We start from the raw sequence: 60,948 nt of genomic DNA on the forward strand, positions 1-60,948 counted from the left end.
GATAGAGCCGGCGGATTCAACCCGTTTTGTCACCCCTATGTACTCTGTGGATTGTAGTAGGAGTACAAGTTAGTTATAACGTTTATATGCTATTATGGGTTGGGCTTTCATGTCGTAATGGCCTATCTTACTGGGCACCAATTAAATTGGTCAAACTATTATATTAATATGTATAGTATAATAAGTACAAACAAATTAAGAAATTATTTAAAGTTAAGAATATTATTTATTATAAATTTAAACAAATATTTTTAAATAAAATTTTTACATATTAAATCATAAAGTTGATATACCGTTAATAAATTAGTAACAATAATCATGTTATGTATTATTAGTTTTATGATCTATATAATTTAAGTAATTACGTAGAAACTAATATTTGACATATGTGTCATACATAATAATAACAATTTAATTTTCATATACTATCAACATAAATAATTTTATACATGTATACATACAATTATATAGTAACGTATCAGTAAAAATAAATACTTTTTAAATTTATTGCGTGAATAATTATCCAAAAAAATAAATATAATTACACGATTGTATAAAATATTTTACACTCTCAGTTAATCAAAATTAAACTCTAATAATAATGATGATGATACTCTTCCTAGACTTTGAGATGCACAAAATTTTTTGGAATAATGTATATGTTTTGGTGACCAAATAAAATAAACTTATATATATAAAATTATTACCTCATATACATAATAAAATAATCAAATAAACGAAAATTGAATAACAAGGTAAAATCATAAATATTGGGCACCAACTAAGTGAGTCACCTAGAAGTAAAATTATATAAAAAAAAAATTATTTCCATTTTACTGTTTTAATAACATCATTTACTTAACATATACAATAATGTATCAAGTTTTATAAATAATTTTATTTTCATCAATTATACCAAATAATTAATAATTTATTGAAAAAAAATACTAATATAATAAATATCATAACGATGCAAAATTAATGTAAATTTATATTCTATCAAATTCTTTTAAGCTAAATAGGCCTTGACATATAACGTTAAAACGAAGTCGTTTTATCTGAATGAGTTGAGGTTTAATTACTCTACAGGTCTCTATAATTTTATCGAATTTTCAATTAGGTTGTTATATTTTTTTTAACTGGATCTCTATAGGTTAAATTTTTTTCCCAATTAACTCCCTGCCATAAAAATAACGTTTAACATAACAGAATATATTCTGTTTAAAAAACGATATCTTTATGATTGGGTTGGAATACCTAGTTAAACAGACATCTATTTTTGACTTATGAAGAGTAGTAGTATTAATGTTTGGTGCAATTTTCAAAACTAAATCGTAGCTTTCTAAGAAGCTATTTAAGAACTTATAGAGAAGTTAAAAAAATAAATAACTTCTCTCATAGTACTACAACTTTTTATCACATTTTTATAAAACAGGCACTTTTAAAACTAAAAATTCAAAAACAAAATAACTTATTTATAAGTTACTTTTAATATAGTCATTTATTACTTAAATTATTTTCTCAAAAGTAGCTTAATTACGTTATTTTCCCAAACTGGACCTTAAACTCTACTAATTAATAAATTGGGTAAAATATATTTTTTGTCCCCGAAGTTTGGAAAAAGATTTAAAAATACCTCTAAATTTTATTTTGTTTCAATTTTGTCCTAAAAGTTTTCGATTTGCATCAAATATACTCTCGGAGGCTAAATTTTTAAAAAATTTTAGACCAATATAACAATATTGCATAAAAATTATGCTTGATTTGCTTGTGTTGAGGGTTGTTCTCATGAAATTATTGTTGAACCGATCTTAAATTTTTTGAAAAATTATCCGTCAGGGGTATATTTGATGCAAACAAAAACTCTTATGGAACAAAATTCACACAAAATAAAACTTAGGGATATTTTTAAATTTTTTGTCAAACTTTAGAACAAAATATATACTTTACCCTAATGAATTTTATCTACTATGATGGTTCATTTGCAAACTTTTAAACTGTAATAACTTAACTACTTAACCAAAAAAATGATATATTTATAAGAAGTATGACAATCACTGTAGACTATTATAACATCAGCAGTGACATATACTCATACAATAAATCCACGTATGACTTTTTCTTACTCCATCTCAAATAGAATTTTCTGTCCATGAATAACATTACCCATTTCTTTAAGGCCTCCTAGTAAAGTATACAAACACATTCTCAAACAATCATGAGTCCGTCACCAAAAAAAAAATAATAAAAGAAATCCGTATAACAACGGTCCACTGAACCTACCTCTAATGACTTTCTTATTTAACCAAACCATTACATCAATGTCCCTAATAAAATTCTTAAGCAGAACGGTTCTGTTTTTTTTTGTGCACGGATGTAAATTTATCATTGACGTGTCTTTGTCTAACGTTGACATGCAATATCAACATACTATACTTATCTTTGATATAAGTACCGTAGAATTTTTCTAGTGTTTAATTTGCCTAGAAAATAAGAGAGATAAAGATGGATCTCACATTTTATTTTTGGTGGATACTATTATAAAAATTTTATAATTATCTTTATATAAAGAAGTTTTTTTTACTATTAGATGATAAATTGTAAAATTTGATTTTGATATGTTGTAAAAGTATTATTTTTAAAAAAATGTGACTAAATAAATAAATCACACTTTTAATATAAGAATCTTTATAAGATATTTTTAACATCTTCATTTAAATAGATACTTTTTATTTTTATACCAAATAGCTAAAAAATTAGACACTATAAAATACATGATCTAAATTTAGATATAAAGTGTAAAAAATATATGCAAAAGGCGTATAAAAATACGGACAAACTGACTCACGTTACGTTCTTTCTGATCGGCAGGCCATTAAAAATTTCTTGTGAATCTGAGAGCAAATCATGTATACATTATAAAGTAAAAAAATTTTATATGTTTAAAGAATAAATTAAACTATAAATAATCTTAAAAATTTAATATTAATCAATTTTAATTAATACTATAACAAATTATTAAATAATTTTAATGTAGATCTTATTTAAAATAATTTTACGTTAAATTTAAATTTTAGATATTTTTCTATTTAAATTTTAAATATTTTTTATTTTGAAAAATTTTAGATATTTTTATATTAAATATTAATTACAATATTAGATGTATAATAATTTTTTTTTTACTAAAAATAAGAAAGTTCAAACCCACAATTTCTTAATTGAGTATATGCCCTCAAAATCTTTTCTTTTTCATACACACAGGATGACTTTTTCTATTTTCAAGTCTTGCCATAATTTTTTTACTAAAGATATGAAAACTCGAATCTGTGATCTTTAAATGAGTATGAAAAAATTATATCATTTGAGCAATCGTTCATTGACTCAAGTCTTACCATATTGCACTCTTAAAATTTTGTTGATAATATTAATAACAAATAAATTTCTTACTTTAATGTGAAATAACAACATATGCATAATAGGAAAAGAATCGAATATTGAAAATTATAATGCACTTTATTAGGGAGACAATGATTTTTATAAATAATGTGAATAATGGACTTTAAAATTGGTCTAATATAATAAAAATATATTATATCCCAAATTATCCACCTAAATCATAATACTAGATAACTATTGGCACATTTAGTAAATTGAACAACTGATATATCTATTATTCACATTGTTTAATATTTTTATTATCTACCTATATTTTTTCAATTATAATTATTAGATCAGATACGCTATTACTACATCACAGCACGTCAAAATATATGTATATAACAAATAAATTTTTGTAGTCATATTTATGATATACAGATACTGATATAGATACGGAATATAATATGATATGGAATATGTAGATATATAAATTTTAAAATCTTATAAAATACAAAGACATATATATATATATATATATATATATATATATATATATATATATAAAGTATTTTTTAGATAAATTACAATAATTTTTTAATATTTTATTTGTATTAAAATATAAAATAATTTTTTAACTATTTTTAACGTCTTCTTTTAATTATATAAAAGTATCTAAAATATTTTTATTTTAATAAATAATAATATATATTATTTCTAAATTAATTTCAATAATACATGTTAAGAATAAGACTGGATACACTGACACGTGATGGTATTTAAGTATATCTAAGTGTGTCCAGAAAATTTTTTTTATTTTTATTAAGCAGCAAACACGCGTGTGGGACGAGTGTCGATAGAAGTGGCAACGGGACGGGTAGGGACGGATTTTTGCTCTACCCGACCCCGCCCCGCCGCACAACAATCCGCATAGAACCCGCCCCACTTCTACCTGCAGAGGTAGTAAAACGTTGAACCCTAACCCGTCCCTGCGGGTACCTGCCCCGCCCCTATAATTATTAAAATTCAATAATAAAATTAAATTTCAAAATTTATATAACCATCATCACATATATAACATAAATTAAACTAAAAATTTAAATATGTTACAATATTATTAATTATTTACTAATTATTTTACATATATTGAAATTATATATATTATATATATAGCGGGGTGAGTAAGGGCGGGTATTACCTAAACCTGACCCTGCCTCTCCCAAAAACCCATCCCGGTGCGAAGCGGGTTGGGGCGAAATGGATACCCATGAATTCGGGTGGTATTGTCATGTATAAATGTCAATGAGTGTCATATTTAAAATGTGTTTGACATGCGAACACGGTTACACGGTAATTCAATGAAGTATCCGTATTTTATAAGGTCATACTCAATCGTAATAGGAATTAAATCTCGAAAAATATAATTGAAAAACGATATGAATTATCACCAAGTTATATTTATAAATGTAAAAATATATATATTGTTTGAATTTAATTTTAATATATTAAAATAATTTTTTACTTATATCTAATTACGTAACGGCATTTAATAAAAATAATTATTTTTTATATTAATTACATAAATAATTATTTGAAAGAACAAAATTAAATTTATTATTTTTTAAGCTTTTATTATATTTTTTTTGCTATAATATATTCTTTACGAATAATTTATTTAGTAACTAATTTGTAAAGTTGACTAATATAGTATTGACAATGGCCAGTTGGCCACATAAATAATTCGTCATAGGAATAAAATCTCGGAAATTAAAGTTAGCACGTCAACAAACGCTGTATTCTCGTTAGATTTTGTTTCTATGAATAAATGTGAAATATCAAATAAAATAAACATCACTGTGTTCTGTTCTGTTCTGTACTCACTCTCCATCTCTCTTCCTCCCTCCATCCTTCCTTTCCTTCTCGTCCGCCAACCTCTTCTCTGCGCTGCGCAGCGCAGGGAATCAATGGTTACCAAAGCCACCGACTCCGCCTCCAAACCTCAGGTATCATTTCATTTTTATGTTCCTTTTCCTCTAGCTGCTGCTGATTCTCCTTTTCTAATATATCTTTTTCTTCTTCTTTTTTTCGCACTGTATTTCGTGTGTTAACGTTATTTTAGAATTCATCTACGTAATAGTAACACTGCTGCATTTTGTATCTTGTTGTATTCTGATGCGCTGTAGTTTAACGTGTTCCTCTATGTACCAAATAGAACCATAATTGAGCTCACTTGTACTTGTAGGGCTTTAATCTCCAATTTAAGCTCATTATTTTGTTTCCAATCATTCGTTTCTCTGGAAAATGGCACGTGAATCCTCTGTGGGATCGCGTCGGAATTGAACTTCCCGTTCGTTATATGCATTTTTCTTTTCTTTTGTTTTTCAATTTCCGTAGCCAGAGCTGTTATTCACAGAGGTTGATGATTTTGTACTATTTTTTGTTTATTCTGAATGTTAATGTATCGTGTTCTGTGTAATTGGTTTATTTCTTTATTTAGTTGTATTATATAATGTTACAGAGTCAGCATGGAGAGCCAATGGAAGATACTAGTGGAACCTTGGCGAGCAAGATAGATCAGATGAGGAAGCAAATCCAGGAGGAGAGAATTATATCTGTCAAAGTAAGCTTTTAATTGAATGACTTGATTCATGGAAAGGGTCCACCAGCTTTGAGATGTTGTGTTTTACAAGTTACAGTCAAGTAATTTCTTTGTTCGTTCATTGTTGAGCGACCAAAGGTTTTATTTAATTGGAATTTCGGACCCCAGCTTTGTGGTTTCTTATTTGATTTTGTTTCCCTCAACTGTTATATGGAATTCTCTTGTTTTAACAGCTTGCTAGGTAGCTTGCAGCTAATATTGCTCATGTTTTTTGCAGGAAAAATTACAGAAGAATGGTGAGAATCTACAACATCAGATTTCAGCTATCTTGTCAGTTATCTCAAGTTGGGACTCATCACAGACCAAGGAAAACAGGGCCAGTGAAATGCTTTCTTCAAGAATTAACCAACCTCAGTCTAAGTACCTTTCTTTATTTCAACTTTTAGGAGAGAACAATCCTCATGGAATACCAGCACCAAGTATCAGGCTTCCATCCATTGAAAAAATACCAACATATACAACTTGGATGCATTTGGCCAGGTACATTTGAATTTTAGGCACCAAATATTAAACTCCTCTGAATATGTTCCCACTTCCCAGTATCCAAAATATACCAAAGTGAAAATACATGTTTCTGGAATTGTATTCTCTTTAAATGGTGATCTAGTTTAAGGAGGGTAGACATACATGTCTGCAAGTGAAGACATTGTTTCCACTGCTTAAACTTGTGACCCCCTAAATCACAGGTTGTAATTTTATTGTTACATCATGGCCGAATAAATAGAGAATTTCATCTTAAATCGTAATTGAGCAATCCATATGCATACTGCATTATGTTTTTTGTATTTTCTTCTAAATATCGCATAACACAGAAATGAGAAAATGAGTGAAGATCAGTCAATTATTGGTAGAAGACGCATCTATTATGAGAAACATGGAGGTGAAGCACTGATATGCAGTGACAGTGATGAAGAAGTAACAGAAAATGAGGGAGTTAAGCATGAATTTTCTGAGGGTGAAGACCGGCTTTTATGGTAAGTTAAAATGGAGATGCTTTACTTGCACGTAGAAGTTCTATTTATTTAAACAAAGACAAAATGCCAAGAAGACCAATGGATCCTGACAGCAGTATTTTGTCATTAGATATACTGGTCCTCATTTTTAACATATTTAATTTCTGAGTAAGATAGATACTTTGTTTCTCTATGGTTTTTTCTTGCTGCTGTTCAGGAAATAAGACTTGTATTGTGACCACACGATGTTCAAATTCAAATCTTTGTTCATAGTGCATTATTTTCTATTTTATTTTACTGTGCATGTTTCCATTCTCTAGTCTCTACAATTACAGTCTTTGACTCTTGAATTTATTTAGGATGGCATTTGAGGAACTTGGGCTAACTGATGAGGTATTGAATATTGTTAGCCAGTCTGTTCAGGGTACCAGCTTGGAAATTCAGGTAATCTAAAATATTGTGGACATTATTGTGTGCTATGCTTATTAATCATAATTTGGTATTGCAAACATAAGTTGCAGAACTGAGATTTATCTTGAGAAGACATATTTATGTATCAGGATAGGTATAAAGATCTCAAGGCAAAAAGTATGGGGAGGCAGAATCAGCATCATGAAGATTCTGGAGAATACAAACCTCACATTGGCATATGTTTGGAGAAAAGCCTGAGTGCTGCTTTAGATTCTTTTGATAACCTTTTCTGTCGCCGTTGCATAGTACATACCAACATACTAAAACATTATCCTTCTAACATTATTTGTTAATCATGTGGCATCTGATATGATATTAAAATAGTGCCTCTGCTTTCTGATTTCTTCCAGCAGCTGTTTGACTGTCCCCTGCATGGATGTTCTCAGCCTTTAATATATCCTGTAAGGAACAGTACTTATGTTTTCTTCAACTTCATGAGTGTTTGGTATACTTTTAGTTTTCATTTCATGTTTTGTCAAGGAATTAGTTGAAGAAACCAAAATTTTGTTTATTTTTATTTCATGATATCTTGAAAATAGAACATGGTAAAGAAAAATGATGGAAATCAGTGAAATACATCAATTAAAATGAAAATAGATATCAAACAGGATATGTTGTAAATGGTTGGCTCCAAAACTAAATTATATTGATGCTCTACTTCACAGAGTGAAAAGCAACCAGTTTGGTCTGAACCTGAAGGTGACCGGAAACCATGCAGTGACCAGTGTTATCTTCTGGTATTACACTTCTCCTTGTCTGAGAATTCGGTTATTATTATTATTTCGAAGCAGGGTGGGAAGAAAGTAAACCTTTTGCTTGCTTACAACATCAAATTCTATGAAAATGGTTCTCGTGAGATTATTTTTCACCCTGTTGGTATTATGTTCTGGACATATTCATTGTAGGAGGGATTAGTATGCTGTGAAGAAAATTGGCTGAATATGTGTGTTAAGTGGTTGTTTATTTCATTGACCGAAGTTACTTAATAATACATGCTTTCCACTTCACTTAGGATGAACTATTCTATATATGTGTATGGTTACAGAGTTGCACCTGATCTCATTTTACTTTCTTTCAGTTAAAGGATGTCAAGATGTTGTCGGAATGCTCGACTCCTGGGTCCTTGCAGGGTAAGATAACTGCAACAGAAGAAGCAGATGAGATATTGGCACCTTCCAGTGGAGAGGGGCCAAGTAATCAAAGTACTAAAGCTATCTCACAGGAAGAAAGACGTCTCACAGAAGATATTGGTTGTTGTGGAGATCTCAAATCTGATGTTCCTGTCCCAGAAATTATGGGGAAACGGAAGGTCAAAAATAAGTCAGACTCAGCATTACGTGATTCCATATTGCCTCCTGAAGATTCTCAGACTCAGAACTCTAGTAAAAAGATGAAGAAAATCTCAGATGATATAGTTACTGGAAGCAATGACCATAACAGTGACCTAAATTTGGATGCATGCAATGAAGAAAAACAGAGAGTTACTCATGCATCATCAGAAGTTTCTGTTGAACATACTTCTGGTAGCAGTGGCAATGTAAAACCTGACAAAGATTTTGTGGATAGGCAAAAAGATACCAAAAATGAGATTGAATTTAAGAATTTGTACAGTTCAATGGAAGCGCAAGTTGATGAGAAGCTAAGTTTTTCAGATTGGAAACCTCTAGAGAAAGAATTATATTTCAAGGGAGTAGAAATGTTTGGAAGAAACAGGTATGGAGCATTCTGCTTTTTTCATCACATAAACCATGGACCTGTTGGTTTAAGCATCATTCGAAGTGTATTGAATGCTTTTCTTTCCTTCACGGTACTGAACTATATTTCTTTTCTATAATGTTCCAAATATAATATTTGTACTTATAAATTAGTAAAATATTTTCGTTACTTGTGCACTGATTGTTTTTATTGAAATATGTTTTATGCTATTATAGTTGATAGTTACTTTTGAAGTTTGAATGCACTAAGCGGTTATTGTCTCCTGTTTGTTCGAGTAATAAAGCAACTTTTAAATATACCTGAATATAATAATTTTTATATTTTGTTGGAAACCATTATTTAAGTGTGTGCTCATGTACAATTCACTCTCTGCAGCTGCCTTATAGCACGGAACTTGCTTTCTGGCTTGAAGACTTGCAAGGAAGTAGCTACTTACATGTCATTTCCCCACACCTCCAGTAATGGACCAAGTTCAATCACGGACGAAAATGGAAAAATCACTGCAAATCGCACGGTGAGAATCACAGCCATTCATCCATACCACTCTGTTGTCTTCTGTCTCTTGTGTTCTTTCTTGTCTTACTGAACTATTTTGTCCATTTAAGGATTCAGCTTCTACACTAGAATCCAATTTTGCAATTTTTTGTTGTGATGAATTTAATTAGCACTACTTAGATGACAGTGAATTGTTTTTGAACCTGGGTTATGACGTAGGACCAAAAGATGTCATCAAGGTCACGGACGCTGCGGAAAAGGGGGAAAACAAGGAAATCTAAATATTCTTCTAAGTCTGCTGGCATCCCATTTGCTTGGAAAAGAATTGCTTCTGGGAAAAACCAATCTATCAAGCAGTATACCCCATGTGAATGTCAGACAATGTGCGGAAAGGATTGTCCTTGTCAGACTAATGAAACTTGCTGTGAAAAATATTGCGGGTATGTTTGTGCACATTCTCTACTAAGAAGGCAATAAATGCAGGATATTCCATATTACTCATTTCTTGTATCGCTTCGTTTGAATTTGGTTGTTGGCCTTAATCCATAGCCCAAATCCCCAAAGTTTCAAGGTTAATGATGGTGGTCTGGGTATATTATCAAATATGTTTATGTATATCTTTGAACTCAAAATAAGCAAGATATTGTGCTGTCCTGACAAGAGTATACTGTATACGTTCTATCAATAAAAAGCTTTCTATGGAAAGAAACTTTTATATGCCAGAGAAGGTTTCAAAATGCAGTTTTGACTTAAATTATGCACCAAATATTTGTTACAAATTATGTTCTAAACATGATAAAATTGCTTTTTCACCTCAGGTGTTCAGATATCTGCAAAAATAGATATAGAGGATGCCATTGTGCTAAGAGTCAGTGCAGAAGTCGACAATGCCCATGTTTTGCAGCTGGACGAGAATGTGACCCAGATGTGTGTCGAAACTGCTGGGTTAGGTAATGTCAAAATACAACTATTCTTATCCCCTAAACTTGATTTAATGTTGCCTCGTTTTCTTTTCTTTTATTAACTTTTCTTTTCCTTTTTTTTCATTCTGCTTGACAATTCTCAGATTTACACTTCCTCATAGAGACTACAGAGAAAGTCAAAAAAATTATTTTTGCCATCCACAATGCAGTACATCTATCATATTGCATTTTTTTTCTTCTCTTACCAGTTACCAACCCTTCTAAATTTTTCTTTTTGCTTTTGATCTAGTTCATGCCTGCTTTGAAGAGTCAAATTGCAACATTTTAATAATTTTTTCCATGCGATGCACACAAGTATCCTGTTTTCAGGAAATATTATTTTGTTTATGATAGTCAGGCAAAAGCATCACAAATTCAGCATTGGAGTAATGTTTTCCAATTATTAGTATTTAGTAGTTGTGCTTCAGATAAAAAAGGCACCCCCAATGTTTGATTATTGAGGATGACCAATGGGTATTTGTATATTATACCACATTAAAAACAAACGACCAAAGGGCTTAAACATGTAAGTTATAAGTGGCTTCGATTCATCTGAAATAAGTGTAAAGTGTGTCAACCCATTTAAGAAAGAATATGTACCAGTAGAACTGAGCTGTGCCTTTTTAAATGCCTTGAAATATAACACATTTCTTTGTACAGTTGCGGCGGTGGTTCACTAGGGGAGCCACCTCGACGTGGAGATGGTCATTGTGGAAATATGAGGATGCTTTTAAGGCAACGACAGAGGGTCAGTAATTTGTTTGCTTGATAAAATTTTTATGTTTCTATCATAAATAGAACCTTAACACACGTGTCTCATATTGTTTTCCTTATTTGCATCTCTGTCAGATTCTTTTGGCAAAGTCATCTCTTGTAGGATGGGGAGCCTTCATAAAGGTTGGCATACCAGTACTTGTTTGCTTTTTTTTTTTCAAAGGAATGTGATATTTTGTTTTCTCCTCACAAATTTATAATGCATTTCAGAACTCAGTTAACAAAAATGATTACCTAGGAGAATACACAGGCGAACTGATTTCTCATAAAGAAGCAGATAAGCGTGGGAAAATATATGATCGTGAAAACTCATCTTTCCTTTTTAACTTAAATGATCAGGCACGTTTCTCATATCAATCACCATTTTCTTGTAAACCATGGTGGTGTTCAGATAATTTCTCGTTTTACTATCCTTATGTTAGCTTTCATCATTCATCTCCACATCTCAGTGGAAGAATGTATCTATACCTTCAAAGTAATATTTTATGATCTCACACCACCTGTTTCTTCAGTTGGTACTCGATGCTTGTCGCAAGGGTGATAAGTTGAAATTCGCAAACCACTGGGAAAGCCCCAACTGCGTTGCAAAGGTCGGTCGAGAAACTCAACTTTTATGGAGATTTAAACTTGCCCTTTGGTTTCAGTCTTCAGATCATTATTATATTTTGTATTGTGTATGCGTTGTATAGGTAATGCTGGTTGCTGGTGATCATAGAGTTGGGATATTTGCCAACAAAAACATTAACGCTGGTGAGGAGCTCTTCTATGATTATTGCTATGAACCAGAACACAGGCCACCATGGGCGGTTCCTAAAGGTGAGGCTTCTAAGAGAGATGAATCTGCTGCTAATCAAGGCAGGGCAAAGAAAAACCAATCTCATTGATGTAGCAAGGTCAAGCATGTATCATAAACAATCGCAGCATCCTACGAGTCTATGGTAAATACCAAGGGCATCTTCCATAAGGAAACCAAACAAAGAATCACAGATTCAAATATGAATAAAATCAAAGATACTGACCAAAAAAGGACAAGTGATCAGCAATTGAAGTTTAATTTAGTAATTTTTTTAGGCTTATCAGTTTTCTAGATTTCAGCCTAGCAGAGTAAAGTTTGGTATAAAATTGTTGTAGGTATATGAAATTTTTCTATGCACTTTATCTTATTTTGCCAATTTTCGTGGTTAGTCAATATTTCCATTGATCAAAGCAGTTTTTTTTGTTTTCTATTTTTAGGAACGGGGGTGTTAACTTAATTCCCATTGTACTTGCTGCTACAGTTGATTACTTGGGAAAACCCTACCTACATTCCATATTTCCATCGGTTGGTAAATAAAATGTGAATTTACAATCATTTGCATTATATATATTTTTTCTATTCTTTTCTTTTGGCATGTAGAAATGACGAGATAAAGCTTTTTATACCAAAATAGAATAAAAATAATATCTAGACTTTTAACTCAATTGTTACAGAAATATTGGAAATGTTACCTTAAAAAACCTTTGAACTCAAAAACACCATTATTCATTACTCAAAATAAATAAATAAATAAGAAATTGATGGCACAACAACATTAGAAATTTCTCTTTGTTAATGCAAAGAATGAAGTGAACTACAGTTGGATTGTGGAAGAGAGGCCTACAACAGTTGGTCATAGCATGCCTCCTGAGGGGGAAGAAAAATCAAGAAAAGAATACAATTTGGTTTGATTTATCCTATAAACCAAAAAGTAGCAGATTGGAATATTTGACAAGCTATGTACAGCTGCAATGCAAAGGAACTTGGCAGTCTCAAGTCTAATGCATCTCATGTCATCTTGTTTGTAAATGAAAATATAAGAGCTCATTCCATGTGTCTGGTACCCCTGGAAGGCACCAATGGCTACAATCTTGTATGCTGCGAGTTTGAGTTTTTCTTCCATAGATTGATGGGTGACCATCTATTCTGTACTCTGACAAACCAGTTATGTTCAAAATTGTCACTGGAGTTTTCATCTGCTTTATTATCTCCTCTGTTATTAAGTTCTTCTCAGGATCTGTGCCACCTAAGGTTTCATTAAGAGGTTGTGTTGCTTCTGTGCAGTGTCCTCCAGAGTTCCAATTCCCTCCCCTGTGTTGCACATATCGAATTCGGATTAATAAGTAGCCCCGGCTCCGAGTATTTCGGATACTAAAACTGTTCTTGCACAATGGATTTGTCAGTTATCATAATAAGCATACCTGAAATGAGATGGTGCTGAACTCCTGAAGAATACTTTGGTTTTCCTTTGATTTATGTGCCTATCCACCCATGAGCCCCATGTTTTTAAAGCTTTCCTAAATGCCGTCGAAACGTCTAGCCGTGGATGTACTAGAGTTCCTTCCTGATAGTAGTTGATCCTGTCATATGACCACAAAAATTACAAATGTATTTCATAAAAAGAATAGATAATTCAGCTATGAAGTATGATTGTATAATGATCACTCATTTTTCCAAAACCGGCATGTTGTAAGAACAATAGAGATCATTCTTTCTCAGCAAGATTCAACTTTAGGCTATATACATTATCCTAGTTCTGGAGTTTAGACATTTTATTTCAACTACAAGTAATCATGTCAGGTTCTATACTTTTTTTGACAAAATTTTAACCTATGATATCAAGACCAACAATTCATAAATAAAGATAAAGGGTGGAGCTAACTACCCAGCCTTTGTTTTGTAATGTGACCACCAATGTGCGGTGTTGAAAACCAAAATATCAGCTCCTCTCCATCTAGATGAACCATGATCAATGGCGTCGAGTCGCAACGTCGGTCTCCGTTTCTGCCCTATCCTTGCCTTGCTTTCATGAACTAAGAAATGACTCGCATAGTATTCAACCGTGCATTGATAATCCTGCAAAGTTGAAAGTGCAAATATCTTATACTCCAGGCAATCCATTATGCAGCAACAAAAACAAAGTAAGGTATGCAGAATTACCAGAAACCTGAAACTATAGTTTCCCTTTTCTTTGGTAATTTTCCTTCCATGAGTTTCATACACTCTCTTTGGATCCTTGATAGCACTCAATAGCATGCACAGCATTGATTCCCATTGATTCCTATTAATCGAATCCCCCACGAAAACTAGTCGCTTCCCTCTAATCAACTCAAGCATTCTTGTTGCATTGAACCTTTGCAAGAAAATAACACAGTAGCTTATTGAAATGAACCATTTCCTCAGCAGAAAAAAATGAAGTGAAATTCTTAAGCTTAATCCCAATGTAACTAAAGTTGCTAGAAACGAAAAACAATAGAGAGTTAAAGATTGAATCTGACCGTACCTTGGAATATCACAGTCTTTGGGTTGCCATCTCCACTTCGAATAGTTTCTATCCAATCTTCCATTCCCCTCACAATCAAAACCTTCATCTATAAAAGGGCACGAATCTTTTCTATAAAGAGGGTAACTTTCATCAAAAGCCCAATACCCTTTTGTCAAATCACACCCTTTTGCTTTCTTCTGCTCAATCTTCTCAAAAATCGGAACTTTCACTCTCCCAGTAGAACCAGCAGCTACCTTCTCCTGTTCATTGCTTACCTTCCTTCCACTTGAAGCTTCATGTTCTTGCATTGCAGTGAAATTAACAGTTTGAGCACTAACATGGTGGCCTACACCTTCAGATTTGGATCCAAAAAGGCTATTGTTCTGGGTCCCAAAAGTTGGAAACTTCACACTTTCGACAGTGAAATTTTTGGTGGAGCCAGCCAAGAACTGAACAGGGAAAGATCGAAGACCCACATTAACAGTGTCACCTACATCCGCAGCAGCAGCAGAAGAAGAAGAAACGGTATTGAAGTGAAGATGGATAGTGGGTTGGTGAAGTGACGGGGTGGAGTTGGTGAGCCAAATGGTGAAGGTTGAGATGAAGAAGATGGAGGAGAAGATTATGAATGAGAAGACCAAAAGCCTTGTGGGTTTCAAGGAAAAGCTTCTCTGCCTCTCCATTGATGAAATCATGTGGATTCGGTGGGAAAGAAGTCAGAGGAAGCAGTTAATAGAATTTGGCAGTGTCATGTGTCCATGCACCATTTTTTATTTAGCTGAACTTTAAAGAAAATATATTCCAATAATAATAGCGACAGGTTGTTATGCGGGAAAAAAAATGTGGATAGAATAATAGAATATAGATAATAGACTTTGGCCTGTGATAACAGCAAAAGATTGAAGATATTCTGGGTATAATGAAAATTTGGGGGGAAGGGAAGGAGGAGGGGGGATACATTTTCACCTTTGGAAAAAAATCTTTTAAAATGAGAAAAATCATAAAGTAATAAAATAACATACTAATTATTATTAAATTTGTAATTTTTATTACGTATGAATTTATTATTTTAATTTAAAGCTGATTAAATTTTTATTTTTTCGTTTTACTAATTTACTCATGTTAAAAGAACTTGATCCATTTTTATTATTTTTTAACTCTCATGAATATTTAGGTTATATATAATTAGGATCTTACTTTGTTTGCTTATTTATTTATTTTTATTATCTGAATTATTTATAAATAAATTTAATTTTAATGTATTATATAAAATATTTTATATAATTATTTTATTATATTTATTATTTTAAATAATTATTTGTATAATTAATATAAAAAATTTATTTTTACCGATATAATATTATATAATTAGATGTATATATAAATTTTTCTACAGAATATTAAAATAATTATGTTTTCATTGTTATATATGTATAATCCTAAAGTAAGATGAGAACAACAAAGAGTTCCAAGTGACCCACTTACACACGTTAGTACGTTACCACTATTTTGCGGCCATCCAATAGAAAGTAGAAACGATTATCTTTTTTCATGCTTTTACAGGTTTGTTTTTTCATAACTTCAATCTAAATATCGATATTGAATTATTGATACAATATAATGATATATAGTTGAAATATTATTTTTATTGCAAACGTACGAAGGAGTTTAATTTTGCTATCATTATTTTTTCTTACTTTCTTTCTAAACGCTTTTTATTTTTAATATGGTGGGAGATGTGGGATGATACAGTATTATGGAGAATAGGGGTGCTTTCCCTGCGTATGGTACCAGGAAACTGAAATCGAACCGAGCGATTTAGAGCAAAAAATAAGGACGGTCCGATTAGAGGAGATCTAAAAAAAAATATTTTTTTAATAAAACTCGGAGGGTCCGATTTGATTTAAAAAAAAAAAAACCTAAAAACGGAGGGTCCGTTTTCATTAAAAGGAAAAATAAAAAAAAAAAACAAAAATTGAAAACGCAGGGTCCGTTTTCAGTTCAAAAAAAAACAAAAGGTGTAAACGGACGGTCCGATTTGATTTTAAATAAAAAAGAAAAAAACAAAAACTAATCGGACGGTCCGATTTGTGGTCAATGAATTTTTTAACAAAGAATTTAGACGGTCTGATTTTTCTCTGTCCCACACCTGTGTCTAACACCTATATACACCATAACCAAACACAACTCACACACTCCTCCAATATAAAAAAAATTAGCCCGTTAAATACTCCTGCCTCCCAATAAGCAGCTGACGTATTCGTTGACCTTATTCATCATGCATATGACTCAACAGTTGTACATTGTGATTAAAGAAATTTGCGTCTTGTCTGGTATTTTATGTTTATTAAATTGACTTAGAAAGCTTTTAGTTTTAATGTAATTTTTAATAAAAACAAAAAACATTATATGTACAAAAGACGTGGTTAATTTTTTTGGATATTGAATAAAAATGAGTGTAATCCTTTAATATTGAAAATGATGATGTTTTACAAAATTATGGGGGCTATAGAATTCGCAGAGTGCGAATTGTCATATTAATGTTTTTTTAATTTATAAAGATAATACACAGACTGCGTATTGTAAATACACAATCTGCGTATTGTCAGTACAATACGTGTTCTGCGTATTGTACTTACACAGAGCAGCGCCCCCATAACACTGTAAAATTCTATTTTTTACAACATTAACGTAAAACTCTCTCCACTCTTCCATATTAAAATAAAAAATCCCGTATTTAACACTGCAAGCTATCCAATCATTCGTTCATTTGGCTAAAAAAATTTAGATATGAAAGTAAGATGTGTGATATATTTTAAGAGAAATATTATTTATATATTAAAATTAGTTATTAATATATTTGTGTATAAATATATGTGTGATTTAATTTATTTTTAAGGTATATTTATATTTTAATATGTATTTTATATTAATAGTTAATTTTAGTGTACATGTAGCATAACTCATTTTAATATTGTACTTTTTTGATATTTTTTAAAATTATAAGAGGTACATAAATAGAACTATTTGTATTTAAAAAATTAAAAAAATTTGAGATATATAAATTCGAGGATCTGAATACACAAATTAAACAGTGCGATTTTTTTTCCTAAAAATTAGACAGTCCGATTTTTAAGACGATCAGATCTTTACTTTTTAAATTAAATTATTCCATATTTTAAAAAAATACCACAATAATTCACAATTAAAAAATATCATTATTAATTCAATATTAAAAATAAAAATATGTTCATTCATTGCTTTCTTTTACTATTTAGTATTTTCATGACATATTTTTTAAGTGGAATTGTCTTTAAATTTTCTTCTGCATTTGCCCGTAACCTGTAAGTATCAGCAATTTCTTAACCTTAATGATACGTTCTATATATGTATGATGTACCTAAAAAAAAATATTGGGCAACCAGTAATATTTTTTGATTTTTATTTTATATTTAAATTAATATAAATAAATTATTTTTTTTATATACACAGATTAAAAATTGAGACTTAGTATTGTATTTAATATTCATAAATTAAAATTAAAATTTTAGTCTAAAAACACAAAATTTTAATTTCTTAAATGCCTCCAAAAAAATAGAAGAGATTGAAATTTTTTTACTAAAATTTTAAATTCATCTCTCAATTTTTATATTTATTTTAAACTAAATATGATACTTAAATACAGGATGGAGCCACATAGTGAGGAAGAAGAACAATGGCTTTCTAATTTTAATTTTTTATATGTAAATTATATATAAATTTCAGTTTAATTTTATTTTAATTTTATTTTATTGTGTAAATATTTTAGTCCCTTTCTAATATTTTATCTAACTTCTTTCCGTCTTAAATATAACTTAGTACAGTGCATTTTACACCAAATATAATACAAAAACTTAATTTCGTCTCTATCTTCTAGTTTTTATCTATCAATCTCTATACTACCTAAAATCGCTTTTGTTTTTTTGGAGATTAAAACTAAAATTGATGGACTAAAATTAGTGTTATACTTAGTGATCGTAGACTAAAACTAAAATTTCAAATTAGGAGATACAAAAGTTTAGTTTATTTAATATCTTTAAAATATAGACACATAAAACTGAAATTAAAATTTTAATAATATTTTTTTATAAAAATATCTTTATTTTTTAATTAACAAAAATATTTAAATAATTTACTTATTTTAATTTTTATATTTATTTTAAATTAAACATGATATTAAAACATAATTAAGTGATATACACTTTATACCAAATACATCTCTCAATTTCATTCTCTTTTTCAAACACATCCGAAAAGTATTGAGTATTGACTCATAATATTCTCTTAAATTAAAATCTGCACTATATTTTACACGTGTGTTTTTTTTTTTTTTTTTCTGATGTTTGGTCTGAGCTTTAGCTAATTCAAATAACTTGGGCCAGTATTTTAGCTGAGATGAATGTGCTAGTTGGGCCTGCGGGAAATGAAACCAGAGCCCAAAATATATACAATGCCTCCCCATTATTCACTCTCTATTCTCTAACCGAAGAACAAACAACAACGAATTCGTGTGGGAAGGAACTTTCGCCTCTTTCTCTCTGCCTCGGGTAAATCTTCTCTTCTCACTACGATAACAGATCTTCGATTTCTATTTTACAACTATCGAAACTAGTTTCCAAATTCCAACTGACTATTGTGATATTTCATTCTGTTGATTTCTTCCATTTACGAGATTTTTTTTATTCTTTTTGCAAAATAAAATTAATAGCTATTTTTATTTTTGTAATCCCCTTCAATTTGAGATTGATCGTGTTAGTGTTGTTACTGGATATGCTAATTTTGTATTCAAAGTGATTACAAAGACCGTGATTGATAACTGTTTGTAGATTTGAGAAGGTTAAAGGAAATGGCTGGCCCTAGAATCGCTCATGCTACATTGAAAGGACCGAGTGTTGTGAAGGAGATTTGCATTGCGACAGTGCTGGGACTTGCTGCTGGCAGTGTTTGGAAGATGCATCACTGGAATGAACAGAGAAAAGTTAGGGCCTTTTATGATTTGCTTGAGAAAGGTGAGATTAGTGTTATTGCGCAAGAAGAGTGAGACTGTTCTTGTTTTGTGCCCAATGGGGTCTCCTTTTTTCCCCTTTCACTATTTTCAATTGGCTCTTGGAATTAAGATGAGCTGAATTTGTCTATCAGACTCAAAGAAATAAGTTTCTTGGACTGGAATTTTGATTTATATTATTGTTGCCTTTTAGAGTTTTCATCAAGTTTTTCTTTAGATAATAGATATACTCTTGTTGTCTGCATCAGGCTAAATGTTTTGATATTGCTTTTCATTTTGAAGTTTAATGTTATTAGTTTTTAGGGGTGTTCTTTCACCTGACATAAAATAAATTCTTTCTAGAATTAAATCATGAATGAATTTGTCGAGGATTCATAAAAGCTACATAAATACACAATAGCCGATGTGTTTCTCTTAAACTGCGCACTTACCAAGAATAGAAAGCGAAGGACTTTAATCTAAATTCGCCATTCTAAACACGTAGCTATGTTGAAATGTCATCTTTATTTTTATGTGGTGATGATAATTAAAATGTTAATACTTTTTATTTTTATGTTAAATTATTTAACAGTTTTTAGATATCACAATGGTCATCTTTTAGTATACTTGCAGTAGCAGCGACATTCGATAGAATTCATGAAATTTATGTTATGCCAAAACAACATATTGTGTTGGAAAGCAAGGCATCAACTTTCATTTTCCACCATTATAAATAATAAAACGAGTTGGTGCATGATTAATTCAAGTCACTAAACCCCAAAAGGCCTCAATTCAATATCCAGTTGTGAGAATGGATTATTAGGTTAAATTTTTTCAAAATTTGACATGATTTGGCAATCATCATAAACCTCGTAGATGTGCCGTGAAAAATGAACAGTGGCAGATGCAATGAAAAGAATCACAACTCCAAAACCAAGGCAGCAAGAAGGGTTCAGCTGCATTGGATCAATTAAATGGTTTGGTTTGTACAATGCTTATTCCTCTTACATTCAAATTGCCTTGCCAAATGCAAAATTAATTGGCAAAGCAGCTAATTATCATTCTGAAAACAAGCAATATATGAGACATCCCGGTGAATCCATCTAGATATGAATTGGCAAGTGCCACGACCAGAAATACTGTGGAAGGTTGTTAAGGACATGACATGGTGGGTGTAGTGTCCCACACTCGAATAACGATGATCCTTGTCAATTTCATCGTATCCTCCACTCCAGCCCCAGGCATGTTACTGTTCTATATTCCACGTGCATCTTTTGGGTGCTTCTATTTTGATCCTTGGCGGGCCAAAGTTCTGAGAATTCTTCTGCATCATTAAAAGCACAACGTATTTAAGATTTAATGTGAGATTTCTCATAATTTCAATTTCACAAGTTTAAACAACAAATGTTATTGCCTTAAATTCTTTGGATGCTAAGGGTTACGAGGTAGGTAGCAAGTATACGGACAGCCTGGACTAGAGTGTTCTGTTTGCAAAAATACCATTATAAAGAAGTAACTAAATCCAGTAAAAAGTGCTTTGTTTGGATTAAAATATGAAGGGTGAAGAGGTTACCACAAGGATGACCTTGGCAGAGAATGAACTTCATCATACTCAATATCAGACTCCTCTTTACTGCCACCTCCACTGGTAGCAACAACTTTCTTTTCAGCATCTGTAGTTTCTATACTTTCTTTCTCTTTGACTGAATCTGAGCCTGCATCAGAACTGCTTGATACACAGTATTTGTACAGCCATCTGTCTGTTTCCCATAGAACATGCATTATGCTCTCTCTGGCGGTATAACCATGGCTCTCATAAGGCAGAATCACCAGTCGACAAAGAGCCCCATGACCCTTCAGAGCGGTGAAGAATCTGTCTGACTGCAGTGCAGGACAAAGGACAGAAGCATCAGGTAAATAATCGGGTAAAGTATAGTTCCAAGGGGATTGTCTCTTCCAAGGTACTACAAAAGCCAATTAACTAATGGCAATTTGTGAGAATAAATGAGTTGCAAATCTCTCTTACCTGCATGGTTAATGTTCCAGAATTATTATCCTCTTCCCCATGTATAAGCAAGATCGGCTTCTTAATTTTATTAGCTGACATGAAAGGACTCATCTCTACATAAGTATTGGTGGCCTCCCAAAGAGTTCTATCTTCATTCTACAACAAATTGGAATATAAGGAGTAAAGCCTTCACCTTCAAAAAGAGTCTCATAAATAAGCTAACATGTACAACGTGGTATTACGAGAAGGCTATGAAAGAAAATTAAAAGGAACTGTGCAACAAAAAGAACAAAGTTTTTATGGTAAATAGTAGCCATTGGAAGTAAAAGCCAAGGTATTTTAGGCAGAACCTGAAATCCAAAGGGAGTAAGTGTTCTGTTGTAAGCACCAGAGCGAGCAATTCCACAACAGAAAAGATGAGGTGCATGTGCCAGGAGGTTGGCAGTCATGAATGCTCCGTAGGAATGTCCACCAACAGCTATTTTCTTTGGATGAGCAACCTAGATGCGACAAGACAAAAAATAATTGATAATTAATCGTATTTCAATTGAATTGGTAAATTAATGCACCGTACCCAGTAAAAATAAAGCTTACCCCACGCCGAATAACTTCCTCTACAGCAGCTTCTGCACTTGCAACTAATTGTTCCACATACCTGGTTGATAAAAATTTAGCATATAATCAGCTATGATCTAAGGCTTTATGAGGCAAGTTAAAGAAGAAACTCACAACAGAACCCAAAGCTATTCAGATATTTGATTTGAAGATAAATGATAATGAAGAGAAGATCACTCGGGGTGCATAAGAACAATTGAGTAGCAGTAAACATATGGTAATGATCCCACAACTACAACAATATCATTATCTATTTACCTATCATTTGCCTCCTCATCGCCCTCACCAATAATAGGAATAGTAGGTCCTGATAGAATTGCAAATCTGCATCATTTCACCCACCAAAGAACAGTTCAGCTTAGTTGACATATAGAATATATTTTTGAATGGAGATCGAAGCAACTGCGAAAGAGGTGCTAAACCAGAAATGGTAAAACACAAAAAAGACTCAGTAAAAGAAACTCATACCCTCTAGCCAACCAAAGAAGGGCTGATGTGGGACCTATCCCAGGAAATTCATTTGGAGAACCACGAACCTGCCCAGCAGCTTCTTTGCTCTTAAATTCTCCAGGGTAAGACCAAACCAGACATGGCAAAGGGCCATCTGTTGATGGATTGTAACCCGGTGGCAGGTATAAGGTAGCAGTGAGTTGAACCCCATCTTTCCTTTGATACCTGATCATCTCTTTCTGCAATGATTCAAGTTGAGGATATGGATGAGGGAAGCTTGTAATCTGAACTAATTTTTTATCTGGCCATCTGACAAAGTGATACTGGGTGTTTTCGGTTTTTGACTCTTTTGAAATCAGAATTTTCAGTAGATCTAAATGTAGATCCCCTTCTTCTTGATCAGACATCAAAGCAACGACAGTTTCATAGTATCTCTCCTTATCACTCTCCCATATCCGTTCCTTTTTACCGCTATTTCTGTAACATTTTGTTCAAGCCACCTTAGCATCAATGAGAATGTGTGACAGCTATAGGAGGCAAGTAGTTCAAGACACTTACATGTCAAATAGATCAAGGAATGGAATGTTCCCTTCTGGTGTAGCACCACTTCCATTCAGTATAATATATCTACCTTCATCATTTTCCTTCTTTATCCTGGCAATAACATATGTCCCAGCCTGAGTTCTCCGCAGCATGGGAGATCCAGGATCAGAGTAGACGTCTTCTGATGATCGATCAAAGAGAATTCGTGGAGCCACGTCCTCAGCTCCAGGAGATATTACCCATGTTCTTATTCGCCGTGTTTTATACCAAGACTCGTATACCAAAGCCAATGAATCATCACACCAAGAAATCCCTCTGTAGATATGGAAAAATCGGGAACACCAATGATCAACCAAGACTTTAAGTTGACTTTATGATAGTTTAGAAGATATTAGTAGCATGAAATTGATATTGTCCAATTCAGAAAAAAGGAAAGAAAAGAAAAGAAAAATCAATAATCGGGGGACAAAATAAGAGTTCAACAGAAATGGTAAAAAAAATTCTTAAAATTACTATAGATGATCATAGCATTAAAATTAATATAAAGAGATAAGACTGATGTATGACAATAACTTGAATCCATACCCATAACGGAGATCAAGCTTGTGTAGAATAGCTGGTTGTTCACCGTCTAATGGTTCAGCAGGCTCTGTATAAATTATATCACGAGGAGAAACTTCCACCTTTGCATCGCCTCCATCTTGAGTTTCTACCCTAGAACATCAAATGAGAGTAATTTTAATAGATAGTGACATTTCTACCAAAAAGAAAAGAAAAAGATTATCCATATATGGTGAGAAGACCAAAAGCTATCCATATAATAATAATAATAATAATAATAATAATAATAATAATAATAATAATAATAATAATAATAATAATAACAATAACAATAATAATTATACAAGTCACAAAACAACCATATTTAATCATACATTGATCATCAACATGAATTCTTCAGTAAAAAGGGGGGCATAAAACTATTCACCTATGTTTCAAATGACTGAACAAAATCTTCCATGATCACAGGCTTTCAAATATAGATGAAACAATTTGGATGTGTGTGCTTATGTTCTATCTCTCAACAGTAATGAAAGAATTTAAGAACTTGTCAGAAGTAAGTTTTTAAAAACTTGAAATTATTGAGATAAAACAGCAGAACAATTATAGTGTAATTTCTAATCAATAAGGGAGTGTGTGAGCACATATGCCTGTCTGTGTTTGTTTTGTATGCTTAATTTACTTATCGTAATTTATAATGTCCCTAGTGCACACCCCACATCAGTAAATGATCTATACCAGTAAAGTGAAGATGGTTTGTCAGATCTCCAATTAATGGAACGCTTCCCTCTTCGCACACTATTGAATGCAATAGGAATGTCCTCTGCAAGGGGCAAGTCACAAAGCTCCCGCACTAACTTCCCATCAGCTCTCCATAACTCTACCTTCTTTGGAAATCTTCCACAAGGCACAGTAAAAGAGTATGGCCTGTGAATCGAACTAATCAAAACATACTTGTGATCCGGGGAAGGATCCATAGAAGTATAAACAGCGGGGGGACCAATTTCCTTTGTTGCACCATCCAAAGAAGCTAAAACAAGCTGTGATCTGGCATAGTAGTCAAACAAATCTTCATCATATTCATCCTTCAGCAAATCCTGGAATGTTCTTACTTGAATAATGTTTTTCTCCTCATTAGATTGAATTTTGGGGCCACTGGGAACCAAAGGTTTTTTTGGCAAAGCCCCACGAGATAGTGGAATAGTGCAAACTAACAATGAAAAGTTATCTACCCAAACATAATTTTCAAATACTGCATTCAAGTGTATATCAGGTGACTGAAACAAAGGCCTAGCCATCCCTGTTTCCACATCTGCAATCCATACTGTAAATTTACTGCTATCACCGTCCTCTTGATTCACACGAATGCTAAAAGATAAATGACGGCCATCTGGAGACCAAGTAACAAAATTTATCTTTGCACCCTCAGGTAAACCATGAACTTCAGTCTCTGGGCCTAGTGTATCATCCGGAAGAATCCGATGGATCCCTATACCAGTGTAAAAAGACATACGACTCCTACAATTACTTTTTCCATCAATACGTACACCAGCCAACTTCTCCTCCGGTCTTGCTAATTCTGAGAGTGGAGGTAAGGCTCTTCGCTTCAGAAAAAGAATTTTATCTCTAAGTGGAGAAAATGACAATGAAGGAACTGGTGGTGCATCGACAATGTCCTTGATCTCAGGTGGAGGAACACGATACCCCGCTCCTAAGCTTGAGTCATCTAACATAAATTAATCACAACAACTGTCATCAGCTGTAAACATGTATGAGGATATGGATTTGTCAACTATATTCTATTCCAAGCCAAACCTCAATAATAGATGGACAAATTATCATATAACTGAAAATGAAGTTAATCTCTTCAGTAGCTCAGTTCTGGTGCTCAATCTTTCAATAGTTCAAATCGTAAGCATTGACAAAGAAAAACTCCACATAATCGGATCAAACTAAAACTCTGACTAGCTGCCAAATATTTCAACAATTTAAGTAGCTGTTTAAGATTTTACAAAACTACACGCGTTCACTCATATTGCACCACACTGGAACGCATCAAAGCTAAGATAATATTAGGAATCTCAGTTACAGAGAAAAAGAATTTATAACAATGACAAAATCAGAAAGATAATCAAAGCGAACTAATACTTCACGAAATTAAAAAGATCGTAATCATCAATTCACGAAAGGAAAACAAACAAACAAACAAGAACAATCAGCAAGTGAGATTCGCAATAATATAGTTTGAGCTGAGTTGGAGTAACAAAAAAGAGTAGAATAGAGAAATCTTAAAGCTGGCTAACCTTCGTAATCAGCGAAAGTAGTGATTGCAGCAGAGGAAGAAACGGTGCCGTTAGAGGCAGCAGCGGCACTGTCTTCAGCAGGAAGAGCAGTGATAGGCGCTAAATTGCGGGGGCGGGAAGTGACCATGGAAGGGAGAGAGAATCTGTGAGTGTGGCGGAGGGAGAGGCGAGGGAGTGGAGGGGAGAGAGAGGAAGGAAGAGAAGAAGGGAGCGATAATGGCGAGAAATGGAGGAGAGATAAACGATGGTACACTTTGTGAAGTCGCAACATCTCATTGACCGATAATATGATTCGATAAACTGATAAACGGAATAAAAATTCCTTGATATTTTCTCTCTCTCTCTTCCACTGTGCTTAGTAGCTTACTAGCTAGCTTCGGCGTAACTGGCACTTGCCACTTGCCAGGTGAAACATAAAAGAATAAACATTTTTTCCGTGTAATTATCAAAACTAATTATTTGCATAATATTTTTTTTGAAAAAATGAACACACTCTTACCCTATTTTGTCGTGTATTCTTTGCAAATTGGTTCATACTTTTCATCTTTCTAATCATTTTGAGAGGATACAAATATTATATTAATATGTTAAATACTTATTTTAATCTTTTATATTAAAATTATAATAATTTTATTGTGATGAATCAAGTCCTTTTTATTTAGATATTTTAGAAAGGAATGAAATAGAAAGGAAAGAAAGGAAATGAAAGAAATTGAGTGGATTTTTATTTTCTTTAAATGTGTTTGGTTGGAAGGAAAATAAGAAGGAAAAAAATGTTATAAAAAGACAATTTTATCCATATATTATAATATATATTGAAAAAAATAAAGGGTAGTATTGGAAGTAGAGAGAGAAACATTAGTTTTCTCTCCATTTTCTTTCCAACGTTGGAGAGAAAAAAAAATTGGTGGGCCTCACCAATTTTTTTTATCCATTTTCTTTCTCCTCAATTTTCCTCTTCAACCAAACAATGAAAAATAATCATTTTTCTTCCCATTTTCTTTCCTCCTTTTTCTTTCCTTCCATTTTCCACTCAAACAAACATAGCATTAGGTCTTTTGTTCCGTTAATTTTAATAGAGGACAAAATAATTCCTGACAACTCTAACAGAAGACAAAATAGTTTCTGACCTCCTTTGTTCGAAAATGGCACTATCCTCTCTTAATTTTCATCATATTTTGTATAACACTGACAGTCTAACACTGTAACTTCAAGCTACACAATGCACACTCTGTAACTTCAATGTTTATAAGAAAAAAAATCTCAACCTATTCTCAACCAATTCATATTCAATAAATTAATGACTATATCTCTCAAGTACTTGTTGTCTTCGACGGATCCCATGAATTTAGATAGCAAGTCTAAAGGTGAAGAAGGAGAGTATAAATGTTAGGGTTATGCGGGATATAATGAAAATTGGGGAAGAACAGTGTTGTTTTCTAACAAATGAGTCAGAGATTATTTTGTCCCCTGTTAGAGTTGTAAGGGATTATTTTGTCTCCTGTTAGAATTGTCAGTGACCATTTTGTCTTCAGTTAAAATTGACGGAACCAATAACCTAAGTGACTGACAGAATTAATTATTAAGAATCAATCAAATAATTAATTTTAGTTGGAGACTAAAATGTCTGATCCGAAATTCTTTGAGGACAAAAAATGAATAAATACTCTTTAATTAATATATGTTTAAACATAATTTTAGTTTTCTTTTTTAAGTTAAGAGTAAAATTTAAATCCAAAATCTCTAAATGAGTATATAAATATTATGTCATTTAAACTATAATTCGTTAACTCTACATCATTTTAGTTGATGTCATTCGAATAAATTTTCTTCTAAATTAATAAAAAATATCAATATGCAAAGAGGCATTGGATCATTGCCTCATCTATGACATTATGACAACACAATATTCTATTCGGGCCAAAGTTTGGACGTTTATATTAAGGCTACTTTTCCTTTTCGGTGACTTTATATTAAGGCTACTATGTAAGAGGGCCAAATTTTGAATATTTTATATTAATTGTAACTCTAGTCACAATGTATTGATAATTATAAAATATAAAAAGAATTCAAATGTGAGAAATAACGTATATATTATTAATAACAAATATTCTTTACAGTCAGTATGCTAAAATATTAATTTAAACGATATAAATTAGTCGAACAAACATTTATATCATTATACCAAATATTAATAAAAGAATACAAAATAAAAAATACTTAACATTGCACCTTGTGAATTCCAAAGAGTGACTATAAATGAGAAAAAATAATATAAATGCTAACCACTTGGCTCTTTTTTTTTATGTGGTCCTTACATAAGTAACCACAATTATAACCTTATCTTCTTTAACATGATAAAACAATAAAATAATAATAATAATAATAATAATAATAATAATAATAATAATAATAATAATAATAATAATATAAGTTTTAATTAACAAAAATTATCTATAATTTTTAACTAAAAAAAATTAAAATTTAGATTATATAATTGTGTAATAATAAATATTCTTAAAATTTATAGTATATTAAATTATATACTCTAATAGATATAAAATAAAAACTTTTATACGTAGACTTTAAACTCGGAATTCTAGATAATAAATCTTAAAATCTAAGCACAAATCCACAAATATTAAATCATAAATCCTAAAACTTTAAACAATATATCCTAAATCATAAATCCTGATTATGAAACTCTAAATTCTAAAATCAAAATCGTAAATCCTAAATTTTATTATTGTAAACATTGCATTAAATCAATAATTCCTAAGGCCTCAATCGAAAATTATAAATACTAAATTCTAAATTCTAAATTTTAATACAAAAATCTTAAATTGTGAATCCTAAATCGTAAATCATCAAAATTAACTTTCAAATCCTAGACCTTAAAACAACACATTGTTAAATCATAAATTCTAAATATTAAAAACTAAATCTAAATCCTAAACCCAAAATTGTGAACCTTAAATTTTAAATTTTAAACTTTAAATTCAAATATAAAATATAAAAAATTAAAGTAATTTATTTGTGTATTAATTTAGTAATTTTAATGGTTACCTTTTATTTTTTAAATATGAATGATAAAAAAAATTTATTTATCTTTGTAATTTAGTATAAATCTTTTGTCTCAATTTATAAACCATAAAATTTATATGATTAAGATAAACATCGTAAATATTAACTTTAGCCTAGGACAAGTCTTTTATTTGTTTATTCACGATTTATTACTTACATTTCATATACACTATATATAAAAATTTAAAAACTCAAAAAAATTACATAAACACTAAATCCTAAATCCTAAAATTTTAAACCCAAAATTTAAATCCTAAACCTTATTATAAAATCCTAATCCCGAAATCTATATCGTTAGTACCAATTTTATAATTTTGTTGTTTCTTAGCTTATAATAGTTATAGTTGTTGGTTATGTTTTAAGATATATAATAATATTCATAACTAAAATTTTATAAAATAATTAAATATTAAGAATTTAATTTTATTATAATATCAATATAAAATCTTTTATAAAAAAGTAATTATGTGTTATTACGTTAGTAACCATATTTTGACATTTATACGGTCTCAAATATGCCTTACATAGTACATACTTTACGTAAATAAATGCCAATATAACTCTAGGCAAGAATGGAACTTAGTTAAGAGAATCATAATCCAAAAAATTTTTATAAAAAAATTAATATTAATGTTTTAAAAAATAAAAAATAGTTCAATTGGTTCACATATTTTACTAAAATCAAATCAAATAAAAAAATTATCTAACAAAAAAAGACAAGAATAAAAAAAATCATCTAACAAAATAAAAGATAAAAATCATTATTATAAAAATATTACTAACAGCTTCTCTATTCGTATTTTGTAGTTCTCTATTCAACAAGCAACACTTCCTTTACTTTTGAGTTTAGATATAAAAAATTAGGTATGTTTTATGTATTTAATTTAATATTATTTAATATTTATTGTTTATTTAATTTAATTTTTTATATTATAAAAAATATTAGAATATTCAATAAGTATTGATATTATTGTATTTGTATAAATTGATAAAAAAATTCAATAAATATTATAAATTATTGAAAAGTTTAATTATAATTTAATTATTAAAAATTTTAAGTCACTAAAAATTCAAAAAGTATCATTATAAACTATTTTATATTTTTTATCTGTAAAATTATTTATTTATTATCTTATTGATAACAAATTTTAAAAATAATTATATTTATAAATTTATTTTAATATAAATATTGTTCATACCTTGGCCCAACAATAAAGGCCCAAGTCCAAACGAAAGGCCTAGTCCAGAGGATTGAGCCTTGCTGAGCACCGACCTTCGTACTAAGAAGTCGGTCTTGACTACGATTTGCTCTAAAGAAGTCGGGACGGAGAATAGTTGACAGATTAACATCAATCCAAATGAGTAACTGCCCCTAAAATCTCTCTAACCACTTCCGGGAGCCATATCTTAACCTCCCTAAGATAAAGGGACGGTTATCACCCTAAAAGGGTGGCACTACTGCAGCGGTGGTTATGGGCTCACCACTATAAATACACTGACGCTCTTCAGGTATCTCTAAGCCCAATACATTCTAAACCTGCTCACACCCTTGCTAACTTAGGCATCGGAGTGTCTTTGCAGGTATCACCCCCCATTCACTCACGTACACAAGTCGGAAGGAGGTTCCAGCGTGCAAACCTGCTCGGAGGCTACCATCCGCAGACGATTGGGCCGGCCAAATACAGTCCAGTCTATTAATTTCTGGTTACCCACCGTAACATTGGCGCCGTTGCCGGGGACCCGATAGATCAGTCACCGATGGCGGACAGATCCCACGAAAAAGGTCATGTGGAGACAGATTCTGAGCAAGAGAATCTGGACACAGGCAATAACGATGCGGACTTCACCCTCCACCAGGAAATTGATAATCAACATAGGGAAGGTACCTCTGGAGTAAAAAACCCGAAGGTAAACTCCTCAGAAGGGCGCGAATCAGAAAAAGAGGGACCATCCCATGTAACTGAACTCATGGGATTAGTCCACAATCGCCTGGAACAGTTAGAACAAGAACGGGAGCGACAAAAGGAAACCGAAAAGAGCCTAAAAGAGGAGATGGAACGACGAAAAGAGTTAGAAAGAAAACTCTTAAAGTTAGAATCCTCCCTCAAAGGTCGCAACTCCCGTGATGAAAAGGAAGAGCCACCCTTAGGTGGGGAGGATCCTTTCAGCGAAGACATAATGAGGGCAAAAGTTCCGAAGAACTTCAAAAGCCCTGATATGGACCTCTATGACGGAACCACGGATCCAAAGCATCACCTGAGCAACTTCAAAAGTCGGATGTACCTAGCTGATGCTTCCGACGCTACGCGATGCAAAGCCTTCCCGACCACTCTATCGAAAGCAGCGATGAAGTGGTTCGATAGCCTCCCCCCGAGGTCGGTTACCAGCTTTGAAGACCTCTCAAGGAAGTTTTTGATGAGGTTCTCTATCCAGAAAGACAAAGTGAAACATGCACCGAGCCTCCTGGGAATAAAACAGGAGGTCGGAGAATCTTTACGAGCCTATATGGAAAGGTTCAACAAAGCATGTTTAGAGATTCAAGACCTGCCCACCGAGGCAGTAATAATGGGGTTAGTCAATGGGCTTAGAGAAGGTCCCTTCTCGCAGTCCATATCCAAAAGACACCCCATCTCCTTGAGTGATGTGCAGGAAAGAGCTGAAAAGTACATCAACATGGAGGAAAATGCTAAGTTGAGAGACCTAAGTTGGCGACCTGGGCACCCTCCCTCAATAAAAGAGAGGGAGAGGGAGACCAAGAAGAAGGAAGAACTCGGTCTCGACAGACCAAGAAAGTACCACTCTTATACTCCTCTAAAAGTTTCAATAGTGGATGTGTACAGAGAAATTTGCAACACTGAAAGGCTGCCACCCCCCAGACCCATCAAAAATAAAAAGGGGGGAAGCCGCAACGACTACTGTGAGTACCATAAAATATATGGTCACTCCACAAACGATTGTTACGACCTTAAAAATGTGATAGAAAAGTTGGCTAGAGAAGGTCGGCTTGACAGATATCTCATAGAAAGATCGGACAGTCATGGGAAGAGGAAGCGAGATGATATCGACAGAAGAGACCCACCACCGTCGACTCCTGAGAGACATATCCATATGATCTCAGGGGGGTTCGCGGGAGGGGGACTCACAAAATCCTCTCGCAAAAGGCACCTCAAGAGAGTCTATCAGGTCGGAGGAGAGTCATCCGATCTCCCCACCATCTCATTCACTAAAGAAGATGGGCAAGGAATAACCCCTGGACATGATGATCCAGTAGTAATAACTATGATCCTAGCCAATGCCCATCTCCACAGAACCCTAGTAGACCAAGGAAGCTCAGCGGACATCCTTTTTAAGCCCGCTTTTGACAAGCTAGGGTTGGATGAGAAAGAATTAAGAGCCTACCCCGACACCCTATACGGATTAGGGGACACGCCAATAAAACCACTAGGATTTTTGCCCCTCCACACCACTTTTGGAAAAGGGGAAAAATCAAAGACTCTGAGTATAGACTTCATAGTCATTGATGTCGGGTCAGCATATAATGCTTTAATCGGCAGAGCTACCCTTAATCGACTCGGAGCAGTGGTATCCACTCCTCACCTCTGCATGAAATTTCCGACCTCAGCGGGAATAGCAACGGTAAGGGGAGACCAAAAATTGGCGAGAAAATGCTACAATGAAAGCCTAAATCTGAGAAGAAAGGGCAGAGAAGTTCACACAATAGAGCTCGGTGGTGCAAGGGCCAGAGAAGAGCTGCGACCACAACCGGAAGAAAAAACCGAGGAGATACAGGTCGGCAAAGAGGAAGGGAAAAATACTCACATAGGAGCCAACCAAGGGGAGACCCTAAAACAAGAATTGACTAAGCTCCTAAGAGATAACTCCGACCTCTTCGCCTGGAAGGCCTCTGACATGCCTGGGATAGACCCCGAACTCATGTCCCACAAGCTCTCGGTTTATCCGGGATCCCGACCTGTACAACAAAGAAGCCGCAAGCTCGGCCCAGAACGAGCCCTAATAGTAGAAGAACAAGTGCAGGCGCTCCTAGAAGCTGGCTTCATCAGAGAAGTCAAGTACCCAACATGGCTAGCCAATGTAGTGCTAGTCAAAAAACAGAATGGCAAATGGAGAATGTGTGTCGACTATACCGACTTAAATAAGACATGTCCCAAGGACCCTTATCCACTGCCAAGTATTGACACCCTAGTGGACTCCAACTCGGGGTATCAATACTTATCATTTATGGACGCCTACTCGGGATATAATCAAATCCCAATGTATGAGCCAAACCAGGAGAAAACATCATTCATCACACCCAGAGCTAATTTCTGCTACGTGGTCATGCCATTCGGATTGAAGAATGCAGGAGCCACATATCAAAGGTTGATGAATAAAGTGTTTTCCCCTCACCTGGGGAGTCTAATGGAAGTATACGTCAACGATATGCTGGTAAAGACCAAGAAGGAAGTCGACCTCTTGTTAGACCTCTCACAAGTCTTTGACACCATAAGGCTGCACGGGATGAGACTAAATCCCGCAAAGTGCGCCTTCGTGGTGGAGGAAGGGAAATTTTTAGGATTTATGCTAACACAAAGAGGGATCGAAGCCAATCCCGATAAGTGTAGAGCCATCCTAGAAATGAAAAGTCCGACTTGTTTGAGAGAAGTCCAGCAGCTGAATGGCCGACTCGCAGCCCTCTCCAGATTTTTGGCAGGATCGGCACTAAAATCCCTTCCACTATTCTCCTTATTAAGAAAGGGATGCCAGTTCGAATGGACTCCTGAATGCGAGGAGGCGTTCCAGAAGTTCAAAAAGTTTTTAAGCCAACCTCCTATTCTGACCCGACCAGTATCTGGAAAAGACCTCGTCCTGTACTTATCCATAGCAGACAAGGCTGTCTCATCAGCCCTGATAAGAGAAGATGAGGTCGGACAACATCCAGTTTATTTCATCAGTAAAGTTCTACAAGGCCCTGAGCTAAGATACCACAAACTAGAGAAGTTTGCCTACTCCTTAGTAATAGCCTCACGAAGGCTACGACCTTACTTTCAGGCTCACACAATAAGAGTCCGTACGAACCAACCCATGAAGCAAATCCTCCAAAAGATGGATGTTGCAGGGAGAATGGTTCAATGGGCAATAGAGCTCTCCGAGTTCGACTTAAGATATGAAACTCGGACGGCGATCAAAGCCCAATGCCTCGCCGACTTCGTTGCAGAATACGCTGGGGATCAGGAGGAAAAACCATCTACATGGGAACTCTATGTAGACGGATCTTCCAACAAAATAGGAAGCGGCGCAGGCATAATATTGGTAGATGAAAGAGGAACCCAGATAAAGGTTTCCCTAAAATTTGAATTTCCAGCTTCAAATAATCAGGCAGAGTATGAAGCCTTGATTGCTGGATTAAAGCTGGCAGAAGAAGTCGGTGCTACAAAGGTGATGATATACAGCGACTCACAAGTGGTGACCTCCCAGATAAGCGGAGAGTATCGGGCAAAGGACCCAAATATGAAAAGGTACTTGGAAAAAACTCTGGAGCACCTTGGGCGCTTTGCAGAAACCGAGGTTAAACACATAACTCGGGATCTAAACAGCAGAGCGGACGCCCTATCCAAGTTAGCAAGCACCAAATCGGGAGGGAACAACAGAAGCCTGATCCAAGAAACCCTCCAGGAACCCTCAGTAGTAAAAATAGAAGACAAACAAGAAGTACTTGAGGTAGTCGGTTTAAACCTCGGATGGATGAACCCCTTGGTCGAATACATGAAATTCGATATCCTCCCTAAAGAGGAGAAAGAGGCTAAAAAGATCCGAAGGGAAGCACAACACTACACCTTGGTGAGAAATATTCTCTACAGAAGGGGGATATCAACACCACTATTAAAGTGTGTACCGACCTCAAGAACCGCCGAGGTATTAGAGGAAGTACATAGTGGGATCTGCGGAAACCATCTCGGAGCAAGGTCACTAGCCAGGAAAGTAATTCGAGCTGGATTCTACTGGCCGACCTTGCAGAAAGATGCTACAGAATTTGTGAAAAAGTGTCAACCATGTCAGATGCATGCAAATTTCCACGTGGCTCCACCAGAAGAGCTCATCAGTATCACTTCTCCGTGGCCCTTTGCAAAATGGGGAATGGATTTGTTAGGTCCTTTTCCTCAAGCGCCAGGACAAGTCAAATATCTGATCGTGGGAATAGATTACTTCACAAAGTGGATAGAAGCAGAACCATTGGCCACCATCACCGCTCAAAGAAGTCGGAAGTTCCTCTACAAAAATATCATCACAAGATATGAGATACCTTATTCCATCACTACAGATAATGGAACCCAATTCACCGACTCTACCTTCAGAAGCTTAGTAGCCAGTATGAGAATCAAACACCAGTTCACCTCGGTAGAGCACCCGCAAACCAATGGACAAGCCGAGGTAGCCAACAAAGTCATACTGGCAGGGCTAAAGAAAAGATTACAAGAAGAAAAAGGAGCTTGGGCTGAAGAGCTCCCCCATGTGCTATGGGCTTACAGGACAACACCCCAATCCGCCACTGGAGAAACACCCTTCCGACTAGTCTACGGCGTAGAAGCAATGATACCAATAGAAATCAATGAACAAAGCCCAAGGGTAATTCTCCATGACGAGATCGGAAACATACAGGGGCACAAAGAGGAGCTCGACTTGCTCCCCGAAGTCCGAGAAGATGCCCAGATAAGAGAAGCAGCGTTGAAGCAAAGGATGACTATAAGGTACAACAAAAAAGTCATTCGAAGAACATTTGCCCCGAATGACTTGGTCTTAATCAGAAACGACATTGGAGTCAACAAATCAGGGGAAGGAAAACTTGCTGCTAATTGGAAGGGACCATACAAAGTCAACGAAGTTTTAGGAAAATGTTATTATAAAGTAACCGACCTGAACAGCACTGAGTTCCCAAGGTCGTGGCATGCTTGTAATATGAAAAGATACTACAGTTAAAAGCGAACTCTACTCCCTGATGTACTCTTTTCCCAACTTCATGATTTTTTTCCAAAATCAAAGGGTTTTTTTTCTGGAGAAGGGTTTTTAACGAGGCATCATAGTAGAGGCTAAGGGAAAATAGGCTATTAAAAACCCTTAGTAGCAAGAAGGTACCTCCCCAATCAATAAAAGATCTTTTTTCATTCACAATATCTCTTATAAACTCCTTTCTATTTTCTAAGTCTTTCTACGAAACGCGCCGACTTAAGCTTGACAAAACGTGAAAATCCCATGAACCGATCTAGATGGTCGTCAGGATAAAATGACGAGGTACAAGTCGGTGTAAAGAGGTTATATGAGTTGATCGTAAAAAACTCGGAAACAATCCGACTCATAAGTCGAAATGAAAATCCGAGTAGAAAAGCTCGGAAATACTTCGACCCGTGAATCGGAGTGAAGAACCGAGTAGAAGAAAAACGCATCGCAAAAATAACCTAAGTCATAAGAACTCACTAAAGCAAAGTTGAGTATAAGGAATAATAAAAAAGAGATTGAAAAACCTAGGAAAAAGTTTAAAGGCTGTCCTAAAGTCCTTAAACAAAAGGCTCAGAAAAACAGACAAGCCAAAGGGAAAGGTTTTTCAGAAAAAGATCAAGGGGACTTCGAAAAATCAAAATCAGAAAAGCATACACGCATAAGGTAACCTAAACCCTTATCCAAAAAAGAGTATTTATTTTGTTAATTTAAAAACCCTTATTAAAAAGGGTATTTTTTAATATTTTGTTTACGGCCTTAAAAGGCCAAAAGAAATTGTTCAACAAACACCACCAACCAAAAGTAAATAAAAGAGTTTAAAAATGGGGGACCCACAGATCGGGCCCCAAATAGCCCACAAATCATTTTTTAGGAAGAGGAGTAGACGGATCACCACTACCGGAGTCAGGAGGAGCGCCACCAGGACCACGAAGAGAGGCATCCATAGGAGATGAAGAGGAAATAGGAGGAACTGCTGAAGAACTCGGAGCATCCTTTCCATGAGGAAGAGACTCAATGATCCTCTGCCCTCGAGTCTTCAACTCTGATTCAGAAATAATCACAGGGACAGGGGGATCAACTATGGCCCCGTCAATAACAACTTTGTCAGGATGTAAAGGAGAAAGATCCAAGTCGGGAGCAATAACTCTGACTTGCTCCAGGAAGATCCTCCAAGACTCCTCGGCGCCATCAGCAATAGAGTCCTCTAACTCATCGTATGCCTTCTGAGAATTCAGCAGATCATTCTTCACAGACACAAGATCATTGAATAAACTTTGATAGCTGGCCTGCGCTGTTTTACTCAAATCCATCTCCATGTTGCATTGGGCTTGCAAAACCTTCCCCTTCTCCCGGAGGGCATCTCTCTCCTCCTTCAGCTTGGCGACTTCCTCCTTCAACTCCCTCTCATGCTCTTGGTATGAGCGAAGCCTTCCTTCCAGCTCCTCGACCCTCGAGGTCATCCCTAAAGAGCTGAGAGGAGCCTTCTCAAAAATATCCAAGAGTTTGCTGCAAACCCCCGCCGCTTTGAGACTCTCCTCAACCATAGTGGTAAGGTGGCTCCGAACGGACATATCATCCATGCTTATACGAGCATGGGGGTAGATGTTCTTTCGAACGAACACAAGAGCATCCGCCTTAACCTCACCAGAAGAGCCAAACTCTAAGGTCTTGCGCTTCTTCTTCTCTGGCTCAGGGGAGGGTCGGACGACGGGGGGCGGTTGAGAGGAAGCTGAAGAAGAAATCACAATGGGCTTGGAAAGAGTCCCAACGTTCCGAGGAGGAGGAGGAGGAGAGATAACCCTAGTATCACCAGTCCTGGCGCGAGACTTTGCTTTGGCCTCCTGGACTCTCTGGTAAGATTCCTGAGCATTCGTCTTCGCCATTTCTGAAAAATAAAACAATAGCTAAGGAATTAAACAAGTCGGAAAGTGCAGTTAACGAGTCAGGAATCTAACAAACAAATGAAAGCTACCTAGCTGTGCTTGGATAAAGGTCGGAGACCCTTGGAGAAACTTTTTAGTGTCCAAATATGGGGCCCTCCCCCACACTTCTCAGAGGAACCCCACAATGGCGGCCTCTACTTCATCCAGGTCATCCAGACCATATTTCTCACAAGGAGAGGCCTCCAGCCAGTATAAAGGAAAGCGAGGAGAAGAATTATCATCCAGGAAAAAGGGGTGGTGACCCTCTACAACTTGCACTTTGAAAAAATAATTTTTAAAGTCGTGGAAGGATTCGTCAAAAAGGGTGAAGATTCTCCGACCTTGTATGGCTCGGAAGAAAACCCATTGTTGTTTATTGTTTAGCCCACTGAAGGGCTTGGTCATATGGAAAAGATGGAAAAGGATTTTCAGAGAGGTCGGGAACTCCAAAGCATGGCTAATAAATTGATAAATTTTCAAAAAACCCCAAGAGTTGGGGTGAAGCTGGGTAGGGGCAACCCGACAGTGCTACAAAATAGACATCTCAAAATCTGAAAAAGGTAGAAAAACGCCCAGACGGGTGATCATGCATTCATACATAAAGAAGAAATGAGGGGCCGTTCCGTTGGCCCTCCCATGGCAAACACGGTCCTCTGAACTTGGGATAAGCAATTCATACTTAGGCTCGTCCTCATCCGAGGTACAGAGCCGGTGGTGAGTACGAAGATGGGTAATAAACTCAACATCAACCAACGGCTCCTCCCCTAGGACAGTAACATCAACCCAATCTACGGAGGCCATTTTCTTTTCCTAAAGAAGATGAGGAAACCTACAAAGGGAAAAAGAAAAGAAAAAATAAAAAACAAAGGTCTATAGAGGGGAGAAAAAGGAACCAAGCAAAAGTCTACAAACCCACTTATCTACAAAATAAAGGCATACGAAAAACATGAAAGAGAAAAAGAAACTAACCTCTCTCTGAAGACGAAGGTTGCAGGAAGTAAAAGCTTCGAGACACAGAAAGGTGGCACGAACGAATGAAGAACGAACGAGGAAAAAATTAGAAAAATCGCAGAAAGAAGATAATGAAAGAGAGGGAAAAGTATTTATAAATACTCTAGGGGCATAATGGTAAAAACGGGACAGTCATTAATAAGAGTGCACCGTTACCAAAGCCATCAATCCCTAGGTGCATCCCTAACGGACACGACGCTTGAATAGACGTAACTGTCAGAAACAAAAGGTCGCGAAAATCACGTCGGTTTAAAAACCTGCGTCTCCTCCAAGAAATTCGGCTACGAACCCGAGTAAAATACTCGAACCCAAGTCTTAAAGAGATCTTGGGCTCAAGTAGGGGCACTGTTCATACCCTGGCCCAACAATAAAGGCCCAGGTCCAAACGAAAGGCCTAGTCCAGAGGATTGAGTCTTGCTGAGCACCGACCTTCGTACTAAGAAGTCGGTCTTGACTACGATTTGCTCTAAAGAAGTCGGGACGGAGAATAGTTGGCAGATTAACATCAATCCAAATGAGTAACTGCCCCTAAAATCTCTCTAACCACTTCCGGGAGCCATATCTTAACCTCCCTAAGATAAAGGGACGGTTATCACCCTAAAAGGGTGGCACTATTGCAGCGGTGGTTATGGGCTCACCACTATAAATACACTGACGCTCTTCAGGTATCTCTAAGCCCAATACATTCTAAACATGCTCACACCCTTGCTAACTTAGGCATCGGAGTGTCTTTGCAGGTACCAACCCCCATTCACTCACGTACACAAGTCGGAAGGAGGTTTCAGCGTGCAAATCTGCTCGGAGGCTACCATCCGCAGACGATTGGGCCGGCCAAATACAGTCCAGTCTATTAATCTCCGGTTACCCACCGTAACAAATATTATTATTAAATTTTTTATATTAAATTTTTTGCCCTTCCAAAATTTTAATTTCAAGTTTTCGGACAAAACATATTATTAAGAAGTTTCATTTTAAACAACTATTTATTTTTTAAGAAACATTATTAATTTCTGCCCTCCCAAATCAAGTCAACTACGCCAATGGAATAGTCAACTTCACACTTGGAAAATAAATTATTTTTAATAAAAATAAGGGTTATATTAGGTAACTAATAATTTTTTTAACAATATGAATAACCACTAATCAAATAAAAATATACTACACTTTTAAATTAATCACATAAATTTTAATATTAGAATAACCATCCGCACACCTAGTGAAATAAACATCCGATATATCTATTGTTCATATTATTTAATATTTTTATTGTTTACCTCCTATACTTTTCCTAAAAATAAATAGAACTATAAAAGAAAAGTGACCAAGGTTCTAAAAACCAGTTTGAACCAAAAATCGATAACAATGACAACTCAATTAACAAAAAAAATTGCCATCTTCAAAAGCTGCCTCAAAATCATTAAATCAGTCAAAAATTGGCCAGTCAAACTAAACTGGAATCCAGCCAATTTTTTAAAAATTACTTCATATAATGCCATTTTGTCAATTAGAACAAAAAATATTCTAATTTTTTGCAGCTCTTTAGCCGTTCTCTTTCGACTCCAGAAGATCAGAAACATTTTGAATATAGCACAAAAGAACTTGCAACTTCCATTTTATTGCCGCTCTCCATTCTGTTCAACCACCGCGCTATCACGTCTGTGCTGCCCCATTCGAACTACTCCAGCATCATAACAACGCCTCTGTTTCGCTGTTGTTTTGCATTGCCTTCTGGTCCATTCACATTATCCTCTGTTTCATTGTGTTTCTGCCACTATTTCATCATGTTTCTGTCACTAATCAGCTTTTATTCTACCACACTCTAGTCCTCATCTTCCAGCTTCTATTTAGCCATCGTTTTGTTACTGTTCAACTATCTCCATCAAGTTTTAAAATTATAGTGTAGCACCCAAAAATAGAATAATTATAAAAATTTTTCAAATAGTATATATTAAACTACTAAAAAAACTAACAACAAAAGTAAATAAACCCAAATAATACTCACAAAAAAAGAAATAGGTATAGCTAAAGAATTTATAACAAAATAGAAAGAAAAAAACAGATAAAAAATAAAAGTACCATCGACTTTCAAACAACATCTAAAATTGACAAAGAATTTGATATTATTACTAGAAGGGGAAAGAAACATTCTAATATTAGGAATTAAAAGTAATAAGTTATAGTATTAATATGTGTCTTTTTTGTTTTATAACTTTCAATCACATAATTCCTCAATTAAGAATTGATTTTTTTTTTTGTGTAGCCATTTTCACTTTTTTTAATTTTATTATTTTTTGCCACACAATCTGAAAATTTTAACCCTTTCTTTTTCTTCATCTATATTTATGTGTGAAATGATTCAAATAGTCCCTAATATCACAATATTCATTTATTTCTCCCTCCTCGGTTGATTTTCAAAAAGGCCTAACGTGATTTTTTTTCCTTTTCTGTTTCTTTTGTTGTTGCAGTTTTTGGTTTGATATTGTTTTAATTTATATTTGTTATTTTTTATGGTGATTTATTTTCTCCTTCTTGTGCTGTTGTATTAACTTGTTTTTATTATGTTTTTAATCTTATTAATTTATTAATTTGATAAATTGATGTTGTGGTGTTGTATTTGATCTTGTGACTGTTAAGCGGTTGCATTATTTTTGACATTTTAATAATTTATTAATTTGATAAATTCTTATTGTGATTTGTTATTCTTGATCTTAATTTTATCATTGTTTTGATCTTAGCTAATTATTTTTTTATTATTTGACTTTTAAATTTATATTTAAATGAGATTATAACATTATAGTTAATGCAATATTATTAATTTAGATGATATTTTAAAATTTTATTAGATTATAATTATATTTTAATATATTTATTTATTATTTTTTTATAAAACAATTATTTCAGTTGAACAAATAATTAAATTAGTTAAACCAATAGTTTGATAACTTGTTCCATTTTTGAAAACAATTCAATTCCATTTTTGTCTCTCAAAATCAATTCCATCCTAAATAAGTCCAATTTAAAATTTTATTCCATTAGAATTTTTTTTAAAACTTAAAAATTTATAATGTGCTTATAATTTAATTACTTCTTCTTAATTTTTTTCACGCATTTATTCTCGATGTCTCCCACATTTTAACACTCTTTCTCTTCTTTCACCACCTTCATTTCTTTCTTTTTTTTTCTTCAACAAATTTATACATACCTTTTTCTAAAAGACCTACTATATAAATATAAAAAATATTCACACATATAAATTTTATGTGTTAAATTTAGATTAATAACATCAAACATTTATCAATATTTCTGAACATTTTAACTAAAGTTGTATCAATCATGGCTCCAATAAAAAGTAACATAATTTTATTCTATTTTAATAACATGAACTAATTTTTATAATCTACCATTAATAATTAACTTTTTTTTTACTTACTATATTATTAGAGCATTCAATAAATTAGTTCTTAATAGTTTATATTTATTTTTTGTTGAACAAATTATTTTTTTAATTATTAATAATGTTTAAATGTTAATATTTTAAAATTAATATAATTTTTATTTTTAAAAAATGAACAAATTTTACTTAAAAAAATTAGTTAAAAATATATATATTTTTTAATTATTTCATATAATTTAATAAATAAATATAATATTATATTAATAAAAAATAAATGATCTATTATAAATTTTAATTCATTTAATAAATATTTAAACACTTAAATTCAATTCAATAATTCCATAACACTTAAATTTAATTCAACCACGGTGATCTATGGCGAAAGGGTTTTAGGAGGTTTTGGGCAGAGCATTGAAAACGCACCCACCAATCTCTGCCCACCCACAATGTCCGCCGCCGCCAAGCAAATCCTAGCCGACCACCCTGAACCCAAATCTGAGCAGCTCCTCCCTCCGGATCTGCCAGCTCCGGAGACTCTCCCGTTGGATCAGCCTCACTTGGACCCTTCCGAACCCGAAGCAAAGCAAAATCTCGATCACCATGAAGAAAAGGAAGGGAAAGTAGAAGAAGCGGAAGAAGAAGAAGAAGAAGGAGAGTGCGGATTCTGCTTGTTCATGAAAGGTGGCGGTTGCAGGGAATCGTTCATCGAGTGGGAGAAGTGCACTGAGGAAGCGGAGAAGAACAAAGAAGACATCGTTGAGAAATGCATCAATATCACTGCGGCGCTGAAGCAGTGTATGGAGGCTCATTTCGATTACTACGAACCCATCCTCCGCGCCGAGAAAGCCGCCGAGCAGCAAGCCATCGCGGAATTGAAGAAAGAAGCCATGGAGAAAGAGTCCAAGGAGCAAGATAGGGCTTCTTCTGATTCTGATCAAAAGTGAGATCTTGCTAATTCGAGATTTTTTTACTTTTACTTTTAGCAATTGTTTTGCTTGTATTTTAATGTGGAAAGAAGGAATTGATTACAGTTTAGTGGCTTAAGTTATTGGAGATGGAGAGTATAGCTGACCACAGAAAGAGGCATTTTTGAATTCACAATAAATTAGAATTTTCATGAATATGTTCTTACTCGGATTCACAGGTCTATGATATGATATTGATCGGTGATCTATCTCTGTTCAATAATTCAATTTGTATTAGAAGTAACAGTATGATGAACTGATTACAATTTTTGAACAAGTTATACATGATTCATGTCATGTTTTGCTCTACTGGTTCCTCCTTATGTAGGTGGTAGTTGAATGTGAAGAATCTCTATATGTAAAGTGAAGATGTGGATCATCATCTTCTGACTCTGTTTAGTACAATTGAATTCAGGTGTATGACCGTATGAAATTTTTTGATGATCCATGTGTTTGCCTTAAATATAACCAAGTGTATTTGTCTTCATTATGAAGGAGCTTTGTGAATCTATATCTACTTTGCGTAGTTTATTGTGCCCTAGGATAGAAAATATTCTGTTTCTCAAATGGTTGTGGTGGAGAAGATTTGTTTCTTGATGATTCTGTTGTAGTGGGGTTTTGATGAGTATAAGCGCTTGATTTAGTAGGGAGGAAGAAAACTGGAGGACAGGACCATTTTCCTTGTATGCAATGACCAACCATGCAAAAGATTCCAAAATCAGATGCTATTTGTTTGAAAGTAATAAATCAGGTTGAGATAATTTATAATTTAGTAGCTTTGTTCACCTGTGCTTTGAGTTTCATTTCATTATCAACTGGAACTGATTTATTTTTGAGCTCCACGCTATTGCTATTTTCTTCTCCGTTTAGTTGAGATACCTTCTTTTTTGAAACCAAGGCTCGAGATGCCTTAGGCTCCCAATACATTTCCATCAAATCAGTGAGTTGAGCAAACTAAAATGATTGTTTGATTTTTCTTTCCCACTGTAATCACTTGCATGTTACTTACGTTTCAAGTAAGTTAATGCTAAGGCAAATCCAAAATAAAAAACTACTGCATTTATCTGAGTACTATTTATTACATTACTCAAAATGTAAATTACACATCACCACCAAATTTTAAGCCAATTAATTTCGAAATTAAACCCACAATCTTTCAAATAAACATGATCACATCAAATTGGCAATATTACATCATGCAGCCATATCTCAAGGTCAGCTACAAAAATGTTAAACTTAGAAATACTTGGCTGGATGCAAAGACAGATCCACACTTCAAAACCCAAAAAAGTATGCAGGAATATAGATCAATGACATAGTTATTCACCACCATAAATGCATTACATGCATTGACTAAGTAATGGCTCACTATACAATTGCAGTATTAACCTCTCTTCCCCTTTCCTTTCCTTCCCTTCCCCCACTCTTGTTTTATATTAAGTCACAAAAACAGTTAATTTTTACAATACCTGAAAATGCCGTATCAAAACCATTGCTCTTTTCTGCCTTTTCTGCTGCCAAATGCCATAAATGGTTTTGGATATAGGCATCGTTGCAACATCAGCCATCAGTTCTTTTTTTTTTTTTCCTGAAACATGGCAACCCAACGGCACTCAATTTTTTTTTAATAAATTAATAGTGGCAATAATAGTATTTTTGTGAGATTTAAAAAAAATGTGAATTTTGCTTTTGATAGTAATTGGGCTAACACATACGTAGGTGCATATTTGTTAGGTGAGACAGGCCACCTTAAACTCATGCAATCAACATGTGAAATGAAAGAAATATATAACTTACATAGAGCAACACAGATAAATGGAAATTTTTAAATAAATTAATTAAATTTTATATTTACAATTATTTATTATTTTTAAAATTATTTATATTTTTATATTTTATTACATATCTTATTTATACTGTTAGCGAGTTAAATAAAAAATATTTATAATATAATTTAAATTAATTAAAAGAGTAAAATAGATATATTTTTTTATAATTCTTTTATATCAATTTGATTTTATTTTTGAATCTAATTTAATTTGATTCAAACAATTATAATTTGTATTATATCGATTTCATTTTTAAATTTAGTTCACTTCAAAATATTATAATTGTATTGAATTGGTTTGTTATATATGTAAATATTGTCTTGGTGAGATGAGATAAATAACTTTATACGAATTAGATCAATTTGTTGTCACTGTACGCAAGATAGATAATAAAAATAAAAATTGAAATTTTTATATAGCTGTAAATATAAAAATTTAAATAATTTATTTAAAAAATCCCAGATAAATAGATATTCATTGGTGAAAAACAGAAAGGATAAGTAATTTCTTTTCTAAAGAAAATATCAGATCGGAATCCTAAGTGTCACATAATGATTGGGCAAAAGCAGATAAGAAATATGTGTTCGCAAATCCACAGAAGGGTCACTTATAACTTCCAAGGCCACTCCAATCTTATCCCCTTCAGATTCATCATCATCATAAAATCACCGAACACAAACAGAACTTGAACATCAATCGAGATAGCAATAGCATGGCAACAATTTCAGGTCTTATTAGCCGTTCAACGCCCAGGGTTGTAGTTTTCAACGCATCATCGTCCGAGTCGCCGCGAAACTGCCACGTCGTCAAGTTCCCCGCGGGAATGACCGGATCTGGTCGCTTGGCGAGTGTTCGGCCAGTGAGGACGGCGCCGGAGAAAATATCGGAGAAAGTGGCGGAGAGCATAAAGAACGCGCAGGAGACGTGCTCGGAGGATCCGGCGAGCGGAGAGTGCGTGGCGGCGTGGGATGAGGTAGAGGAGCTGAGCGCCGCCGCCAGCCACGCCAGGGACAGGCTGAAGGACTCAGATCCGCTTGAGGATTTCTGTAAGGACAACCCGGAGACCATCGAGTGCAAGACTCATGATAACTGAATATTAGGGTTTCATGGTTATTCTTCATGGATCTATGAAAGTAGAGTATCAATGTGTTCAACTGTTGCATCTTTCATGAAGCATGATACAATAATGATATGCCAAAAATATATGTACTTGGTTAAGTTTTCTTATATGTAAAGCTTAATTTGTAACATTATCGTCTGAAGAAGTCAACGTTTCGTCACGATAGATTTATCGAAAATTTGGTGTATGTTGTGATCAAATTGACGAAACGGATATACTTATTATATCAGAAATTTTTGGTTGCTCTGCAAACATAATATTTTGTGGGTTCACTATTTTTTTTCTTTCTAAAACCACATAAGAAATTCTAGTATATATCCCATATAATTGCAATTATTCATTCGTTTTAATATTTTATGTCAAAAATAGTAAAGAAATATAGTATTCAAAAATAGTGTTAGTCTTCCGCTATTTGTAAATAATTCAAGTTATCAGTCTATAGTTCAGATGAAAGATTAACTTGTTTAATTACGATATACTGTTAGCTAGGATTTTTTTTCATTAACGAAATGCTAGTTGTAAAATGAATAATTGAACACAGAGAAATGATATCATGCGGTTTTCGGGTTTGATTTGAGTATATCGTCCAAGATATAATTGATGTTATTTATTAAAGAAAAAACACACGAACTGTTAGGAAATCAAAATATGACAAGCAAATATTGAAGAGCATGTCATTAAAGTTGAAAAGTAAGACATCCAATCCATGCTTTATTTTGAAATGGCATCACATACATGCATTTAGATATGGTATATGGTTGGTTTATGATTCTCTATTTCTCCCAGGAAAAAAAAAAAAAAAAAAGCGTACACTTGATTGGTGATATGCATTGCAGTTGATGCTGACATGCTCATTCATCTAATCCATTGCTAGACTAGAAAACTCTAGTTTTATATTTGCATATTTCCAGTTAAAGTATTTTATATTATTAATTAATCAAATTTTAATATTTAAGTTGATCATTATCTAATAAATTTTAAATATTTTAGTTTATTTGACTATTCAAGCACTCTCTTCCCACAATATATAGCTGTTTTGACTTTTTTTAATATAAAAATTAAGAATACATACTGTTTTAATCTTTAAGATTTGGGTCAAAACTAAAATTATCTTTAGTCTTTGTTTTTAAATAATTCTCAAACATTATATTTAATATTAAAATAATATTTTTGATGAATTTATTCTTTATAAAGTTTAATAATTAAAATAAAAAACACCCTCTTTCTAACTCTTCTTTCTTTCTTTTCTTACCATTCTCCTTTCCACCTTCTCCCATTTTCACCCATTTCAAGTCACCATCTTCTATGGTCGAAATTATTTCACCTTAGTTTTTTTCTCTCTCTCTCTCTTCAATTAACTCCCTCCACACAATTTGTCTTTCAGTCTTTTCTCTTGTCACACCACAAATAATACAATCTGGTTATCTGTCTTTTTTCCTGTCACACCATCGGTGACTCTCTTCATGTTTTTAGCATCACCGCTGTCACTACAAAAAAAATATTGAGTATCATTTAAATTATTATCGGATTTAGTGTCAATCTGTACCGGCGGATTTATCATCGAGTTTTTTAATGGAAAGAAGGAATTCGTTGCCATAAAAAGTTATCATCGGAAGAGATTTTTCGTCGCTAAAGTCGATGGTAATTATTGGCGCAAAAATATAACTCACCGGCGCCAATGTTACCGTCGGATTTCCATCGCTATATTTCGTCAATATCATGGTTTAATGAAACACGTCGTTTTGGTAATTTACCGTCAAGAGAAAATTGAGTAGATTATTTCAAGAGGCAAATCCTAATACCCAATTAAACAATTTTTCACAGTAGTTCAGAGAATATGTCAGCATGCATCTAATTTACACAACAGATTCAGAACTAGTTGTACTAAGTTGGGGCTAATAAATAAGGGCATTAGCTACCCGATATCAATGTTAATAGATACCGGTTCCATTCTTTACAGTGGTTGATTGGAAAGAAAACAGATAACACTGAAGTTTGGATTTGTGAAAATTTAGGCGGTGGTCATTTTGATTGGTTTGGTGTGTTGCACAACATACTTCAATTAGAGTATTTCTGTCGCACTATGTACAAGGTGTGCGTGTTTAAATGTGAATGGTACTATCCAAATTCACGACAAGGAACACAAAATCATAAGGACTACGATATCACTGAAGTTAATGTAACAAGGAAATATAGGCACTATACTCCTTTTATTTTACCTCAAAATGCACTGCATGTATACTATTTGTCTTATTCGGGTTCATGCAAGTCTAGTTGGGTGATTGTGGTTAAGACTAATCAAGAGACCACATTAAGTCTAATGATAGGACAGAAGGTCAGGAACCTTATCAGATTGATGATCCAACTCCTTTGAAAATGGTGATTAATACCGGCGAGCCGATCACCCTTAAGTCGACTGTTATAGATGATGACATCATTAATCTTGGAATAGATGACGACGCACTGTAACTAGAAGACAACGATCTTCAAGAAGAATACGGGGTCGATAGCAACGAAAAAGAGGAAGACGAATTCAATTATCAAGAAACTATCTCGAAAGAGGAGGATGGTGAACCAGAGAAAGAAGATTATATGAATAGGGTTAATGTAAATATAGTTCTATGATATGTACTTTTTTACCAAACTTTGAGAATAATATAATATAATAGCATTGTTTCAGATATTTCAATTACCATAATCCTATATTTTTAATTTGTATGTTTGATATTTCACATTAAATTTAAAACATTGTTTTAATTATTAATTACCAGTGTACATTATAGATGGACGAAAAAAAATTATTAAAAAAATAAAAAAAGACTACTCTCGAAATTACCTTCGGAATATACCAACGATAACAATCCAGTCAATTTTTCAAAAAAAAATAAAAATATTTTTGTCGAATTACTGTCGGATTAATTTGCTGGTGAGATGGCACGGATACGTATGCTATAACGCCAATGTTACCATTGAAAAATATCCGACAGTAACATTCAACAGATTCCGTTTTTTTAGTAACCATATTCGGCCGTTAAATCCGACAAAAATTATTGTTGGACGCAAAAATCCAACGGTAATATGTTAACGGTGATGAGGTTTATTCCGTTGGATAAATACCGACGCAAAATCCGACAGTAAGTCGGTAGCCATTATACCATCGAATTTTATTCGTTTTTCTAACAATACTCAATGTTTTTTTTGTAGTGCGCGCATCCCTTACCTGCCTACGCCTAATGTTGTCCCCTACCGCCACCTCTATGACACCCTCCTACCACAACTTTTCTGTGTAGTGCCACCACCGTTCACATTTATTGCCAATACCATTGTTTACATTTACATTCACTACCACCACCACCATGCAGCTTTATTGTTGCTGTCATCACAGACAAGTTAAAATTTAGATTCCCAATTTTTTAAAGTTAGGGTTCAAATATTTTAAATTAGGATCTTCAATGATTTTTGAAGTTAGACTTTCTCTGAAATAAAAATTATTGTGTTAAAAATGATGATTTTAATAATAAATGTATTGTTTGATACCATTTTAAAACAAAAATAAAATGTTAAAGACGATTTTGATTTTGATATCAAATTTTAAAGACCAAAATAATTTCTTATTCCTAATAATTATAAACCAATTAATGAAAAATATAATAATATATGATTAATAATAATATAAAATAATTTTATACTAATAGTATATTTAAGTTATGCTCCAAAACATAATCAAATATATTATCTAATCTTCATTTCAATATTAATTGTATAAAAATTTTAGGTGAGTTCTATTTGTAACGTCTAATTCTATGTTTTTTAATTAGAAGAGATCTAAAGTAAAATATAAAAAGCTACCCACAAGAAAATATTTTTACATAAAAATATAAAAATATATTATATTAAATAAAGATAATGTTAAGATTTAGTCTCTATTTAGTTTCTAAATTTTTTGAACATGACTCATGTTAGTTCCTGAGATAATTTTTGATTCATAAGCGTTAACGGAATGCTGATGTGCACATTCGAATCTATGTTGAACTCTGTGAGACATCGTTTTTATTTTGGCGCTCAAATAGCCTAAAAACAACATCGTAAGTAATGTTTATTGAATTTTCTAAAACAAGTGATCTAACGTCGTTTTTTAACTATTTGAACGCTAAATTATTTAATAATTTTTAACTATTTGAACGCTAAATTATTTAATAATTTTTAACTATTACTTTTCAATTTTTTAAGTAATTATCTCGATATAATAATTCTACAGATAATTAATAGTTATTTACACAAAGATATAATAACTGAGACAAACATATATTATGAGTCTCCAAAAAACATATTATGTAAAGTAATTTATTAGTTGAATAAGGCAAATCATTTAAGATTGTCGACTATTGTCTTTCTCCGAAGTAATCAGCATCATCATTTGGATAGGAAACTAATACGCCAGAGGTGGGTGGTCGTGCATCCCATCAGCAAGAAAAAAGAGCCCCGAAAAGGTTTATCAAAACGACACCTCAGATAAGCAAGATGTTACCTCTACGGCATTTCTGGATTAGTGTACTAAACAATCATGCAACAACCTTGGAACGTAGTATTAAGCAATAAGCAATAGTGATCATGAACATTTTTTTATTGTTTTTTCCTTATAAAAGTTATCATGAAGATTCTAGAGATAATAATTAGAAATTTGAAAATAATTAAGAAGATACCTTACCATGGTCCCAGGAGGGTAGACCAGTCATTGTGTTTATTTAGTATATAGTAGATAATTCCAATCCATTGCCTTATCTTAATTTCATCTGGTTTGGAACTGTTACGAGGAAATTGAGAGAGGGATTAGATCACGAGTTACGACTCATTATTCTTCTCTCTCTCTATCCAAAAGAGTTGCGACTCATTTCAAATAATGAAACTAATTACCTGGAGAAATATGCGAGGGAATGACGAATATTCCAATTCCATTTCATTTGTGCAACAACATACGGGCGCTCTATTTCTTTTGCATATCGAAAATATTTAGTAACAACAAAATGTTAGTAACAAATTATTAAAATTTATTATTATTAATTTTATTTAATATATTCTATAATAAATAAATATTAAATAATATAAATTTAAATTGTTTGGGCGAATTGTTACTCTGTGTTTCGTTATTATCTAATTATTATGCCATTATACTATTATAACTCCAAAATTTATACAAGAAAAAAAAAAACCAAAAAAGAAAAAAGAAGAAATTCGACAGAATTCCATCTTATATCAGTTCAACCTAAATTGAGTTATAATTTCTTTCTTCTACTGTCTCCACCAAAATAAAATTGAGTTATAATTAAGGGTCCAGATAGTTAATAGTTATACAGGCAAAAAAATAGTTAATAACTTCTATTTTGTTTTGGGCATATAAACTTATTCTGCAATCATCTAAACGTAGCCTTACCAACATAATGGGCTGTTATATAGTTACGGAAAACTTTTAAATGTACCGAAAATACCGGTTTTTCAGTTGTTTTAACCGTTGATTTTAATTAATATATATTATATATATTTTTTTATAATTCAGATTAACAGTTAAAACAACAAAGTATTCCTAGTATACTTGAAACTCTTACAACAAAGTATTCCTAGTATACTTGAAACTCTTCCGTTAGTTACTATCAACTAATAAATTTCCTCTTTTTTTTCGGGTGGCCTTGTCTGTGAATCCGGAACCCATCAAATATGCAGCCCCCCGCTTATGCCAAATAACATGAGAAAATCGTGGGACACATAAATACATTTGTCCACTTGAGTTGCATTAGACATTAGTATTTGGTAGCTTCCACAAAATTCATTAATACCGCTTGGTCAACTAATGTACACACCAGTTCAACACATGCGCTAAATTACAACCCCACAATTGCAATGGCTCGCAACACACAAATCATTGAATCAAATATTAAAGAGATAAGCACAGTGCACACAATATTCCGTTAATGCATAATATAGTTCCCTTCTACAATGAAACCAGAAACACTAACACTGGACACATTAAGACGCTCAATAAAACACCAATTGGGATAATGCAATCATAATAATTAAGACAAGGTCCCTCCATTATTTAGACACAAATGGTACCAATGAAAACAAAAAAAAAGGACCTCTAAACTACATTCGCAACAACAATGACCTAATTCTAGAAATTTCCACCAGAGACCAAGAGGGACTCTACGCCGACAGAGAGAACACAACATACAGATAGAGTAACAAAAGGAAGAATCCTCAGATCAATGCAGGAACATGTCTGCGGAAGCCATGATTGGTTGAATCGGGTGAGGGATCTGCCATGGCTTCAGAAGCGGATCCGGAATCTCAGGTATATCGACGGAAAGTCCACTGACATCCTCGGCGATCTCAAGGATAGAGTTGAGGAACCGGAGACGGTCGGTAAGCTCCGTCATCTGAGCCCTAAGGACGCCGTTGGCGGCCTCAGTCTCCGTCATGGCTTCCTCCTTCGCCTTGATGGCCTCCGCCAGGTTCTTGTTCGCCGACTGCAGCTTCGTCACCTCTTCGGTGAGATCCTCCAGCTGCTTTTGCTTCCTCATCCTCGAACGGCGTGCAGATTCACGATTCGAGAGCATCCTCTTCCTCTTCCTTTCGTCCAACACTATCGGTGGATCTCCGCTACCTTCCGATCCCGAACTCAACGCGCGCTGGATCGGAGCCATTATTTCCTCGTGGCAACTCGCCGGCAGAGTCTTCAAACAACAACAAAATAGTAAAAGAGAAAACACACAGGAATACGGTTTTTACTTTGCAGATCTAAATGCAAGGAGGGATTTAGGGGCGATTAGGATTTAGGGAGAGATTCGGGATTTGAAAGGTAGATCTGAGAAGACGTAGAACCAGTAGAGAAACACAACCGAGAAGGAGTGTAGCATACGAAGTCGACGCATGGGGAAAGAGTGAATCAAAGAACTTCGGAGAACATTGGGGGGGTTTTGTGCGAAAGCCCTAAGCTATCATCCCTCAATTGAAACTCGAATTGGATCTGTGAGAACAGACTAGAAACCCTAGATCTGAAGCAGATCCGAGCCTCGGAGACGGATGTTTTTTGAGAGGGAAAAGAAGACTGAAGAAGAGAACGGGAGAGATTGAAGAGTTTGAGTATTCAGAGTGAGAAAGAGAGATTTTTTTGAGTGGGAGAAGAGAAATTAGCGTATGGAAAGGGATATAGGAAAGAAGGTGTAAATCGCTGTTGAGATTAGGTTATATAGAGAGAATAAAAAGGGGAAAAGGATGTGGTGGGTAGAGAAGGAAGGATTCAGTGTGCTGATGCTAATTTTGAGGGCTTAAAACGACCGCGTCGTTGCTTATGACACTTACACTATGAACGACAACTTTGTTCCGCCTCATAAACCCAACAACCATTTTACATTTTTTCCTTCCCGATCGCGTAAAACACAAATTGTACGGATCGCAAATTTTGTTAAATACTTGGTACTGCTAGTACTAACTAGTAAACCGGAATCCGATTTGATTTGTTTCCCTAATTTAGTTAGATTAGATTAGATTACATTAGATTACATTTATCTCAAAACAAATTGATTTGATTTTAAATAACAGAAGGATATTTCTTTTTATCTGTTTAAGTCTTTTGTTTAAATTTTATTTATGCCTTTTAAATCGAGGTGATAAGTTTATCATTTCAAAAAAAAAAAAAACACACAAAAGATAATACAATACCTATTTAAATTTATTTATTTATGACTGTAATTTTAATTAATAAAATGTTTTATGCATTTATTTAATTATATTTATTCTTTTCATAGCTATTTATATACATTAAAGGTAAAAAATTAGTTTTTTTGCAGATATGTATAAAAACTATTTATACTATCAATATTTTAAAATATTCATTTATTAAATTCAATTTAGTAATATAGTGATTAATTGTTAAAACTTATAGGAATTAATACTTAACATGCATAAGTTTTCTTGGTTGACTTTTTTAAGAATAAAAGAGAACAATTAAATATTTACCTCAAAAATAATTATTTTGAATTATATGTTTTGGAATTATTATATAAAAGTCATATGTTTTAGTCTAATAATTCATTTTCAATTATATTTTAATCACTATTAATAATTAGTTAAACGAAATTATAGATGAATAAAAACTTTAAAAAAATATTAATTGATTATTAACTACAGAATCTATTTTCAAATTTTTTTAAGGGATAAGTATTGTTTTGGCCCCTAATGTTGAGGGTCAGAATCAAAATCGTTCCTGGTATAATTTTGGATTTAAAATCATCTTTAATGTTACATTTCATTTTAAAATCGTCATTTCTAATAAAAATTTTTTGTAAATAACAAAACTACTCTTTTTTATAAATAGTTTTTTTAAATAAAAAATATATAAAATTAAAAAAAAAAGAAAAGACACGAGGGGGAGGGGAGACACGAGGGGGAAAGGTGAAAGGATGGGGGAGGTAGGGGTGTTCATGGATCGGATCCGATCCACATATCCGCGGTGTTTATCCGAATCCATATCTGCAATTTTCGGATCGGATCGGATCAGATCCGCACACTCATCGGATCGGATTGCGGATTTTATGTTGATATCTGCATATCTGCGTATCCGTAAAAATAAAAAAATAAATAAATAAATATTCTTTTATGTTTTATTTCAACTAGTAATTATCATATATGTTGTATTATTTTAATTTATTATTTAAAAAAAAGTATGTTTAATATTATTTTAAAAGAAAACATATTTAAAAGAATAGAAAAAATAAATTTTATTTATATTTTTTTAATAAAAATGGATCGGATCCAACCTAAAAAACTGCGGATATTGGATCCGATCCGCGGTCACCTCTAGCGGAAGGGGGGTGAGAGGAGGAAGAAAGGAAAAGGGAGAAGGGAAAGGGGGAAGGAGAAGGGGGGAGGGGGACGGCGCCGGCGAAGCTTGGAGCTGCTGCGCTGTCGCTGTCGCGACCCAGGCAGAGAGCCTCGGCTTCTGCACCGCTGCTCCTCACCGTCGCGTTCTCGCCACTGCTTCTCGCTGCTGCTCCTCGCCACCTCGCCACCTCCCCACTTCTGCTTTTTGCTTCGATCTTTGTTTCTGCTTCGTCTTTTGCTTCTTTTGAGTCTGCTTGAATGCTTCTGCTTCTGCATCTTTTGCTTCGTCTTTTACTTTTTGCTTCTACATCTTCTGCTTCTGGGTCTGCATATTTTGATTTTAATTTGTTATTTTCTGATTTTATCATTATTGTGTGTTGATTTGTTGAATCTGATTTTGATTTGTTGAATCTGGATTTGTTCATTATAATCCCTAATTTCTTAATTTTTATTGTTGGTTTTGTTGTTGTTTTGATTTCTGAATTGCTATTGCTTTTTGTTGTTTTTGGTTTTGTTGTTGTTTTTTATTTCTGAATTATGGGGTCCTTTAATTTAGAACATATAAATTGTAGAGTAAAAGTGAGATACCAAGAATGAATCTGAGTGAAACAAAATGAATGAATGAAGTGAGATACCAAGAGGAGGAAGGTTGAATGGCTGAATCTTGAGTGTGTTAATGGCAACAAGAATTTGCTAATAGAAGAAGAATGGAAGAAGAATTTGTTCTTCTGGAAGAAGAAGAAGAATGAGATGGTGAAAAAAGGTATTTTTTTCATTTAAAAAAAAATTATTAGAAAAGACAATTTTAAAATGAAATGCAACATTAAAGATGATTTTAAATCCAAAATTACACCAGTGACGATTTCGATTCTGACCCTCAACGTTAGGGACCAAAACAATACTTATCCCTTTTTTTAACATCTAAATTATAAGACTTGATTTGGTAAAATTTTTTAAAGAAAATACAAACATCTCGTTTTGTTTTTGATAAATAAAAATATAATGTGCTTTTACTTATAATTTTTAAAATTAAAGGTGTTTTTGAAAGAATCTAAAAAAATTAGAATTAATTTATACTTAATCAAAATTAATAAATTTAATATTATTTTATATATTAATAAATATCCAAATTTACTCTTCTATTTTATATTTTTATGGCTATTATGATTTTATTTTTAAATTTAAAAATTATTTTATTAAATACAACTATTATTACTTATGTTTGAAAATTATTTTTAATTAATTTATCAAATATATATACTATAACTTTCAAAAGAAGATCTTTTAAAGGTTAATTTCAATAAACTACTTTTAGAAAGAAAAAAAAAACTCTAAGGACCACTAACAAGAGTTAATTATTAAGAAAAACTAAATAACATTAAAACTGTTAAAAAACATTTAAATAAAAATTAAAGAGAAGTACTAAATGATTATTTTAAATAGATAATAATACTCTTAATTAATTTTTGGTATTAAATTATTTATTTTTAAATTTTTAAATTCAATAATTTCAAATTTCTTGTGCTTTTATAATCAAGAGGTGGTATTTTGTTGTGACAGTATAAAAGAGGTACAGAAAAATCCAAAGATTCAATGATAATATTTTAAGAATAATATTATACATTTAAGTTTTTTTATGAACTAAATTTAATCAAATTAAACAATAAGATTTAGAATAATGTTAGTCATAACTAATTTTTATTATCTTAAATCAAATTTAGTTAACAAAAAAATTTAAATATGTAACTTTTTTCATCAATTCAACTAGGTATTTTTTTAACTGTTTATTTAGTCAGTCTTTTATTACGTTAATTTAAAAAAATAAAACAAACACATTTAATTTATTTATTTAAAATACAAATTCAAAAATCAATTTAAGTAAAACTAAAATTTAAAAATTTAATTTTAAATCTCCAAATCAACTTTAAATTCTCTAAACACTAACACATCCCAAAATAAACTCCTAAATATTCTAAAATAGATTTCACCCTATTAAAATCTTCAGTCCTGCTAGGTAACCAAAAAGAGTTATGCCAACTCCTACCAACTCCTACCAACTTCTAGTGGGCTGGACTTTAAAGTCTATCTAAAAAAAACCACGTCTAATCATCCATAGTAAACCTAATTCACTCCCATTTACCACTAGTAAATATAATTAACCCTATGTATCACCGTTTAAGTCCAGCCTCAACCCCCGACCTCGACGGTTGCCCCTTCCCGACCTCCCTCCTCCATTCTTGGACGTGTTTCCATTGCCGATGTCAACAGTAGTCAGTGTCGCCTATGTTTTTTATGCGAACCCAAATCCAAACCAACAAGGCCCAGCTGAAGAGGAACCAATTGAAGATGAAAAAGAAGAGAGTAATGGGCCAGAGATATTGGGTCCTAGAAGAAAGAAACGCCCAACTTGGCACCAAGATTATGTGATGTAACAAATTGCTTCTAGAATGCCTACTTGGCAAAGTTAGTTACATTTGAGTATGAGAATGATTGTTATAGGGTAAAAGTAGCATCAAGAGAGAGTAAAAAATTATCATTTGGCCATTAGAGAGTTGGCTCTGGAGTATAACCCTCACTCGAAGCAGGGAAACGTTTGTGTTCGTACTCCTTTTTATTCATACTATTAACTAATAATACACACTAATTCAGTATACTTTCTTCCCATTATACAAATTCATTACAAATCCTATTACACATCTATCATTGGTGCTCTCGTTGAGAGATGGTCGATACCGATGAACTCCGACGATCCCAAGCGGAAATTGTAGCCTTACAGCGGGGTCAAATTGAGATTAACAGCAAGGTCTCTGACACTAATGATCGCTTGCATTCCATGGAGGAATTCCTGAAAGAAATCAAAGGAATGTTAGCTGATTCCAAGAAGAAAAATAAAATAATTAGAGAAGAGGACTCTGATTCTGACGTTGAGAACAACAACAAGCAGCAACATCATCATTCTAATCACTTCCACTCGCAAAATAGAGGTATGCGTGTTGAACTACCTATTTTTGATGGTGAAAGGGTTGAGGGGTGGGTTTTCAAGGTACAAGAATATTTTGAATGGTTTAGTGTGCCTGAAGAGATGAGAATCAGGATGCTTTCTTTCTATTTAACTGGTCCTGCCTATTCCTGGTATCGTTGGTTAGTAAAAAATGATATTCGACATACTTGTGACTCATTCTTGAATGCATTATTAATTCGTTTTGGCCAGAATTATTTCTATGACCCAAAAGCAGCTCTTAAGGAGCTAAAACAAACTGATTCTGTGGCAGAATATCACACCCAATTTGAGGAATTATCAACCCAAGTGACTGGGTTGAGTGAGGATTGGTTGGTATCCTTGTTTATTGCTGGCTTGCAGGAGTATCTCAAATACGAGTTGATGATAGCTAAACCTCAAGAGTATGATACCGCAGTAGCCTTAGCCAAATTGCATGAACAAAAGCATGCTGCGAACCCTACACACTCAATTAAAAGCCTGAAACCATACACAAACTCTAACAGTCGAAACACCACCACATACTTCAGTACCCCAACTCCACCACCTAACCAAATCCCAACAACAAAACACACACACAATCCTACAACAACCCTAGTAGCACCCAGCCCAACCACACCCCAAACACAACCTAAGCACATCCCAAACACCCCTTACAAACACTTATGAGCAGAGGAGGTTAAGCTAAAGAGGTCTAAAAGATTATGCTATTATTATGAGGATAAATGGTCACCTTTTCATCGCTGCAAAAGCACACTGCATCTGTTAATTGGAGAGGATGCAATGCAGGAACTGTTGAGGAAACCACAAGCAGAGGAGGTAATTACTGAAGGACTAGAACAACTGGTAATTATTGAACCGGTGCAACCTGAGATTAGCTTCAACGCTATGGTGGGGCAGTACCAGCCCACTACCTTCAGGTTGAAGGGAACATATAATGGCCAGCTCCTAATGGTGTTGATTGATGGGGGCAGTACCCATAATTTTGTTAAAACCAGTGTGGCTCAGAGACTTGCAATTCCTATGCGTGATGTGACTCCTTTACAAGTACTAGTAGGAAATGGAGATAGTATTGGCTGTCAGGCACAGTGTGAGAAAATTGCCTTGATTCTCCAAGGTTACAAGTTTAACATCAGCACGTATGTGTTGGACTTGCAAGGTGCAGATTTGGTTCTAGGTGTCCAATGGCTTATGGATCTTGGTTATGTCACTACTCATTATGGGTTGTTGACTATGGAGTTTGTAGTGCATGATTTGAAAGTGAAGTTACAAGGGGAAAGACTATTGCAATCAGAAGGGCTCAGTAGTAGAATGCTGCAGAAATTGGTGACAAATGAGGTCATTACTACATTCTATCACTTGAGAATGATTGAGGGAGAGACCAACAGCAAACCAACAGCCCCGATAGATATTCAGCAGCTTTTGTAAGAATTCCAACAGGTTTTTGAGGAACCTACACGGCTCCCTCCCACTAGGGAGATTGACCACAAAAGTGAGCTCATACCGGGTGCCCAGCCGGTTAAGGTACGACCCTACAAATATCCTCAATTTCAGAAAGTGGAGATGGAGCGTTTAATTGCAGAGATGCTTGAAACCGGTGTGATTATAGAAAGCCATAGTGCATTCTCTAGCCCAGTGCTTTTGGTAAGAAAGAAGGATGGTGGATGGCGCTTTTGCGTTGATTATAGGACTCTCAACGCAGTTACGGTTAAGGACAAATTTCCTATACCAACTATAGAAGAGATACTTGATGAACTCTTTGGTGCCGAATATTTTTCTAAGATTGATCTGCGGTCGGGCTACCACCAAATCAGAATGAATGAAAATTCTGTGCACATGACAGCCTTTCGAACTCATTTGGGTCACTATGAGTTTGTGGTAATGCCATTCGGCCTTACTAATGGCCCTTTTACATTCCAAGCTACCATGAATCAGATTTTTCAACCTTATCTATGAAAATTCATCGCAGTTTTCTTTGATGACATTCTCATCTACAGCCGCACATGGGCAAATCATTTGGAGCATCTCAAAACTACTATTGCTGTACTACGTACTCATAATCTATATGCTAAAGCTTCTAAATGTTCTTTTGGTCAAAATCAGGTTGATTATTTGGGACATGTTGTATGCTCTATGGGAATCAAAGTTGACCCTTCTAAAATTGAGGCAATACAAGCTTGGCCAAAGCCAACTTCTCTTAAGCAATTGAGGGGTTTCCTTGGGTTAACAAGCTATTATCGGAAATTTGTTTTGGGCTATGCCCAGCTAGCTCATCCACTCACTGAATTGCTGAAGAAAAACAATTTTCATTGGGGTGCTGAAGCGGACATGGCATTTGACAAATTGAAGACAGCCATGACTCACACACCTGTGCTATCCCTTCCGGATTTTTCTCAGAGGTTTACTGTTGAGACCGATGCATCTAACACCGGGATAGGTGCTGTCCTATCCCAGAATGGGCACCCTTTAGCCTACTTTAGCAAGAAACTAAATCCGAAGTTGGCTATGTCTTCTGCCTATATTCGAGAGTTGTATGCCATTACTCAGGCAGTTGCCAAATGGCTTC

The 60,948-nt window shown here is 33.8% G+C and overlaps 7 protein-coding genes across 12 annotated transcripts; 4 read left to right on the forward strand and 3 right to left on the reverse strand.

Moving 5' to 3' along the window:
* Positions 1 to 5,160: 5,160 nt before the first annotated feature.
* LOC130932711 (histone-lysine N-methyltransferase EZA1-like) lies at positions 5,161 to 12,811 on the forward strand. Of its 4 annotated transcripts, XR_009067519.1 has the most exons (18): positions 5,161 to 5,378; positions 5,894 to 5,995; positions 6,252 to 6,514; positions 6,847 to 7,008; positions 7,347 to 7,431; positions 7,548 to 7,703; positions 7,809 to 7,859; positions 8,124 to 8,195; positions 8,537 to 9,171; positions 9,550 to 9,688; positions 9,889 to 10,109; positions 10,488 to 10,619; positions 11,292 to 11,379; positions 11,481 to 11,528; positions 11,616 to 11,744; positions 11,918 to 11,995; positions 12,095 to 12,343; positions 12,639 to 12,811. XR_009067519.1 is itself a non-coding variant. In XM_057862114.1 (17 exons), exons 1-17 carry the CDS (start codon positions 5,193 to 5,195, stop codon positions 12,287 to 12,289), a joined length of 2,733 nt encoding a protein of 910 aa, XP_057718097.1. In that variant the 5' UTR covers positions 5,161 to 5,192; the 3' UTR covers positions 12,290 to 12,763. The 4 variants fall into 4 exon arrangements, 3 of the variants coding, with proteins under 3 accessions (XP_057718097.1, XP_057718095.1, XP_057718096.1); XM_057862114.1 differs by having other exon boundaries at positions 9,898 to 10,109; positions 12,095 to 12,763; XM_057862112.1 differs by having other exon boundaries at positions 12,095 to 12,762.
* A 158-nt stretch (positions 12,812 to 12,969) lies between these two features.
* Positions 12,970 to 15,496, reverse strand: LOC130935906 (protein trichome birefringence-like 6). Its single transcript, XM_057865825.1, has 5 exons — positions 14,705 to 15,496; positions 14,362 to 14,554; positions 14,087 to 14,277; positions 13,623 to 13,781; positions 12,970 to 13,512 (listed from the first exon to the last, which is right to left on the reverse strand). Exons 1-5 carry the CDS (start codon positions 15,379 to 15,381, stop codon positions 13,215 to 13,217), a joined length of 1,518 nt encoding a protein of 505 aa, XP_057721808.1. The 5' UTR covers positions 15,382 to 15,496; the 3' UTR covers positions 12,970 to 13,214.
* A 4,057-nt stretch (positions 15,497 to 19,553) lies between these two features.
* LOC130932563 (cytochrome c oxidase subunit 5C-like) lies at positions 19,554 to 19,929 on the forward strand. The gene has a single exon (XM_057861908.1). It carries the CDS (start codon positions 19,572 to 19,574, stop codon positions 19,764 to 19,766), a length of 195 nt encoding a protein of 64 aa, XP_057717891.1. The 5' UTR covers positions 19,554 to 19,571; the 3' UTR covers positions 19,767 to 19,929.
* Positions 19,930 to 20,614: 685 nt separating this feature from the next.
* On the reverse strand, positions 20,615 to 26,495 carry LOC130932561 (probable glutamyl endopeptidase, chloroplastic). 3 transcript variants are annotated; one of them, XR_009067487.1, is made up of 12 exons: positions 26,190 to 26,495; positions 24,625 to 25,612; positions 23,911 to 24,039; positions 23,341 to 23,640; positions 22,801 to 23,259; positions 22,591 to 22,656; positions 22,312 to 22,372; positions 22,068 to 22,217; positions 21,736 to 21,873; positions 21,283 to 21,590; positions 21,124 to 21,193; positions 20,615 to 21,033 (listed from the first exon to the last, which is right to left on the reverse strand). XR_009067487.1 is itself a non-coding variant. In XM_057861907.1 (11 exons), coding segments are annotated over exons 1-11 (2,871 nt in total). In that variant the 5' UTR covers positions 26,461 to 26,495; the 3' UTR covers positions 20,615 to 21,029. The 3 variants fall into 3 exon arrangements, 2 of the variants coding, with proteins under 2 accessions (XP_057717890.1, XP_057717889.1); XM_057861907.1 differs by lacking the exon at positions 21,124 to 21,193 and having other exon boundaries at positions 20,615 to 21,030; XM_057861906.1 differs by lacking the exon at positions 21,124 to 21,193 and having other exon boundaries at positions 26,190 to 26,490.
* A 16,451-nt stretch (positions 26,496 to 42,946) lies between these two features.
* On the forward strand, positions 42,947 to 44,330 carry LOC130935960 (uncharacterized). Its single transcript, XM_057865903.1, has one exon. The coding sequence runs from the start codon at positions 43,040 to 43,042 to the stop codon at positions 43,535 to 43,537; it is 498 nt and encodes a 165-aa protein (XP_057721886.1). The 5' UTR covers positions 42,947 to 43,039; the 3' UTR covers positions 43,538 to 44,330.
* A 1,680-nt stretch (positions 44,331 to 46,010) lies between these two features.
* Positions 46,011 to 46,779, forward strand: LOC130932474 (calvin cycle protein CP12-2, chloroplastic-like). The gene has a single exon (XM_057861806.1). The coding sequence runs from the start codon at positions 46,100 to 46,102 to the stop codon at positions 46,478 to 46,480; it is 381 nt and encodes a 126-aa protein (XP_057717789.1). The 5' UTR covers positions 46,011 to 46,099; the 3' UTR covers positions 46,481 to 46,779.
* A 5,633-nt stretch (positions 46,780 to 52,412) lies between these two features.
* On the reverse strand, positions 52,413 to 53,797 carry LOC130935428 (bZIP transcription factor 53). Its single transcript, XM_057865173.1, has one exon. It carries the CDS (start codon positions 53,203 to 53,205, stop codon positions 52,765 to 52,767), a length of 441 nt encoding a protein of 146 aa, XP_057721156.1. The 5' UTR covers positions 53,206 to 53,797; the 3' UTR covers positions 52,413 to 52,764.
* Between the last annotated feature and the right edge of the window lie 7,151 nt (positions 53,798 to 60,948).

This window comes from Arachis stenosperma, chromosome 6, assembly GCF_014773155.1.
Source record: "Arachis stenosperma cultivar V10309 chromosome 6, arast.V10309.gnm1.PFL2, whole genome shotgun sequence".
NCBI classification, from domain to species: domain Eukaryota; kingdom Viridiplantae; phylum Streptophyta; class Magnoliopsida; order Fabales; family Fabaceae; genus Arachis; species Arachis stenosperma.

Excerpts from the sequence above, each read along its gene's own strand:
- LOC130935906 (XM_057865825.1), bottom strand. The coding sequence starts at position 15,381 with ATGATTTCATCAATGGAGAGGCAGAGAAGCTTTTCCTTGAAACCCACA. Across the intron at positions 14,555-14,704 it reads AAAGACTGTGATATTCCAAG|GTTCAATGCAACAAGAATGC; the intron begins GTACGGTCAGAT and ends TTTCTTGCAAAG. Across the intron at positions 13,782-14,086 it reads CATTACAAAACAAAGGCTGG|GATCAACTACTATCAGGAAG; the intron begins GTAGTTAGCTCC and ends GTCATATGACAG.
- LOC130935960 (XM_057865903.1), top strand. The coding sequence starts at position 43,040 with ATGTCCGCCGCCGCCAAGCAAATCCTAGCCGACCACCCTGAACCCAAA.
- LOC130932474 (XM_057861806.1), top strand. The coding sequence starts at position 46,100 with ATGGCAACAATTTCAGGTCTTATTAGCCGTTCAACGCCCAGGGTTGTA.
- LOC130932711 (XM_057862112.1), top strand. The coding sequence starts at position 5,193 with ATGAATAAATGTGAAATATCAAATAAAATAAACATCACTGTGTTCTGT. Across the intron at positions 9,172-9,549 it reads GAAATGTTTGGAAGAAACAG|CTGCCTTATAGCACGGAACT; the intron begins GTATGGAGCATT and ends CACTCTCTGCAG. Across the intron at positions 11,996-12,094 it reads GCCCCAACTGCGTTGCAAAG|GTAATGCTGGTTGCTGGTGA; the intron begins GTCGGTCGAGAA and ends TGCGTTGTATAG.
- LOC130932561 (XM_057861907.1), bottom strand. The coding sequence starts at position 26,460 with ATGTTGCGACTTCACAAAGTGTACCATCGTTTATCTCTCCTCCATTTC. Across the intron at positions 23,260-23,340 it reads TTCCTTGATCTATTTGACAT|AAATAGCGGTAAAAAGGAAC; the intron begins GTAAGTGTCTTG and ends AAAATGTTACAG. Across the intron at positions 22,218-22,311 it reads AGGAAGTTATTCGGCGTGGG|GTTGCTCATCCAAAGAAAAT; the intron begins GTAAGCTTTATT and ends TGTCGCATCTAG.
- LOC130935428 (XM_057865173.1), bottom strand. The coding sequence starts at position 53,205 with ATGGCTCCGATCCAGCGCGCGTTGAGTTCGGGATCGGAAGGTAGCGGA.
- LOC130932563 (XM_057861908.1), top strand. The coding sequence starts at position 19,572 with ATGGCTGGCCCTAGAATCGCTCATGCTACATTGAAAGGACCGAGTGTT.